Here is a 56,563-nt window from a genome sequence, read left to right as displayed (position 1 = left end):
ATATTGGATCATAAGATGTAGCAGCTATGGAGTCTCATATTGGGTCATAAGATGTAGCAGCTATGGAGTCACATATTGGATCATAAGATGTAGCAGCTATGGAGTCTCATATTGGGTCATAAGATGTAGCAGCTATTGAGTCTCATATTGGGTCATAAGATGTAGCAGCTATTGAGTCTCATATTGGGTCATAAGATGTAGCAGCTATGGAGTCTCATATTGGGTCATAAGATGTAGCAGCTATGGAGTCTCATATTGGGTCATAAGATGTAGCAGCTATTGCAGTCGTGACTCTCTGAGAACAAAGTAGCACTACCATTTGACTGTTGTGTCTGGGGGGTTGTTGATATTAGGTAACCTCTCCTGCTGTTACGTCAAGAGTGACCCATATGCACGCAAAGCCTTGTGTCCAGACCCCAAACAGAACAAGAGAAAGGAAGAGGGAGTGAGTTAAAGTATAGAGCTATACTAGAGGGAGTTAGAGGGAAAGAGGGGGGCTAGAGAGAGAAAGGAGAAAGGGAGAGAGATGGTAAACTGAGCATTAAAGACGTTTATTTATACTACTATCTCCAAAGGGGCTCCTTTTCAGCTCCTTGTTGTTGGGTCACAAACAGGCACAGACTTGTATGGAGGCTGTTTCGATGAGTACAGTGCAGTGTCTATTCACCCAGGGTCGCTGGGGACTATGGATGTTTCCATTAGGACAGCTGGGCTCTAAATGTAAACTGTCTTTTTCCTCCAGGAGTGGAGAACACCCAGGGACAGACGGGGTCAGGAATTACAGAGAGTGATACCTTGCACTGCTGCTATCAGCCAGCTCTCTCTGTATACCCCACCATGGGAAACACGTGGGATATGGGATGGCAGAGTTGGCCTGGTCCCAGACCTGTTTGTGCTGTATAGCCAACTCGTCTTATGGTCACAGATCTGGGAGCAGGTGACATAGGCAGACCTGGATTCAAATAGTATTTGGTTTACTTTCAAAAGCGTTGCTGTTTCCATTGTACTATAAAAAGGGCCGAGATTCAATCTGATCGCCACTTTTCAGCTTCACACCATTTAAAGGCAATTTAAACAACATTACCACAGTCTCTGAGATGGCATTCAAAGTAAACTCGGTCTGGATTCATTCCTTTCCAAGGTCAATCAAGTGCAGCTCAATGATTGAAAAGAATACGGTCATGTAGTGACCTCACTGTAACGTCAGCAGCAGCATTCAGCAGGAGGTGGACGATGCCGGATTAGAATACAGTCATGTAGTGACCTCACTGTAACGTCAGCAGCAGCATTCAGCAGGAGGTGGACGATGACAGATTAGAATACAGTCATGTAGTGACCTCACTGTAACGTCAGCAGCAGGAGGTGGACGATGACGGATTAGAATACAGTCATGTAGTGACCTCACTGTAACGTCAGCAGCAGGAGGTGGACGATGACGGATTAGAATACAGTCATGTAGTGAACTCACTGTAACGTCAGCAGCAGCATTCAGCAGGAGGTGGACGATGACGGATTGGAAAACTGTGGAGGATACATGCTGTATTTAGTTGAAAATCTTTTTTTAAATGTAGAGAAATAAATAAATCCATGTGGGGGGAGGGGGAGAAACGGCAGAAACCCAAGCTAAGCCAGTCACTATTGTACCCTTTTTGAACCGAGCCAAACTGAAATCTTTCACCGTTGATGCCTTATGTATCAGTGATGTGGTTATTTAAGAGAATCAGGTCGGGGTGTTCTCACCGCGGCACCACCACTGTGACCACCACAACTCGCTGCGCCCCATCGACCCACAACACGCCATGTGTGACAACCAACGCCAGTGACACCACCACATGGTGTGTTTCTCCCTGGCATGTCATAGAGATGCCTTGTTTAATCCTAGTATGTCTGGTTCGTGCTGCCAGCCAGGCCTTAAACATCCTGGTTGTTTCAGTGAGTAGGCTGGTACTCTACTTGCACAACCCAGGGCCTGCAGCCTTGCACCACAACATGACTGTTAGATCAATAGGATCGGGACAGTGTGGCTGCAGGACACGAATGGAAACTAATTTATGCAATCAGGCCAAAATCCTTTTCTACTACTACGTCAGTGAAACAAAGCTTGACGCAACAAAAATCGCAAATGAATAAGTCAAACCCAGAATGTCCACGTTTACATCCACAACTGAAGGAGAGCGTGTTTTGTTGGATGACATTATGCCATACAGCATCATTCAAAACCTCCATTGATAGCAACTGTGAAGCAAATGATGTGCTCTAATTATGTAGATTGTATTGGAAGGTATTTGTTATTTGTATAGATTTTATTTGTGACATCAAGCTAACAAAACGTTTTGGAATGTATTTATTTGTTACATCACAGAAGTGTTCAGGTTGACAAAAAGATGTCACAGAGACAAACGTTGAAGCTTATTTGATTTTAATGTACGAACACTGTGGTGGACATTAGAGCAGATGTGTACAGTACGTCAGAAATATAGTTAGCACATCCTGATGTCCACTACAGAGGTCATAAACTAGGATGACCACACCCTGTTAACCATTTGCACTAAAAGAGAGTCGCAAAACCACATTCATGCTGGTTTTCATTGCCAAGATTGCAGTGTTCACACCTGGATTCCCAGGCTAAAAGGAGTCACTGAGGTGAAAAAAGTCTGGAATGACATGCTCTTATTTAGCTCTTATTTCATGTGAAGAAATTATCCCACTGCTCTGAACTCACCAAACTATTCCTGAGATTTACTATAAACTATTAGAATTTTAAACTCAGAAAAGGGATATTTACAAAATGACACCAACTTAGCATAAAATGTGCTAATTGTGATGGTAGCCATTTTGAAGAACGAGGAAGAAAAGATGATCAAGGTGACACGCCCACACGTGTGATGTCATTGAAAAGTCCATAATGTCCTCTCAAAGGGACAACAGGACCTAACGGAGTGACATATATTGTCTTAGAGATACGGACCAATAACTAATGTCCATTACAGAGGACAACAAATTAATTGCTTGGTCTCAGGAGGATAGACAGCACAGAAGGTGAACAGGGGGACTGAGGATCCAAACGCTGTCTCCAGGGTAATGTGCACTAGACCAGCCCCTGGTAAAACCTAGAGGCATCATGAGGGCACTGTTTTGGGAAGGGCTTTACAGATTTTTCTGATGTGCAAACCGATTTGCCAAAATCTGAAACTGACCCCAATTTAACCCTTAACCCTAATCGTAACCCAACTTTAACCAATTCTGAAATAAAATCTTGGCTTGCATGTCAGAAAATTTGGTATTGCCCTTTCCCATAATTCACTCAGCAGTGGTGAGGAGGTGCAGCTGTTCTGCTCGTTAACCATCCTCCTCCATTACTCCTTCTCAACATAATGCTCAATGAGACGATATTACATTTCACCTTCTTGGACCGTCTCGATTCTAAAATAATCCGGAAAATGTTCCAAACTGCCTCGTAAACAACACACGTTTGGAACATCCTGTATTTACCCTGATGCTTGTGTCACGTTTCTACCAGCTACTCCTCTCTTCCATCCCTCCCTTATTAATCTCTGGTGACCAGTACACATCTCTAATTGGACCAATTATATTATTCTTGGCTCTGACACTCCAGCTCTCTCTCCCCCACCTTCCCTCCTCTTAGGCTGGTTGCCACTGGTTGTTGTCACATGTCAAAGAAATCACTCCTAATTCCCCGGGAGGGTTTTGTGTATCTACCATTGCCGTGCACAGTTCACCATGCTAAACAGTGCACAGCGCTGCCGTTCACACACTCAACTGTGGTTGGTGTGCTGGTGTTTATGTCATGTAAAGACTAATGAAGGCAGCAATGTAATTGATATAACACAACTGGACTAGTTTTAAGAAGACAGCAAGAGCCCAAAGACCAGTTGTGTTCTTTAGGGCTTGCAACAGAATATGTTTTTAAAAGTTTTACAACTGAAACGATAAAAACGTGTTTATTTTCCAAGTCCAAGTTTCGTTTCCTGTTTCAGTCAGTTTTCTTCATTATGGTGCATAATGAACATGACCTAAAATGGTAGAGACACTATATATAGCATTTTATTTTTTCCCCTCTCTACGTTTCTTCCTAGGTTCCTGCCTTCTTAGGAGTTTTTCCTAGACACTGTGTTCTGTCTCTGCATCGCTTGCTCTTTGGGGATTCAGGCTGGTTATCTGTACAGCAATATGTGACAACTGCTGATGGAAAAGGGCTTTATAAAATACATTTGATTGATTGATTGATTGACATTACACCCTCTACAGCAAGTCAGATATTTCTGAGGCAGAATTTGGCAAGCCTCTTAAGATGTCTCCATACCCTTTTAACAACATTGTGGTTAGCTTTTACTGTGCCAAGCTATCTAGATATTTAATTCTGTCAGTGTGCTGAAATATACTGTCATCACATCTCTGGGAGGAGGCTTCTATTCCAATAGTCCAATGGCAATGATCTGCTGGAGAGGTGATCCTGCCTACTCAGATGGCTCTCATCGATCTGTTTGTTTACAAACACAGTACCTGAAACACACACACACACACACACACACACACACACACACACACACACACACACACACACACACACACACACACACACACACACACACACACACACACACACACACACACACACTTACGCAAGCAAGCATGCTCGCACCTACACACACATGGGCACACACATACACACCCACAAGCACACACACCCACCTCCCTCTCGTTATGGCCTGCAGTATACAGACAGGGACAGATGTCCGACCTTGGCATGGTGATTTGTGGTGGGTGGCTGCCACCAAGGCATAATTACTGACTACGTCTTCTCTCCAGGCTCAGCTGTCAAATCCACTAATCTATCCAGGCTATCACTTTCTTTCACATCCACATTAAAGCAGGGATTGTTTCTTTGAACCTTTGCAAATGAAGCCCAGAGCCTCTGTAATGAATGAAACAGCCTGTAAGACTAGAGTATTTCCAGAAGTTTAATCAGGCAGACCACTTGAGACCCAGTTACACACAGGTATTTATTTACAACTTAGATGTCAAGCTATCAATGTTAAACAGCGAAGTAGTCCAGTCAGACTACACCTCTCTGGATCTGTCTTTCACTATATCTACGTGCTCATCGTTGGGCCCCAAACCCAGAGGCTCCAGTGCAGTAGGACAGTGTACCAGTATAATCCCATCTGCCCTTTTCGGCTATGCAATGTTACCGCGGTCCCGGAGATCGCATTTAAAGTAAAAGCTGCAGATGTCAGCTCAATTGGAAATTACCTTTAAATGTCAACCGCGCTGCAACAAGGATGTTCCACGGCCTGGACTGTATCCTGGACTTAGACTTACATGTACACATATCAGAGGAGGCTGGTGGGGGGAGTTATAGGAGGACTGGCTCATTGTAATGGCTGGAATGGAATTAATAGAATGATGTCAAACAAATTAACCACATGTTTGACTCTGTTCCATGAATTCCATTCCAGCCATTACAATGAGCCAGTCCTCCTATAACTCCCCCCACCAGCCTCCTCTGAAACATATGGGTTACACCATGGCCAGGCTTGATGCATCTACTGAGACATTCAACCCTTTGACAGCCAGGTAATATCTCAGAGAATCTCTCCCACATGTTGTTTATGTAATGGCCTGATACAGTCTCCCTGAGACATCCTTTTGGTAGAGGAGGATCATTTATACACAGGGTTGGCTTTGTGTCCTAACCCTTTGATTTCAGAGGGGACGGTACCCCCCTGGAGGCTTTGGAAATAAGGGATAACAGTTGGTAAGTACATTATACAAAGCCTATGGTGACCCCTGACCTTATTCCAACATATTTCAATGACATTACCATGGGCTTCTGTGGGAAAGCAAAGCAAAGACCAGTCCCCTCAAGGACAGTGGAAAAACCCTCAATCTAAGCTTATGACTGTGAAACATTGTTTGCACATAGGAACCTTTCCCACTGGAAAAGCTTTGTACCAAAATCAACCTGTCTGTATCACCTGTCTGTATCAACGTGTCTGTATCAACGTGTCTGTATCAACGTGTAAGTATCACCTGTCTGTATCAACGTGTCTGTATCAACCTGTCTGTATCACCTGTCTGTATCAACCTGTCTGTATTACCTGTCTGTATCAACATGTCTGTATCAACGTGTCTGTATTACCTGTCTGTATTACCTGTCTGTATCACCTGTCTGTATTACCTGTCTGTATCAACCTGTCTGTATCACCTGTCTGTATCAACGTGTCTGTATTACCTGTCTGTATCAACGTGTCTGTATTACCTGTCTGTATTACCTGTCTGTATCAACCTGTCTGTATTACCTGTCTGTATTACCGTGTCTGTATCAACGTGTCTGTATTACCTGTCTGTATTACCTGTCTGTATCACCTGTCTGTATCAACGTGTCTGTATCACCTGTCTGTATTACCTGTCTGTATCAACCTGTCTGTATTACCTGTCTGTATCAACGTGTCTGTATCACCTGTCTGTATTACCTGTCTGTATTACCTGTCTGTATCAACGTGTCTGTATCACCTGTCTGTATTACCTGTCTGTATCAACCTGTCTGTATTACCTGTCTGTATCAACGTGTCTGTATCACCTGTCTGTATTACCTGTCTGTATCAACCTGTCTGTATTACCAGTCTGTATCAACCTGTCTGTATCACCTGTCTGTATCAACTGTCTGTATCACCTGTCTGTATTACCTGTCTGTATCAACGTGTCTGTATCACCTGTCTGTATCACCTGTCTGTATTACCTGTCTGTATCAACCTGTCTGTATCACCTGTCTGTATCAACTGTCTGTATCACCTGTCTGTATTACCTGTCTGTATCACCTGTCTGTATCACCTGCATGTGAGTCTATATCACCTGTATGTGAGTCTATATCACCTGTCTGTATCACCTGCATGTGTGTCTGTATCACCTGCATGTGAGTCTGTATCACCTGTCTGTATTACCTGTCTGTATCACCTGTCTGTATCACCTGTCTGTATCACCTGTCTGTATCACCTGTCTGTATCAAAGTGTCTGTATCACCTGTCTGTATTACCTGTCTGTATCAACCTGTCTGTATCAACATGTCTGTATCACCTGTCTGTATCACCTGTCTGTATTACCTGTCTGTATCAACCTGTCTGTATTACCTGTCTGTATCAACGTGTCTGTATCACCTGTCTGTATCACCTGTCTGTATCACCTGTCTGTATTAACCTGTCTGTATTACCTGTCTGTATCAACGTGTCTGTATCACCTGTCTGTATTACCTGTCTGTATCAACCTGTCTGTATTACCTGTCTGTATCAACGTGTCTGTATCACCTGTCTGTATTACCTGTCTGTATCAACCTGTCTGTATTACCTGTCTGTATCAACGTGTCTGTATCACCTGTCTGTATTACCTGTCTGTATCAACCTGTCTGTATTACCTGTCTGTATCAACGTGTCTGTATCACCTGTCTGTATTACCTGTCTGTATCAACCTGTCTGTATTACCTGTCTGTATCAACGTGTCTGTATCACCTGTCTGTATTACCTGTCTGTATCAACCTGTCTGTATTACCTGTCTGTATCACCTGTCTGTATCACCTGTCTGTATTACCTGTCTGTATCACCTGTCTGTATCACCTGCATGTGAGTCTGTATCACCTGCATGTGAGTCTGTATCACCTGTCTGTATCAGCTGCATGTGTGTCTGTATCACCTGCATGTGAGTCTGTATCACCTGTCTGTATTACCTGTCTGTATCACCTGTCTGTATCACCTGTCTGTCTCAACGTGTCTGTATCACCTGTCTGTATTACCTGTCTGTATCAACCTGTCGGTATTACCTGTCTGTATCAACATGTCTGTATCACCTGTCTGTATTACCTGTCTGTATTACCTGTCTGTATCACCTGTCTGTATCAACGTGTCTGTATCACCTGTCTGTATTACCTGTCTGTATCAACCTGTCTGTATTACCTGTCTGTATCAACGTGTCTGTATCACCTGTCTGTATCACCTGTCTGTATCACCTGTCTGTATTACCTGTCTGTATCAACCAGTCTGTATCACCTGTCTGTATCACCTGTCTGTATCAACCTGTCTGTATTACTTGTCTGTATCACCTGTCTGTATCACCTGTCTGTATCACCTGCCTGTATCAACGTGTCTGTATCAATGTGTCTGTATCAACGTGTCTGTATCAACGTGTCTGTATCAACATGTCTGTATTACCTGTCTGTATCAACATGTCTGTATCAACGTGTCTGTATCACCTGTCTGTTTCAACGTGTCTGTATCAACGTGTCTGTATTACCTGTCTGTATTACCTGTCTGTATCACCTGTCTGTATCAACGTGTCTGTATTACCTGTCTGTATCAACCTGTCTGTATTACCTGTCTGTATCACCTGTCTGTATTACCTGTCTGTATCACCTGTCTGTATCACCTGCATGTGAGTCTGTATCACCTGCATTTGAGTCTGTATCACCTGCATGTGAGTCTGTATCACCTGCATGTGTGTCTGTATCACCAGCATGTGAGTCTGTATCACCTGTCTGTATCACCTGCATGTGAGTCTGTATCACCTGTCTGTATCACCAGCATGTGTGTCTGTATCACCTGCATGTGTGTCTGCATCACCTGTCTGTATCACCTGCATGTGAGTCTGTATCACCTGTCTGTATCACCTGCATGTGTGTCTCTATCACCTGCATGTGAGTCTGTATCACCTGTCTGTATCACCTGCATGTGTGTCTGTATCACCTGCATGTGTGTCTGTATCACCTGTCTGTATCACCTGCATGTGTCTGTATCTCCTGTCTGTATCTCCTGTCTGTATCACCTGCATGTGTGTCTGTATCACCTGTCTGTATCACCTGTCTGTATCACCTGTCTGTATCACCTGCATGTGAGTCTGTATCACCTGTCTGTATCAACTGCATGTGTGTCTGTATCACCTGTCTGTATCACCTGCTTGTATCACCTGTCTGTATCACCTGTCTGTATCACCTGTCTGTCTCACCTGTCTGTATCACTTGTCTGTATCACCTGTATGTATCACCTGTCTGTATCACCTGTATGTCTCAACTGTATGTATCACCTGTATGTATCACCTGTCTGTATCACCTGTCTGTATCACCTGCATGTGTGTCTGTATCACCTGCATGTGAGTCTGTATCACCTGCATGTGTGTCTGTATCACCTGTCTGTATCACCTGCATGTGAGTCTGTATCACCTGCATGTGTGTCTGTATCACCTGTCTGTATCACCTGCATGTGAGTCTGTATTACCTGCATGTGAGTCTGTATCACCTGCATGTGCTGTATCACCTTGTCTGTATCACCTGCATGTGAGTCTGTATCACCTGCATGTGTGTCTGTATCACCTGCATGTGTGTCTGTATCACCTGCATGTGAGTCTGTATCACCTGCATGTGTGTCTGTATCACCTGCATGTGAGTCTGTATCACCTGCATGTGAGTCTGTATCACCTGTATGTGTGTCTGTATCACCTGCATGTGTGTCTGTATCACCTGCATGTGTGTTTGTATCACCTGCATGTGTGTCTGTATCACCTGTCTGTATCACCTGTCTGTATCACCTGCATGTGTGTCTGTATCACCTGTCTGTATTACCTGTCTGTATCACCTGCATGTGTGTCTGTATCACCTGTATGTGTGTCTGTATCACCTGTCTGTATCACCTGCATGTGTGTCTGTATCACCTGTATGTGTGTCTGTATTACCTGTCTGTATCACCTGCATGTGTGTCTGTATCACCTGTATGTGTGTCTGTATCACCTGCATGTGTGTCTGTATCACCTGTCTGTATTACCTGTCTGTATCACCTGCATGTGAGTCTGTATCACCTGTCTGTATCACCTGCATGTGAGTCTGTATCACCTGCATGTGAGTCTGTATCACCTGCATGTGTGTCTGTATCACCTGCATGTGAGTCTGTATCACCTGCATGTGAGTCTGTATCACCTGCATGTGAGTCTGTATCACCTGCATGTGTGTCTGTATCACCTGCATGTGAGTCTGTATCACCTGCATGTGTGTCTATATCACCTGCATGTGTGTCTATATCACCTGCATGTGTGAATCTGCATGCTTCAGTCAATTCATAATGAACACTGAAATTGACTGGATTGACTGGAATGTAAATGGATTTGACCCCAACCCTGGCATGCAGCCACAGACATCATCAATCTAATGTATCTCTGCTCCCTGATGACTACAATCCACCTGTCAGGTCTGGGAAGACGGTTGCTGACACCCAGCACTACTTCCTCTTCCACTCTCCTACTCCACTACTCCCTCTTCAACCCTCCGACTCCCTATTCCACCCTCCTACTACCTCTTCCACCCACACCCTCCGACTCCGTCTTCCACCTTCCTACTACCTCTTCCACCCCCAGCCTCCTACTACCTCTTCCACCTTCCTACTACCTCTTCCACCCCCAGCCTCCTACTACCTCTTCCACCTTCCTACTTCCTCTTCCACCCCCAGCCTCCTACTACCTCTTCCACCCTCCTACTACCTCTTCCACCCCCACCCTCCTACTACCTCTTCCACCCCCAGCCTCCTACTACCTCTTCCACCCTCCTACTACCTCTTCCACCCCCAGCTTCCTACTACCTCTTCCACCCTCCACTACCTCTTCCACCTTCCTACTACCTCTTCCACCCCCACCCTCCTACTACCTCTTCCACCTTCCTATTTCCTCTTCCACCCTCCACTACCTCTTCCACCTTCCTACTTCCTCTTCTACCCCCACCCTCCTACTACCTCTTCTACCCCCACCCTCCTACTTCCTCTTCTACCCCCACCCTCCTACTACCTCTTCCACCCCCACCCTCCTACTACCTCTTCCACCTTCCTATTTCCTCTTCCACACCCCCACCCTCCTACTACCTCTTCCACCTTCCTATTTCCTCTTCCACCCTCCACTACCTCTTCCACCTTCCTACTTCCTCTTCTACCCCCACTCTCCTACTACCTCTTCCACCTTCCTACTACCTCTTCCACCCCCACTCTCCTACTACCTCTTCCACCCTCCTACTACCTCTTCCACCTTCCTACTACCTCTTCCACCCTCCTACTACCTCTTCCACCTTCCTACTACCTCTTCCACCCTCCTACTACCTCTTCCACCTTCCTACTACCTCTTCCACCCCCACCCTCCTACTACCTCTTCCACCCCCACCCTCCTACTACCTCTTCCACCTTCCTATTTCCTCTTCCACCCTCCACTACCTCTTCCACCTTCCTACTTCCTCTTCTACCCCCACTCTCCTACTACCTCTTCCACCTTCCTACTACCTCTTCCACCCCCACTCTCCTACTACCTCTTCCACCTTCCTACTACCTCTTCCACCCCCACTCTCCTACTACCTCTTCCACCTTCCTACTACCTCTTCCACCCCCACTCTCCTACTACCTCTTCCACCTTCCTACTACCTCTTCCACCCCCACTCTCCTACTACCTCTTCCACCTTCCTACTACCTCTTCCACCCCCACTCTCCTACTACCCCTTCCACCCTCCTACTACCTCTTCCACCTTCCTACTACCTCTTCCACCTTCCTACTACCTCTTCCACCTTCCTACTACCTCTTCCACCCTCCTACTACCTCTTCCACCCTCCTACTACCTCTTCCACCCCCACCCTCCTACTACCTCTTCCACCCTCCTACTACCTCTTCCACCCTCCTACTACCTCTTCCACCCTCCTACTACCTCTTCCACCTTCCTACTACCTCTTCCACCCTCCTACTACCTCTTCCACCCCCACCCTCCTACTACCTCTTCCACCCTCCTACTACCTCTTCCACCCTCCTACTACCTCTTCCACCCTCCTACTACCTCTTCCACCTTCCTACTACCTCTTCCACCCTCCTACTACCTCTTCCACCCCCACCCTCCTACTACCTCTTCCACCCTCCTACTACCTCTTCCACCCCCACCCTCCTACTACCTCTTCCACCCCCACCCTCCTACTACCTCTTCCACCCCCACCCTCCTACTACCTCTTCCACCTTCCTATTTCCTCTTCCACCCTCCACTACCTCTTCCACCTTCCTACTTCCTCTTCCACCCTCCTACTACCTCTTCCACCCTCCTACTACCTCTTCCACCCTCCTACTACCTCTTCCACCTTCCTACTACCTCTTCCACCCTCCTACTACCTCTTCCACCCTCCTACTACCTCTTCTACCCCCACCCTCCTACAACCTTTTCCACCTTCCTACTACCTCTTCCACCCCCACCCTCCTACTACCTCTTCCACCCCCAGCCTCCTATTCCAATACTCCCATTTATGGGCCCTGGTCAGAAGTAGTGCACTATATAGGGGATAGGGTGTCATTTGGGATGTAGATATAGATCCCCTGTAATCACTGTTCCAAGTACATCCTGTGTCAGACTTGGCTGTCTATGCCATCCAATGATGAAATGCTGGTGAACAGAGATGCTTGCTCGGTAGATGAGGTGTTCTAGAAGGGGCTGTTTTAGCTCTGCCATCTAAGGGCACCATGACACAAGGACAGGGGCTGCATTCCTTGGCAGGGCAGACTGAGAGGGAGGAGGCATGGGGAGAAACAGAGATCTCCCAAACTGCTGACAGACAGACAGACATGCTGACCATCCCCCTTGGGTAGAAGAATCTCTCTCTCTCTAACTACATTATTCCAATTAGGGACCTCTCTCATGTCCCTCATTGTCTGTCCCCAAGAGATAATTACGGGAAGCACTGGAACCAACACGGGGACAAACACTGGGATGGGAAAACTGTCCTTTGTCTCTGGATCTAGTCTCTGTCTCTCTAATGAGTTGCTAGATCACAACCTAAAATAGAGCCTTCCAATGTCCCATGTTGTTGTTGTTGTTGTAGTAGGGGGCAAAAGATCGTGAGACCTGGCATCAGATTAAGGCTCTAAACATGGAGTGTAACATATTGAACTTTGTCATACACTGTCCGATCCAGCTGAGTCTCTTATAGGGAGGTTCCCTGTTACTTTCAAACCCAAGCTCTGAGCAGGACTAGACAGGATGAGACTGGCTCTGAGCAGCACTAGACAGGATGAGACTGGTTCTAAGCAGGACTAGGCAGGATGAGACTAGCTTGGAGCAGCACTAGACAGGATGAGACTGGCTCTGAGCAGGACTAGACAGGATGAGACTGGCTTTGAGCAGGACTAGGCAGGATGAGACTGGTTCTAAGCAGCACTCGACAGAATGAGACTGGTTCTGAGCAGCACTAGACAGGATGAGACTGGTTCTGAGCAGCACTAGACAGGATGAGACTAGCTTTGAGCAGCACTAGACAGGATGAGACTAGCTTTGAGCAGCACTAGACAGGATGAGACTAGTTCTGCCCAAAACCTTCTCCCGTAGCCGGACAGATATGTTTGAAGGGAGAGAGAAGAGGGTGTGGAGGAAGTGGATGCTTTTTTCGCCTCAATGTACTTGAATAAAAACACAGGAAACCCCTAGCAAATTGAGGAAATGATTTAGGGCCCGCTTCCTGCCTGTCTGCTGACTTTTCCCTCTACAGATCTTGTCAATACGGAGCAATCATATATGGGGATACCCAACACACACTCACAGGCACACCTACATTTAGGCCTACACACTCAATGCATCCTCTGGCAAGGCCTTAAACAACCTCTGTTATAAAACAGCGGTTCCCTTCGGCACCAAGGTTGCCTCTCCATTGGGATATTATTGGCCCTTTTCTCTAGCAAACCTCTTGAATTTCACTGCCCTTATGTAAGTGTTCACTTTGGCTGACTTTTTATTTTCCTGAAAAGAGTGCCTCCTCTTTGGCTGGTGGCCATGTCTTGGACCTCTCAACTCTTGAGCCGGCGGCTGCAGACTCCTGGCATTGAGCTTCCCCATGGTGCCGTGAATAGATTGGATCTTTGACAGACACACATTCAGAATGGAGTGGTATGCACTGGACTGGTCAAGGGAAGTGATCATTTGTTAGCTGTTGCATTGATAGTGAAAGAACTCAAAAAGAGCCATGGAAATGCGCTTTTGTGTTTCTTCTTATGAAGCCTCTGAAACGAATAGGCGTGCAACACAGTCCTCTTTTTGTTTCCATTAAGATGCAACATAAAGACAGACACCACTGCAATATCATCAGGTACATGCACATGTGTTATAATGAACAAAATGAATTAATATTACTAAATGGGGAAATTGGCTGCAAGGGGGCTCAGATTAAAAAGTCATACCGCAGAGAACAATGAGGTTGTTCCCAAATCCTGTGTGTGTGTGTGTGTGTGTGTGAGTGAGAGAGAGAGGGGGCACAGCTACCATCTTTCCTCTCCATCTTTGAAAAAGTGAATTTCATCGGGATGCATTCCTACAATACAGATATGAGCATGTGTAGACAACAACAAAACCCTATTTCCTGATCAAAGATCCTATACAGCCTCTAGCAAGTACTGGAACACTGTTCTTCTTTAACATATCTAATGACTAAAGGTTAACCATTAAAAATATTCATGGTCCCCAATGGAGAAGAAGAATGGAGCCGGCGGGACAAGTACTCTGGAAAAGCACCACAAAGACTGAGAGCAAGAGGAGGAGGGAGAGAGGAGGAGAGAAAGAGAGGAGGGAGAGAGGAGGAGAGAAAGAGACGAGAGGAGAGGAGAGAGGGAGGGGGAGAGAAAGAGAGGAGAGGAGGGAGAGAGGGGGAGAGAAAGAGAGGAGAGGAGGGTGAGAGGAGGAGAGAAAGAGAAAAGGGAGAGAGGAGGGAGAGAGGAGGAGAGAAAGAGAGGAGGATGGAGAGAGGAGGAGAGGAGGGAGAGAGAAAGAGAGGAGAGGAGAGGAGAGGAGAGGAGGAGAGAAAGAGTGGAGAGGTGGGAGAGGGGAGGAGAGGAGGGAGAGGGGGAGAGAGGAGAGGAGGAGAGAAAGAGAGGAGAGGAGGGAGAGGGGAGGAGAGGAGGGAGAGGGGGAGAGAGGGAGAGAGGAGGAAAGAGAGGAGAGGAGGGAGAGAGAAAGAGAGGAGGAGAGGAGGGAGAGGGGGAGAGAAAGAGAGGAGAGGGGGGAGAGGGGGAGAGAAAGAGAGGAGAGGGGGAGAGAGGAGGAGAGAAAGAGAGGAGAGGAGTGAGAGGAGGAGGGAGAGAGGAGAGAAAGAGAGGAGAGGAGGAGAGAAAGAGAGGAGAGGAGGGAGAGAGGAGAGAAAGAGAGGAGAGGAGAGAAAGAGAGGAGAGAGGAGGAGAGAAAAAGGAGGGAGAGAGGAGAGAAAGAGGAGAGGAGGGAGAGAGGGGGAGAGAAAGAGAGGAGGAGGGAGAGAGGAGGAGAGGCGGGAGAGAGAAAGAGAGGAGAGGAGGGAGAGGGGAGGAGAGGAGGGAGAGGGGGAGAGAGGGAGAGAGGAGGAGGGAGAGGAGGAAAGAGAGGAGAGGAGGGAGAGAGAAAGAGCGGAGAGGAGGAGATAAAGAGAGGAGAGGAGGGAGAGGGGAGGAGCGAAGGGAGAGGGGGAGAGAGGGAGAGAGGAGGAGAGAGAGAGGAGGAGGGAGAGAGGAGGAAAGAGAGGAGAGGAGGAAGAGAGAAATAGAGGAGGAGAAGATGGGGAGAGAAAGAGAGGAGAGGGGGGAGAGGGGGAGAGAAAGAGAGGAAAGGAGTGAGAGGATGAGGGAGAGAGGAGAGAAAGAGAGGAGAGGAAAGAGAGGAGAGGAGGAGAGAAAGAGAGGAGAGAGGAGGGAGAGAGGAGAGAAAGAGGAGAGGAGGGAGAGAGGGGGAGAGAAAGAGAGGAGAGGAGGGAGAGAGGAGGAGAGAAAGATCGGAGAAGTGGGAGAGAGGAGGAGAGAAAGAGAGGAGAGGAGGGAGAGGAGGAGGGAGAGAAAGAGAGGAGGAGGGAGGGAGAGAGAAAGAGAGGAGAGGAGGGAGAGAGGAGGAGAGAAAGAGGAGAGGAGGGAGAGAGGGGAGAGAAAGAGAGGAGAGGAGGGAGAGAGGAGGAGAGAAAGAGAGGAGGGAGAGAGGGGGAGAGAAAGAGAGGAGAGGAGGGAGAGGGGGAGAGAGGAGGAGAGAAAGAAAGGAGAGGGGGAGAGAGGAGGAGAGAAAGAGAGGAGAGGAGGGAGAGAGGAGAGGAGGGAGAGGGGGAGAGAAAGAGAGGAGAGGAGGGAGAGAGGAGGAGGGAGAGGAGAGGAGGGAGAGAGGAGAGGAGGGAGAGGGGAGGAGAGGAGGGAGAGGGGGAGAGAGGGAGAGAGGAGGAGAGAGAGAGGAGGAGGGAGAGAGGAGGAAGAGAGAAAGAGAGGAGGAGAGGAGGGAGAGGGGGAGAGAAAGAGAGGAGAGGGGGAGAGGGGGAGAGAGAGAGGAGAGGGGGGAGAGGGGGAGAGAAAGAGAGGAGAGGGGGGAGAGAGGAGGACAGAAAGAGAGGAGAGGAGTGAGAGGAGGAGGGAGAGAGGAGAGAAAGAGAGGAGAGGAGGAGAGAAAGAGAGGAGAGGAGGGAGAGAGGAGGAGAGAAAGAGAGGAGAGGAGGAGAGAAAGAGAGGAGAGAGAAGGAGAGAAAGAGAGGAGAGAGGAGGGAGAGAGGAGAGAAAGAGGAGAGGAGGGAGAGAGGGGGAGAGAAAGAGAGGAGAGGTGGGAGAGAGGAGGAGAGAAAGAGAGGAGAGGGGGAGAGAGGAGGAGAGAAAGAGAGGAGAGGAGGGAGAGGAGGAGGGAGAGAAAGAGAGGAGGAGGGAGAGAAAAAGAGAGGAGAGGAGGGAGAGAGGAGGAAAGAAAGAGGAGAGGAGGGAGAGAGGAGGAGAGAAAGAGGAGAGGAGGGAGAGAGGGGAGAGAAAGAGAGGAGAGGAGGGAGAGAGGAGGAGAGAAAGAGGAGAGGAGGGAGAGAGGCAGAGAGAAAGAGAGGAGAGGAGGGAGAGGGGGAGAGAAAGAGAGGAGAGGGGGAGAGAGGAGGAGAGAAAGAGAGGAGAGGGGGGAGAGAGGAGGAGAGAAAGCGAGGAGAGGAGGGAGAGAGGAGAGGAGGGAGAGAGGAGGAGGGAGAGGAGAGAAAGAGAGGAGAGAAAGAGAGGAGAGGAGGGAGAGGGGGAGAGAAAGAGAGGAGAGGAGGGAGAGTGGAGGAGGGAGAGGAGGAGGGAGAGAGGAGGAGAGAAAGAGAGGAGAGGATGGACTGAGGAGCAGAGAAAGAGAGGAGGAGGGAGAGAAAGAGAGGAGAGGGGGGAGAGAGGAGGAGAGAAAGAGAGGAGAGGGGGGAGAGAGAAGGAGAGGAGGGAGAGAGGTGGAGAGAAAGAGAGAGGAGGAGAGAAAGAGAGGAGAGGGGGGAGAGAGGAGGGAGAGAGGGAGAGAGGAGGAGAGAAAGAGAGGAGAGGAGGGAGAGAGAAGGAGGAGAGAAAGAGAGGAGAGGATGGAGAGAGGAGCAGAGAAAGAGAGGAGAGGAGGGAGAGAGGAGGAGAGAAAGAGAGGAGGGAGAGAGGAGGAGAGAAAGAGAGGAGAGGAGGGAGAGAGGAGGAGAGAGAGAAGAGGAGGGAGAGAGAAAGGAGAGGTGGAGAGAAAAAGAGGAGAGGAGGGAGAGAGGAGGAGGGGGAGAGGAGGAGAGAAAGAGAGGAGAGGAGGGAGAGAGGGGGAGAGAAATAGAGGAGAGGAGGGAGAGAAAGAGAGGAGAGGAGGGTGAGAGGGAGAGAGAAAGAGAGGAGAGAGAGGGTGAGAAAGAGAGGAGAGGTGGGAGAAGGGGAGAGAAGAGAGGAGAGAGAGGGTGAGAAAGAGGAGAGGAGGGGGAGAGGGGGAGAGAAAGAGGAGAGAGAGGGGGAGAAAGAAGGTTGAGAAAGAGGAGAGAGAGAAAGGGAGGAGAGGAGGGAGAGGGAGGAAAGGAGTGAGAGAGGGGGCGAGAGAAGGGGAGAAAGAGGAGAGAGAGAGGAGAGGAGGGAGAGAGGGAGGAGAGGAGTGAGAGAGGAGTGAGAGAGGGCAAGAGAAAGAGAGGAGAGGGAGAGAAGAGAAAGGGGGAGAGGAGGGAGAGAGGGAGGAGATGAGTGAGAGAGGGGGCGAGAGCGAGAGGAGAGGAGGGAGAAAGGGAGGAGAGAAGTGAGAGAGGGGGCGAGAGCGAGAGAGACTGTTTCTCTACTTTATCTGAAGGATCAGACATCTTAAATCTCTCCCATCTCAATCAAGGTGTGTGGTTTCAGGAAGGATGAACTTAAGTGGAACCCGTTAGTGACGCACAACCCAGGGTCAGGAGGCTTGAGCTTGATTGATGGAGGACCAGTCTCAATGGCAGATCTAACTGTGACGGCCAAGATGCAGGTTTTATTTAACCTTTATTTGGGCAGGGAGTCCCATTGAGACCAAGGTCTCTTTTTCAAGAGTGCGCTGCATGACAAGACCACCGGCAATTATCCAATACAAGTAATTACAGCAATTACACAATAAATGTTAGAGACAGATACTTCAATCATGTATTGGAACAGTCACAACACGACTCTAGTATTTATTGGACGACATGTCGACACTTCCTGGCAGTTTCCTGCCAGTCCTAGCATGAACTTCTGGTAACACTATGCCTGCCAGTCCTAGCATGAACTTCTGGTAACACTATGCCTGCCAGTCCTAGCATGAACTTCTGGTAACTCTATGCCTGCCAGTCCTAGCATGAACTTCTGGTAACACTATGCCTGCCAGTCCTAGCATGAACTTCTGGTAACACTATGCCTGCCAGTTCTAGCATGAACTTCTGGTAACACTATGCCTGCCAGTCCTAGCATGAACTTCTGGTAACACTATGCCTGCCAGTCCTAGCATGAACTTCTGGTAACACTATGCCTGCCGGTCCTAGCATGAACTTCTGGTAACACTATGCCTGCCAGTCCTAGCATGAACTTCTGGTAACACTATGCCTGCCAGTCCTAGCATGAACTTCTGGTAACACTATGCCTGCCAGTCCTAGCATGAACTTCTGGTAACACTATGCCTGCCAGTCCTAGCATGAACTTCTGGTAACACTATGCCTGCCAGTCCTAGCATGAACTTCTGGTAACACTATGCCTGCCAGTCCTAGCATGAACTTCTGGTAACACTATGCCTGCACTTTAAAAAACAAATCCAATGCAGACATTTTTATCTCAATATCAAATAATTTCTGGTTAGCAATTAAGTACCTACCTTCAATTAAATTGGTAAAAAAATTAGCAAAGAGTAATTTCTCAGGCAAGAATTTTGCTAGGACTGTCTGGGAGTGGTTGTAGGGAGGGGAAAAGTGAACATGTGCTGTTATTGGCAGAGAGGTTTGGAACACTTTTTTATTGGTCGATTGACTAATTTACCACATGGTGATGTCACCAGGAAGGCCACAACTCCCTCCCACCAAAACAGGCTGAAATGTCAGTTTATTGGATTATATATATTTTAAACAGTTCTTACACTAAGGGCATTATACATTTCACAACATTATTACAATCTCAGTGTATAAATATATACAAAAAACATCTAATTGACTACCCTGTGTATTCATGTAGTGTATTCTTCCCTTAGCTCATAGTAACATATCTACTACTGTACATGGCAATGTTTTTACACATTATTTATACACTGGATTCTCAACATAGCTCACTGTAATATCTACTGCTGTACATACTCTTAGTATATATTTGTACACCAAAACCTGAACAACAGTCCAGGACTGATTGTACTTTCAGTTCTGTCAGATGTGTCTCACGTTTGGAAATCAACTAAATCTATTGAACTTATTAGAAAATGTGCTCAAGTTTATCATTATCTGAAGAGGCAATGACACAGGAATGCCCGTCTGTGTGTCTACCACCTTGTGTGGCCGTTACCAATGCTAATGACAGGCTAACCTTTGTCAGGTAGATGGAAAGGGGTTTCCCAAACGTCTCAATTAACTAGTAACAAGCATTTCTGCTGCCCTGTTCAGAGCTAGTAGCAAGCATTTCTGCTGCCCTGTTCAGAGCTAGTAACAAGCATTTCTGCTGCACTGTTCAGAGCTAGTAGCAAGCATTTCTGCTGCCCTGTTCAGAGCTAGTAACAAGCATTTCTGCTGCCCTGTTCAGAGCTAGTAACAAGCATTTCTGCTGCCCTGTTCAGAGCTAGTAACAAGCATTTCTGCTGCCCTGTTCAGAGCTAGTAACAAGCATTTCTGCTGCCCTGTTCAGAGCTAGTAACAAGCATTTCTGCTGCACTGTACAGAGCTAGTAGCAAGCATTTCTGCTGCCCTGTTCAGAGCTAGTAGCAAGCATTTCTGCTGCCCTGTTCAGAGCTAGTAGCAAGCATTTCTGCTGCCCTGTACAGAGCTAGTAACAAGCATTTCTGCTGCCCTGTACAGAGCTAGTAGCAAGCATTTCTGCTGCCCTGTTCAGAGCTAGTAACAAGCATTTCTGCTGCCCTGTACAGAGCTAGTAACAAGCATTTCTGCTGCCCTGTTCAGAGCTAGTAACAAGCATTTCTGCTGCCCTGGCTATAGCATCTGCTAAACTGTGATTTAATCACGATTCTACAATCATGGTCAACGAATGATAAAACGGGATACTCGAAGTTTGGTGCGATAACAGTAATTGACAAGGACACATTTTATTTAAGAATAAAGCCTTTATTTTGTCTTCCCACAGTTCAAGTTTGTCAGAACCACCCAATGACTTGGTGGCATGTAGAGTGAATGAAAGAGGTAGACCATCAGTTCCATCCACCCAGTCATCAGCCTGTACAGTTCCATCCACTGTCATCACCCTGTACAGTTCCATCCACTGTCATCACCCTGTACAGTTCCATCCACCCAGTCAGCCTGTACAGTTCCATCCACCCAGTCATCAGCCTGTACAGATCCATCCACCCAGTCAGCCTGTACAGTTCCATCCACCCAGTCAGCCTGTACAGATCCATCCACCCAGTCATCACCCTGTACAGTTCCATCCATCCAGTCATCACCCTGTACAGTTCCATCCACCCAGTCAGCCTGTACAGTTCCATCCACCCAGTCAGCCTGTACAGTTCCATCCACCCAGTCAGCCTGTACAGTTCCATCCACCCAGTCAGCCTGTACAGATCCATCCACCCAGTCATCACCCTGTACAGTTCCATCCACCCAGTCAGCCTGTACAGATCCATCCACCCAGTCAGCCTGTACAGATCCATCCACCCAGTCATCAGCCTGTACAGATCCATCCACCCAGTCAGCCTGTACAGTTCCATCCACCCAGTCAGCCTGTACAGATCCATCCAACCAGTCAGCCTGTACAGTTCCATCCACCCAGTCATCAGCCTGTACAGATCCATCCACCCAGTCACCCTGTACAGTTCCATCCACCCAGTCAGCCTGTACAGTTCCATCCACCCAGTCAGCCTGTATAGTTCCATCCACTGTCATCAGCCTGTACAGATCCATCCACCCAGTCAGCCTGTACAGATCCATCCACCCAGTCAGCCTGTACAGTTCCATCCACCCAGTCAGCCTGTACAGTTCCATCCACCCAGTCAGCCTGTACAGTTCCATCCACCCAGTCAGCCTGTACAGATCCATCCACCCAGTCAGCCTGTACAGTTCCATCCACCCAGTCAGCCTGTACAGTTCCATCCACCCAGTCACCCTGTACAGTTCCATCCACCCAGTCAGCCTGTACAGTTCCATCCACCCAGTCACCCTGTACAGATCCATCCACCCAGTCAGCCTGTACAGTTCCATCCACACTGTATTACTCCATCTTCTCAACACATAAGGAATCAGTGTGTTGTGAGGAGCCTCTGTACTATGTGGAATAGTCCCACTCCACTTCTAGATCCTTAAGCTTCACAAACTACAAAGTGACCCATAAATAACTAACCCAGTCAGTCAGATAGCCATGAACACATTGTGAATGGGCCCATCAAAAGGCCCATCAAGCTAGGTTCTAATGTGTTGTTCACTGCTCTAGTCTGCTTTACGGAACTAAAAAGTGGAACGGAACTATTCCGAGGACGACAGTGGTCCACTTCTAAGATGGCCGACAAGAAGAAAAAAAAAGGTCAAATCACAGCAGCTCTTTATTTGCTTTCCCTTCTTTACTCACATATTATAAATACTCCTCATCCACCAACTTTGATAAGAAGCCCACTACAATGTACGTCAGAGGCTGAGAGAAGACCGGGTAGGCTTACCAGTTACAGACCAGGGCTGCGTCTGAAATGGCACCCGGTTCCCTAGAAAGAAGAGACAGGAAATAGGGCATCCTTTTGGGCGCACCCTAAAAACACTAAGGGCAAGTGCCACCACCACCACTGGCGGTCACATGGCAGGATTCTCATAGTCCTGATGGAAGACCTGAGGGCCACTGCATAGCAGAGTCCAGAGGATTGAGTTCCAGATCAACCCAGAGCCTCCCTACTCCCCAGGGCACTTCTAGAAAGTATGGAGTGGTAACTGTAACCAATATGGTGATTACTTCACCTTGTTATAGTGCTCATACCTCCAAATCGGTCTCAGACCTAGATGATTGTCTAGGGATTGGGTGGGGTCGATTTGGGATTCAAGCCTAGATGGCAGGTACCCATTCACAGCCTAGCAATGATCTCACACATAAGTAGTCTTCCACCATAATGGGTTGCGTTCATTGGGGCATGCAACGGGAAGCTTTTAACATTTTGCAACGTGGAACCGAACATTAGCGTTTCTTATTCGGACCAAGTCCAGGTAGTTCCTCACGGTTTGTTTTCTTCCGTTTGGTGCCTAATGAACACAACCCAGCGCTGGAGAGAGGTACAACATGGTGGGGAAATAAACATGGCCGCCTCCACTGACTTAAAGCAGGGCATTGAAACCTGAGAGGTGGCTGCAGCAGATCGATCAAACAGATGATTACAGGAGGAGTCAGCAGGCTGCGTTTGCCTCTCTCACACGACTGCATTAAAACCAACGAGAACACATCAATCAGCCGCGTAGCACACGACTACACGTCCTCTCTGCCGCCACGTTGCCAACGTTACATTTAAAAAGAGAAAAAAAGTTGTCCAAAATAGTATTTACATCTTCAACACACATAAATGATGTTCCCTGACATACTGTCCGTGTAAGGCATGAGGCTCCGTAGACCTCTCTGTGCTTCAGGGATGAAACACCATACTGACATGCTCCTGTCCGCCACTCGGGAAAAGGAAATTGAGAAAAATTTTAAATTTAAAAAGTTAAAATGGGTCAAACAGCAGCCCCCAACCACATCTAGGAAACCAAGTGATAATAGTCACAATTAATAATGAAAAGACAGTTTTAAAACGGCTCGGAGGGACTGGAAGATAAATACAGCAGTCTGGAGTTACATTATCATTCCCCCAATTACAAGTCCATGTACTATATGAGAATACACTGTTCACATACTCTTTACAGCACTCTTGGTGACAGAGCCGATGGTTAGGAAAGGGGCGGGGCAGAGGGGCGTATACAAATGGTTAGGAAGGGGCGGGGCAGAGGGGCGTATACAGATGGGTGAGGGGGTTGTATATAGGGTCAGCATTGCATTCCCATGCCACCAAAGAGACCTAGGTAGGACTTGCAATTCCTTTTGTACAGGGCCCCCAGTCACGCTTTCACCTTTGAACTTCCCTCTACAAAGAAACTTACTGAGTCTGACCCCTCCAGAGCCTCCCCAAACCCTGCCCGACGACAGCAGCTGCCGTCCCATTACTGACCAATCACCAGAAGGCGAGACGAGAAATGTAGGTCACCTCTTCCCCTCATGATACCATTCAGAAAGAGTAAAGACACACCCTTAAATTCATATTTGATGAAAATATACAGTATTACAAACTGTATCAGGAAAAATAAAAATGCATAAATGAAAAATATATATCTTTTCAATTCATTATACAGAGACGTACACATTTCACCCAATTCTTTTTGGCTTTCTGTGTAATTCAGAGTGATGGACATACAGTATGTGTAAAGAGAGATTTTCTTCCTGCTGACAGACACTGTCCAATCAGAAAACTGGTACAGTGAGGAGTTTGAATCAGTTCAGTTTGTAGGAGTAGAGGGAGGGAAAAGGTTTGTTGGACCCGTGGGCGAGTTGACCATCTCCAGTTTGGGTGGACACCATCAACATCTTGAGTTCATATTACAAGCGCTTTCCCACGTGGCCTCTGTGAGCTGTCGTCAGTCTTTGGGGAAAGAAAGTTGGAGTTGTGTGGCAGATCAATTCCAGTCAGCTTTCTGAAAGGCCTTGGATTGGTGGGTGGGTGGAGAAGTCCCGCCTACCTCCTACCCTGGTGGGTGGAGGGGCCTGTCAGTCTGCCAGGATGATCTTGACAAAGCTGGCTACGTCCGTCTCTTTGGAGTCATGCAGGGTGAAAAAGGGGTGTTGCTGTAAAAAAATATATATGAGAAAACACCATGAGTCAACAATTCCTAAAAATAAACAGGAGTCCAACAGAAAGTACACATTTACACACAAGACTTAAACATATGTGGTTTAAATACAAGAACACATCCTCATGGTTTGACTAAACACTTGGGTAAGCCTGTCCTCTTGTGGACACATAACAAAGAGGAAACAGAGACAGGAAGTGAGCTTCTACAAAGATACTGTGAATGAAGAGAGAAAAACAACGCCTACAATCCAACCACATTACACCTATTCACCGGTCACCGATTTAAACAAATGCTGATGAGGATCTAAAACCAACCATTAGTTCTGTGTAGGCGGGTCTCTCGTTGGGTTTCTTTCTTAAGCTGCAGAGAGAAAACAAAACAAACAACTGAGAAACATACCTCAATACTGGACACTTCTTAAAATATACCTTTAGTAAGAGTCCCCAACACATCGAAGCCTGTTTGAGGACAACATTCTGATATCTGGGAAAACATTTCTAAAAATCCCAGGTTATCTCAGTTAGGAGATTCCCAGAATCAGAAAGGAATCAGCAGGAAATCCAGAATCCTCCAACCTGGGAAAGTTGCCGTAATTGTGCAACTCTAAGTACACCAAAACACATTTCCACCAGATAAGCTACAGCATGACATTTATAGAGTGGGCCAAGGCGGGACTAGGTCAGGACAACTGGGTCGTCCACAAAAATGGAGGTGGATTCATTTCCAGGTTGTCTTTTTCCCCCAGGGTGCATTCACACTGGGCAGATAAACAGATCTGATCATGTCTGGAGAAGGTTTAAATGCTTTCATTTAACCAGGAAGTCCCACAATCAGTCTCACCAACCACATATGTTGTAGCAGTCAGAGATGCACAGGCTGAAGGGGACCCAGGCCTGGACCCACAGGGAGGGGACAGCAGGACAGTGCCCAGGCCTGGACCCACAGGGAGGGGACAGCAGGACAGTGCCCAGGCCTGGACCCACAGGGAGGGGACAGCAGGACAGTGCCCAGGCCTGGACCCACAGGGAGGGGACAGCAGGACAGTGCCCAGGCCTGGACCCACAGGGAGGGGACAGCAGGACAGTGCCCAGGCCTGGACCCACAGGGAGGGGACAGCAGGACAGTGCCCAGGCCTGGACCCACAGGGAGGGGACAGCAGGACAGTGCCCAGGCCTGGACCCACAGGGAGGGGACAGCAGGGCAGTGCCCAGGCCTGGACCCACAGGGAGGGGACAGCAGGGCAGTGCCCAGGCCTGGACCCACAGGGAGGGGACAGCAGGGCAGTGCCCAGGCCTGGACCCACAGGGAGGGGTCAGCAGGGCAGTGCCACCTGGTGGTGTTTGGTTCAACTGCCTCATCAGTAAGGCCAGATAGGTAGCATCCCAAATAACACCCTATTCCCTATACAGTGCCCTACTTTTGACCAGGACTTTAAACCCTACTCCTATAGGTCCTGGTCAAAGGTAGTGCACTAAATAGTAGGGATGGGCGGTTTACATTTTACATTTTTTTTTAAAAACTGTTCGAGTTACTCGCAGGATTTTTTTCAGAGAACTCAGAATGGAGAATATATCTATTTTTTGTTACTTTTAGAACACACAGACCAATATGTGTGCGTATATCTATCTATTCAGTCAATAAAACAATTGCCATTTAAGATTCATTTTTTGAAAGCATAAAATCAACTGGTCATATTATATGGTGAAACAGAATCTTCTAAAAGGCAGTAACCTCAGCAGGGGCGCTTGCATGTAGAACTCTATGGCTTTGCAATGGCATTGCCTGGTTTTGTTCATTTCCTGAGCACTCATCACAGTCAAGACACCTATTTTAGAGCAAAAAACATGATCTAATATAACAAGAAAACACAACAGATTCTTTTTCCAAATGAAAAAAAAAGGGTTGCCAGTGTGAAGTGATGTGCATCAGGAACTGTTATTCTCAAACAGGGCTCGGTTTGGAACGGGGCTCGGTTTGGAACGGGGCTCGGTTTGGAACGGGGCTCGGTTTGGAACTTTGAAATTTCTTCAGGGTTACAAACCAAAATCTGTCTTTTCAATATAGGCCTACAGATGTTCCATTTAGTTTATTCTGCCTGTTCTTTGGAATTTTCTAAATGGATTAACAACATTGAACACTGATCACACTGATGAATTACAGCCACAACATCAGTTTGGTTTAATATGATTAGGCTTAATCATTCTTATGAAAATACACTAGTCTTTTTCAAACTAATGTTTCTGTATATTTTCAGCGTGGAAACATTCCACCAAATAGTTTTACAGTATTTGGGGAGAAAAAAGGTGACCCCTGGTTAAAAAAATGAGTTCTGATTTCCTTCCTTACTAAACAGAAGATGGTGCCATTTGGAATGCAGACAGGGAGAGAGAGATGGGCTCACCACTGGGAGCTGAAGTCCACAAACTCAGGGGAGAAGCGGCCCGAGGGCAGCTGTGGAGAGGGCTCATCCACTACCTGCTTCAGTTGCTGGAAGGGTGTACCCCACGAGTCATAGGGGAACTTCAGAATGGCCAGCTCAATCTGGGGCAGAGGACCAGACAGAGGTTTGTTATCCCACAAGAGGGAGGCAGTCAGGAGCTCATCTTTCAACTATGGAGACTGGTATTTACCGTCATAAAGAAACATGGGACAATACAGTAGAATCATCACTCAGACCAGGGTTGTATTCATTAGGACACACCGTTACAAACTAATGGTGCAACAGAAAACAATCACATAAATGCAGGTAGCCCCTCTCCGTTTCAGTCCCATTTTCTTGTTTGGTGCCTAATGAACATGACCCTGCTGTTGAAAGAATTGCTGATCATGTCTGTGACTCACCATTGTGCTGTGACTCACCATTGTGCTGTGACTCACCATTGTGATTCCTAGACTCCAGATGTCTGACTTAACGCTGTAGCCTTTCTGGTTGAGGTCGGGGTTTATCCGTTCCGGCTGAAACCGAGGGAATGAAAACACTATCAACACCATTACACAATGACACCAACGCCATCACATAAGAATACCATTGTAACATATAACAAGGATAAGAATACCACTGTAACATATAACAACGACATCATATAGGATAAGAATACCACTGTAACATATAACAAGGATAAGAATACCACTGTAACATATAACAAGGATAAGAATACCACTGTAACATATAACAACCACATCAACACAACAAGCACCAGTCCTATTTCATTCAGGCAGTGCGCTCCCAACCACTAGACCAGGGTCGTGTTAAGTATGTGTTGTGTTAGACGTTTTCCATGCGATGCCTACTGAACGTGGCCCAGACGGTGTCAGAGCCACCTCTCCTCTTCTCCCCAGTCCTCCTCACTATCGCTGTTCAACTGCCTCTTCAACACTCTCCCTGTCTTTCTGTTTAGTTTCTCTCTGGCATCAGTGGTTTCTTTCATCAGGATTATTCAGAAATTACAACAAAATACATCATCTGCTCAGAGGAGATCGTCACGTTTAGTATCTCAGGAACCACATCAATATGATGTAGCATCGTCACGTTTAGTATCTCAGGAACCACATCAATATGATGTAGCATCGTCACGTTTAGTATCTCAGGAACCACATCAATATGATGTAGCATCGTCACGTTTAGTATCTCAGGAACCACATCAATATGATGTAGCATCGTCACGTTTAGTATCTCAGGAACCACATCAATATGATGTAGCATCGTCACGTTTAGTATCTCAGGAACCACATCAATATGATGTAGCATCGTCACGTTTAGTATCTCAGGAACCACATCAATATGATGTAGCATCGTCACGTTTAGTATCTCAGGAACCACATCAATATGATGTAGCATCGTCACGTTTAGTATCTCAGGAACCACATCAATATGATGTAGCATCGTCACGTTTAGTATCTCAGGAACCACATCAATATGATGTAGCATCGTCACGTTTGATGTAGCATCGTCACGTTTAGAACCACATCAATATGATGTAGCATCGTCACGTTTAGTATCTCAGGAACCACATCAATATGATGTAGCATCGTCACGTTTAGTATCTCAGGAACCACATCAATATGATGTAGCATCGTCACGTTTAGTATCTCAGGAACCACATCAATATGATGTAGCATCGTCACGTTTAGTATCTCAGGAACCACATCAATATGATGTAGCATCGTCACGTTTAGTATCTCAGGAACCACATCAATATGATGTAGCATCGTCACGTTTAGTATCTCAGGAACCACATCAATATGATGTAGCATCGTCACGTTTAGTATCTCAGGAACCACATCAATATGATGTAGCATCGTCACGTTTAGTATCTCAGGAACCACATCAATATGATGTAGCATCGTCACGTTTAGTATCTCAGGAACCACATCAATATGATGTAGCATCGTCACGTTTAGTATCTCAGGAACCACATCAATATGATGTAGCATCGTCACGTTTAGTATCTCAGGAACCACATCAATATGATGTAGCATCGTCACGTTTAGTATCTCAGGAACCACATCAATATGATGTAGCATCGTCACGTTTAGTATCTCAGGAACCACATCAATATGATGTAGCAATCTCCTGAGAGGCACAGCTTGACCACGAAAAAGAACCTGCAATCTGGCCAACCAATGCCTGAAGAAGCCTGGCTGCAACCAGGGTCGTGTTCAGTCGGCACAAAATGGAAACGTAGGAGGTACCACGTTAACTTGTCCGATATGGAAGTTTCATTTGATTTCTTTACGTGTCAAACTTCTCTAAAACAGGGTTTCCTTTAGGAAAATGTGGAGCGGTACATTTGACCGGCAGCATTTTCATTTAAACAGACATTTGAGAAATGTGCTCATTCACGAAATGTAGACATTGGGTGTGTAATCTGATTAGGGAGTCCACCCACTGAAATCACTTTCAGATGATGGTTATTCGTTTAAACAGAACATTTGAGAAATGTAGACATTGGGTGTGTAATCTGATTAGGGAGTCCACCCACTGAAATCACGTTCAGATGATGGTTATTCATTTTAACAGAACATGCCACTCCAGGATGCAACGGTGTGCGTCCTTATAACCAAATTCTGATAAACAATTTGAAGATGTTAGAATGACTGTCACGTGTCCTTCTCCTCAGCCAACATCAGCAACATCACTCGCCTATGTCAATCTAGTACCCCCCCATAGCAGAAAAGTTGACCTATTCTATTGGTAGGCTTCTGGGACAGTTGTGGGGCGAAGGATTCCATCCAACCAGCAGGCCTGGGCTACATTAAAATAAAATAACGAGGCTGATGCGACAGAGCAGAACGTTAACTTCAAATGTCAATAAACCATTATTTATTCACATTATTAGCACAACAATGAGCACAAGGCAGTAGGTTATACGCGGATGTTTATTCCATAATGCAATTAGCATGAAAACACGGTTGTCAAAAATCACACACAATTTAGACAGAGGGGAGAACTAACGATGCAACAACTAGCACGGGTTGCTAACATGACTAGGATTGTGCCTTTGGCTACTGGACAATGAAAGAAAAGTTGAATATGCTACTGGTTTCAATGGCATATGGAAGTCTAAAATAATTGCCACCACGTTTCTATGGTGGGATTTTACTTTGAAGGAAGGTAAGACATGTCTCCTAACATGAAGTAAAACATTCAGGTTTCAAACAATTACATGTAAGTATGTTGTTTTCAAAATGTTACTGCCTCCAGCTCATTACAAAGTGGTGTGTGACGCACTGTTGCCTACACATACCGTTGCATATATAAATGGGAAACACAATTTACCACAAGTGGACTCCAATCAAGTTGTAGAAACCTCTCAAGGATGATCAATGGGAAACAGGATGCACCTGAGCTCAATTTCGAGTCTCACAGCAAAGGGTCTGGAAGCTTATGCAAGTAAGGTATTTCTATTTGTAATACATTTGCAAATATTTCTGCAAAAACTTGTTTTCGATTTGTCATTATAAAAATAAATGAATTTAATCCATTTTTAAATCAGGTCTGAATACTGTACTGAATGCACTGTAAGCGTGACCGGTCAAATGCTTTTCCGTCGACTGGTATTTCCATCAATCAACGGGCTAAAACACATTATTCTGCAATAGGAGTTTTTATTTTGTCCCTCGGCAACTACATTTTTTTTGGCTTTTCATAAATAAATTTTAAAAAGCCGTCTATTACCGGCTGACAGAAACCCTGTTGCCTACTGAACATGGCCGAGAAGGTGTCAGAGCGCACCCATTCCTACTCACCGCCATGTAGGGCTTGCAGCCGGCGTCCATGGTCTTGGCCACAGAGTCCACCAGGTGGCCGCTGATGCCGAAGTCACACATCTTCACCTGGCCCTGTGTGTTGATCAGCACGTTGGACGGCTTCACATCTGCACAAAGTTATAAAAAACAAACACATTTTAATCATCAGGAATAGTTTAGTCCCTCCAAGCGTGGCGGAGAGCAAATAATAAGTAATAATAATAATACAAATCAAATAAAGGGCCATTTCAGATCAACATGAGTAAAGGAGGTGATCGAGTGATGAGTAACCGTGCCCAAGACATGAAGACTTGTGTTAGCTTGGGGAGCTGTGTTTGCCTTGGCTTTAGCTCGGCAGGCTAACGAAACCGTATCATTAATTTACCTCGGTGTATCACTGACAGTTTGTTATGCAGATGCTCCAAAGCCTTGACGATCTGGAGAGAGAGAAGCAGTTACACACACACTGCATTTTAATGACATCACTCCGGATAACCCGAGGGAACTGTGTGCCTGTTCCTTATACAGCATCACAACAAGCTGCTGTGGACACTTCTTAAAGATGACCATATAAATCATATCAATAGGAAAGTGGACTACAGCATTATGCATGTCTTTCTGTTCTGTTCTCTCTCTCTGGCATCAGTGGTTTCTTTCATCAGGATTATTCAGAAATTAAAACAAAATACATCATCTGCTCAGAGGTCAGTGTGACGTTATACTGCAGCTATAAGCATTATTCAGCTACCCTGCAGGGTGGTGCTCATTAGGCACCAAACAGAATAAAAAAACTAAAACAGGGAGGGACTATCTGGACCAATAAGAAACTCATTTCAAACAGAATAAAAAAAACTAAAACAGGGAGGGACTATCTGGACCAATAAGAAACTCATTTCAAACAGAATAAAAAAAACTAAAACAGGGAGGGACTATCTGGACCAATAAGAAACTCATTTCAAACAGAATAAAAAAAACTAAAACAGGGAGGGACTATCTGGACCAATAAGAAACTCATTTCAAACAGAATAAAAAAAACTAAAACAGGGAGGGACTATCTGGACCAATAAGAAACTAATTTGTTTTCCATTGCAAATCATTTTTAAAATGATCTCCATTGATGAACACGACCCAGGTGTCCGCTCACCGCTACAGTGATCTTCCCCAGGATGTCTTCAGGGATGGTCATGCCTTTATCGATCACCTGCTTGTAGAACTTATCCAGAGACGTGTCCATCAGCTCCATGCAGATCCACACGTCACCCTGGCAACGCAGAGACAACACCTATTACTGTACAACTACCTCTTTAAAATACTCAGCCTGTTTGTTTTCTCTCTCTGGCATCAGTGGTTTATTTCATCAGGATTATTCAGAAATTACAACAAAATACATCATCTGCACAGACGTCAGTGTGACACACACAAAAACACACAAATAAAAACAAAATCAGTCCTTCCATGACTAATACAGAGGAGACTACTTTTAATCGTAGTTTGAAAACCCAACTGAATTGAAAATGTATTTGAGGGAAGAAAGAAGTGGCCAAGTGAAAGCCAGCCTAGCCACAGGCTTCCACCATAATGTCGTTTTCACAGGTTAGTTTTTTCCATTTATGTTTTGAGGTTGGACTTTTACCACGTATAGTACTTTAGCACGTAGGGCGCACTGACTGGTGTCATCTCGTTAGTCCGCACGTGTTACACCTGTGCTGGTTCTCCCCCATCTCGTTAGTCAGCACGTGTTACACGTGTGCTGGTTCCCCCCATCTCGTTAGTCAGCACGTGTTACACCTGTGCTGGTCCCCCCCCATCTCGTTAGTCAGCACGTGTTATACCTGTGCTGGCCCCCCCCCCATCTCGTTAGTCAGCACGTGTTACACCTGTGCTGGTCCCCCCCCCCATCTCGTTAGTCAGCACGTGTTACACCTGTGCTGGTTCCCCCCCATCTCGTTAGTCAGCACGTGTTACCCCTGTGCTGGTTCCCCCCATCTCGTTAGTCAGCACGTGTTACACCTGTGCTGGTTCCCCCCCCATCTCGTTAGTCAGCACGTGTTACACCTGTGCTGGTTCCCCCCCCATCTCGTTAGTCAGCACGTGTTACACCTGTGCTGGTCCCCCCCCATCTCGTTAGTCAGCACGTGTTACACCTGTGCTGGTTCCCATCTCGACACCCCCATGAGTGACCTTCAGAACCCCTCCTAAAACCCACCCGTTTCCTTTTGGTTGTTCTCAGTGACTCTTAGTTCCCCTTTCGGTTTGAGTGACAATTGTTGGTTTTCTTGCTGGGGAAAGTAACAACCTGTTAAGTCTTTTCCAACCAGTTGATGAAGGGAATGAAACAAGGACAGGTTTTCCTTATTACCAATTCAAATTAAGTCCAGATAACTCCATCTTAATTTGACGGTGTGCTAGCTGTTTACACAAGTAACCCAATTCAGAAATTTGGCCAATAATTGGTATTTTGAACAATCAGAATTTTTGCCAATAAATGGGCAAAATACAATAATTGGGCTGCCTGTGTAAACCCAGGCTGTGCTACAGATGTGGTGCTGAGTGACAGTGTCCAGGCAAACCCAGGCTGTGCTACAGATGTGGTGCTGAGTGACAGTGTCCAGGCAAACCCAGGCTGTGCTACAGATGTGGTGCTGAGTGACAGTGTCCAGGTAAACCCAGGCTGTGCTACAGATGTGGTGCTGAGTGACAGTGTCCAGGCAAACCCAGGCTGTGCTACAGATGTGGTGCTGAGTGACAGTGTCCAGGCAAACCCAGGCTGTGCTACAGATGTAGTGCTGAGTGACAGTGTCCAGGCAAACCCAGGCTGTGCTACAGATGTGGTGCTGAGTGACAGTGTCCAGGCAAACCCAGGCTGTGCTACAGATGTGGTGCTGAGTGACAGTGCCCAGGCAAACCCAGGCTGTGCTACAGATGTGGTGCTGAGTGACAGTGTCCAGGTAAACCCAGGCTGTGCTACAGATGTGGTGCTGAGTGACAGTGTCCAGGTAAACCCAGGCTGTGCTACAGATGTGGTGCTGAGTGACAGTGTCCAGGTAAACCCAGGCTGTGCTACAGATGTGGTGCTGAGTGACAGTGTCCAGGTAAACCCAGGCTGTGCTACAGATGTGGTGCTGAGTGACAGTGTCCAGGTAAACCCAGGCTGTGCTCCAGATGTGGTGCTGAGTGACAGTGTCCAGGTAAACCCAGGCTGTGCTACAGATGTGGTGCTGAGTGACAGTGTCCAGGCAAACCCAGGCTGTGCTACAGATGTGGTGCTGAGAGCTGACCTCTCTGAAGAGAGCGCCGTAGAAGGTGACCGTGAAGAAGCAGTCCACGGTCCTCATGGAGATGTCCAGGTCCATCAGCAGTCTCTTCTGCTCCAGGGTGTTCACTGTGGCCCGGATCCTCTGGGGGGGGCAGTCACAGAAATACAATCACTAGAAGGAACAAAGCCCTTTGGCTCAGACCACGGCAATTTGAATGGAAGACTCACAGGAACACTAACTATCTCTTCCATAATGTATCTATTTTATTTTTGTGTGTAAATTACATATAGTTCAGGGGCATTCTTGTTAAAGATGATGACTTCCCGGTGAAAATAAACTTTAAATTTGGTATGACATCTGCATACGACACCATAACCTCATCTATTACCGTTAAACGACCTGTTTTTTTCTCTCTGGCATCAGTGGTTTCTTTCATCAGGATTATTCAGAAATTAAAACAAAATACATCATCTGCTCAGAGGTCATTCATTGTCCCGTTTGGCTTGACAATAAAAACATATTTAACCTTTATTTACCTATTTAACCTTTATTTACCTAGTTAAGAACAAATTCTTATTTACAATGATGGCCTACCCCAGCCAAACCCTAACCTGGACAAAGCTGGGCCAATTGTGCGCCGCCCTATGGGAGTCCCAATCACGGGCGGTTGCGATAAAGCCTGGAATCGAACCAGGGTCTGTAGTGACGCCTCTAGCACTGAAATGCAGTGCCTTAGACCGCTGTGCCACTCGGGAGCCCAAAATGACCATAGGAGTTGTCTGTGTTGGTCAGGAGTGTTGATGTTGAGATAGAGCTGTGTGGCTCGTCTTTAAAAGTGACACGCACACTTATATAATCAACATCTCAGATATGTAAATAGAAAATGTCTGTTTTGACTTTTGAAAACATCTAATAAACATCTCTGATAAAGTGCCGTCGGAAAGATCTCAGATCCGTAGACTCTTTACACATTTTGTTACGTTACAGCCTTATTCTAAAATGGATTCAGTAATTCAGAAATAATGAATGAATGAAATACCTTATTCACATCAAGGGGTCTGAATACTTTCCGAATGCAATGTACAGAAATCTAAAATGTCTGTTTCAGTAGAAGGCAACATTTTGAAACATTCAGATACACATATGCTATGTAGAACAAACACACCTCTGACATAAGGAATCGTGTTGTCTCTATTCCTGGCATTTCTATCTGCAACGTTCCATAACATTGGCTCATTAAACATGCACCCTGGAGCACTCCACCCACCTTGACGGCCATGATAAGCCCACTGGGCACATGTCTCATCTTGTCCACCACGCCATACGCTCCTCTACCCAGCTCCCCAATCTGCTCCAAGTCATCTGCCTTCATAACAAAGTTCTGACCAGAGGGAGAAACACAGTGGAGAGAGACAGAGGTCTATCAGCCAATCACATCACGTTCAACCAATACATGCAAAAGAGAAAACCCCAGAGTCGTGTTCATTAGGCCCCATCGGAAAACAAAAATACATATTTCGTATTGGACCCAGGTGGTTTAGTTTAGGATTTCTGAGTCAGGTAATGACATCACCATTTTGACACCAAAACCATATACTTATCGTTGACTACAGTACAACTCTCTTCAACACTCTCCCTGTCTTTCTGTTTAGTTTCTCTCTGGCATCAGTGGTTTCTTTCATCAGGATTATTCAGAAATTAAAACAAAAGTAAGTGCTTCTTATAGGACCAGTCCAGGGGTGTAAGCATTAGTCCAAAGTTACAAAACATGACTTTCTATTGGACAAATTCAGGTCCGGCCCCATTCCGGTTAAGAAACGTTTTCCAACAGAATTGGCGTAATGAATACACCCCAAGCAACCCCTCGCTGTTTCAGTCCGTTTTCGTCCGTTTGGTGTCTAATGAACATGACCCAAGTAAAACCACAAAAGGTGATAGAAAGTGAAGTACTACAGTCTGAGCACAACGTTCCTCCCTTCCCTACCTTTTCTCCAATGGTAACACAGGCTTTGGAATCCAGATCTCGAGGGGGGCTGAGGAGAGAGGATAGGTAGTGGGATTAATACCATGCATTCGTTTAAAGATGTGACATCGATATCAAACTTAACACAAACAACTAATGCTCTTTCTTATTGAACATCCCACTGTACGACTGTAGTTTGACAAGATGCTATGTGAAACCTGGGTGGTAGAATTTAGGGTGTGAAAGAGGAGGTTCAGGTAATGACATCTGCATATAAAACCATAACCACATCCTCTATTACTGTACAGCTACCTCTCCCTGTTTCTTTTGTTAGCTTCTCTCTGGCATCAGGGGTTTTCCTCTTCACCATTATTAAGAAATTAAAACACACACATCACCTGCACTGAGGTCCTCTTCACCATTATTAAGAAATTAAAACACACACATCACCTGCACTGAGGTCCTCTTCACCATTATTAAGAAATTAAAACACACACATCATCTGCACTGAGGTCCTCGTCACCATTATTAAGAAATTAAAACACACACATCACCTGCACTGAGGTCCTCGTCACGTTTGTGACAAACACACAGCAGTGGCTAATTTCCAGGGCATCTTTTTTGGAGTCGTGCTGCACAGATGATGAGCTCTCACAATATCCGGAGAAGTGTTTAGCCCACCATCTCAGAAACCACGTTAATATGATGTAGCGATCTTCTGAGATGCACAGCGCGACCACGAAAAAGACACCCTGGAATCCGGCCAACCAATGACAGAGAAGAAGCCTTACGCTGCGGCTGCAGGTGGGGGCTGATCAAAGACCTCTTTGGAGAGCTTGAGGCCTGGGTTCTTCTTCTTTCCTATGAGAGGAGAGGAAAGATCAGCCTAGTTCTTTAAGAAAACTTATCTATACCATGACCTGTCAATTCTTACTTTCAATAAAGCAGAACAGAGAAACCCCCAGTTGAACCATGTGTTGTGAGAATGCTTGGTACTGTTTTTGGTGTGGACTTCCGAATAGTACCGTAACGTGTTAGTGACTGTACAGCTCCATTTGTTATCTACCCAGAGATTACTCAACAATAGAAAACAGGTGAACGACTCGCTCATAAATCAGAACGATGACACAGAGAGCGAGAAAGCACAAACAGATTACCTCACTCATTTACCCTCAGTTGTCTAACCCTATTGTCATACAAGCAGCAATTTAACCGCCTTGGTTTGTCCCAACCAAAGTCTCAACCATAATCAGAGGAATACTCACTGAACAGTGACTCATGTTAGCTCCTGCAGTAGGTCTGCTTCTGCCTACACAATGGAGACCAGAGACCTCTCCTGTGTGAAATGCACACTACAGTGCATTCATTAACACTGTTCACAAGCAACAAGTGGGGACTTCTCATCCAGGCTAGGGTAATGGGACCATGGGGTTGTTGTTTTACAACAGCAACTGAAGGAACATGGGATTCAGCCGAGGACTGTGCCTCTATAGTCTAAACATGGACCCCTTTCTCCTCTCCTGATCGGCACAACATTGGATGAGTGGGAGTGATGCAGCAGAAAGATATTTAGGATCTGCTCTCATCCGGGCCTGAGGCAGGTTGATTTCTGCCAGCTATTGGCAGGTACATTTGCAGAGGTCCTGTTAAATGCAGAATTCTGGGTTTTCACACAGACAAAAAAGAAAAACGCAAAATAAAAATCTTGCTGCGTTTTGTAAAATGCTGGTTTAAATGCTTTTTTTGTGCCTAGACTAATTTTGTGCTTCAGTTGCACTTCACTCAGATGAGAATACATGAAACAGGCATTCTATCAGCAGACAGCACTCTGAACTGACTCTCTGTTTTACTTTTCTCTGGTAAAATGCATGATTAGCTTCCAGTAAAACATCCGGAAATGTAGCTAGCGACATTCTTTCTATGATAAACAATAGAAATTTGATGGCCATGTATCGTTTTTTGCTAAAAAAATAAATAATAATAACACACAAATATATATATATAGCTAGCTTTTTCATTGTAAGCTCATTTACTTGTGTGGCTGAATGCCAAATAGAGTTGCACTTTATTGTCATCTGATGAATGAAGCTATTTTCTGCCGAATGTCTTGCACTAATGTATTTTCTGTGAAGGTAAACTATATTTTTATGCCCCTGATCACTACTGAAGCAAAATAATAACAAAATAAAATGCAGGTGAAATGGTTTTAAAAAGGCAGATTTGATGGACTGCGTTTTGAAGATGCAGCTTTATGAACTCTAAAGCGACCCCATGCATGTCTTCTACACCAGCCACCTTGGCAGGTAGCCAATTACAGGCTCTGCTCCATGTTGGTAGATCTGTGTTGGAAAGAACACGAGGAAATGACGACACTTGAGACCATTGAGATGCATCCTGGTACGTGTCCTGAACAACAACTGTCATTGACCTGGACATGATGATGTTCCCTCTAACCCAGACGGGCCATTAGGCAAGGAAGCACCACATAACCAAAAGTATGTGGACACCTGCTCACTCCAAACCATGGGCGTTAATATGGAGTTGGTCCACCCTTTGCTGCTATAACATTCTCCACAATTCTGGGAAGGCTTTGTTACCAAAGCCCCTTATACCACCCACCACTGCGACCTGTATGCTCTAGTCGGCTGGCCCTCGCTACATATTCGTCGCCAGACCCACTGGCTCCAGGTCATCTATAAGTCGATGCTAGGTAAAGCTCTGCCTTATCTCAGCTCACTGGTCACGATAACAACATCCACCCGTAGCACGCACTCCAGCAAGTACATCTCACTGGTCATCCCCAAAGCCAGCACCTACTTTGGCCGCCTTTCCTTCCAGTTCTCTGCTGCCAATGACTGGAACTAATTGCAAAAAAATATAAAAATAAAACAAAAATCGCTGAAGCGGCAGACATATTTCCCTCATTAACGTTAAACATCAGCTATCTGAGCAGCTAACGGATCGCTGCAGCTGTACATAGCCCATCTGTAAATAGCCCATCTAATCTACCTACCTCATCCCCATATTGTTTTTATTTACTTTTCAGCTCTTTTGCACATCAGTATTTCTACTTGCACATCACCATCTGCTCATCTATCACTCCAGTGTTAATCTGCTCAATTGTAATTACTTCACTACTATGGCCTATTTATTGCCTTACCTCCTCACGCCATTTGCACACACTGTATATAGACTCTCTTGGGTTATTTGACTGTATGCTTGTTTATTCCATGTGTAACTGTTGTTTGTGTCGCACTGCTTTGCTTTATCTTGGCCAGGTCACACAGTTGTAAATGAGAACTTGTTCTCAACTAGCCTACCTGGTTAAATGTGGGGCGGCAGGGTAGCCTAGTGGTTAGAGCGTTGGACTAGATTCGGATGGCCGTTTTATGTGTGGATTAATTGTCGGAGTAGAGGACCTTGTGCATTTCAGTTAAAATAACTCAATGTTTATATCCCAGGACAAATTAGCTAGCAACAGCAAGCTAGCTAAATAGGACAAATTAGCTAGCTTTTCGACCTGTCCCCAAATTAATGTCATCGGTTCAGAGTTTGTTTTGATATTTTAACCTGTGTGTTGTGATCGTGTTTGGTGTAAGGGGGACAAAATAAATGTATGCACGATAGCACGCGCAGCCGGTTTGGGTTCCGTGTAAGGCCATTTTACTGCCAACGTTTGTCTATGGAGATTGCATGGCTGTGTGCTCGATCTTATACACCTGTCAGCATGGGGTGTGGCTGAAAGAGACCGATCCACTCATTTGAAGGGTTTCCACATACCTTCGTATATAGTGTACATTGGCTCAGAAGTAACCAGACACTTAAACACCACTTGCTGTTTAAAGCTTCCAATGGCTCCCTGTACCACTAACAACTGGGAAAAAGGGCTGCAGAGAGCATCAGAGACACCCTTCATAAACGCAAGGCAGTGCAGCGTTATGCAATGTTTCAAGTGAAGCATTTAGGTTGGGTGTGCTGTGTTGGCTGGGTAATACAGTGCAGCCTAACCGTGGGTGGATTCTCTGCAGTACATACACAGTACATGCAGTACATACACAGTACATACACAGTACATACACAGTACATGCACAGTACATGCACAGTACATGCACAGTAGGCTAAATGTTAGCAAATAACCTACATATCTGGAGGAAAGCAAGTTCGTATAGACTGGACTGGTAGCATCTCGTGCTCTCCTCAGATGAGCCACTGCAGACATCCAGCTTCCCAATAAGACGAGATTCTTTGACTTCCCAGTGAAATACAGTGAGGGGAGATTCATTGACTTCCCAGTGAAACACAGCGAGGGGAGATTCATTGACTTCCCAGTGAAACACAGCGAGGGGAGATTCATTGACTTGTGCTATGCTCACATGCACCCAGCAGAGTAAAAATAGATGTTCATTTCCTCCGTCGAGCTAAAAAAAGAGCATTCAAAACCTTCTTAAAATGACCTAGAACAACAGTATAAAAACAGCCTTTGTCCCAACTGAAGTAGCATGGCCTTACTCGCCTTCATTCACTTTCTCCAAAATATCGCTATTTTTAAAACCAGCCATAGAAAGCTGGTTGCAAATTTGGTTTAATATTTGTTCAGTGTTTTCTGGTGGATTAAACAAATATTGTTAAACTCAACAACAACAAAAAATAACGTTTTTGAAAAATATGTTTAAAAATGGTTTAATATTTGTAAATGATATAAATAGGACGGGTGGAATTGTTAACAAAAATATGGAAATGTCTGCTGTATTCAAAATTACAACCAACTGACTGCAGCATCACTGCAAAAATGGAGGCGGCAAGTGGAAAGGGGAGGAGTTAAGGATTCACAAAACCACGCCGGATTCAAAACTGAGTTTTTACAATTCAAATTATACAACATTTTTGCAACCAATACAACTGTTATGTTATATATATATATATATATAAAATACACACACACACAACCAGTCAAAAGTTGACACCTACACATTCCACACTTTATTTGTACTATTTTCTACATTGTAGAATAATAATGAAAACATCAAAACTATGAAATAACACATATGGAATCATATAGTAACAACAAAAAAGTGTTAAATATCAAATATATTTTGATTTGTTTGAGATTCTTCAAAGTAGTCACCCTTTGCGCACACTTGGCATTCTGTCAACCAGCTTCATGAGGTAGTCACCTGGAATTAATTTCAACACACAGGTGTGCCTTGATAAAAGTGAATGTGGAATTTCTTTATGCGTTTGAGCCAATCAGTTGTGCTGCGACAAGGTAGGGGTGGTACACAGAAGATGGTATTTTACCAACTAGGGCTAAGTCCATACTATGACAAGAACAGGTCAAATAAGCAAAGAGAAACAACAGTCCATCATTACTTTAAGACATGAAGGTCAGTCAATCCATAACATTTCAAGAACTTCTAAAGTTTCTTCAAGTGCAGTCGCAAAAACCAAGTGCTATGATGAAGCTGGCTCTCATGAGGACAGGAAAGACAGACCCAGCGTTACCTCTGCTGCAGAGGATAAGTTCCTTAGAGTTAAACTGTACCTCAGATTGTAGCCCAAATAAATGCTTCACAGAGATCAAGTAACAGACACATCTCAACATCAACTGTTCAGAGACTGCATGAATCAGGCCTTCATGGTCAAATTGCTGCAAAGACACCACTACTAAAGGACACCAACAAGAAGAGACTTGCTTGGGCCAAGAAACACGAGCAATGGACATTAGACCAGTGGAAACCAAATTTGAGATTTTTGGTTCCAACCGCCATGTCCTTGTGAGATGATCTCCGCATGTGTGGTTCCCACCGTGAAGCATGGAGGAGGTATGATAGTGTCACCAGCAAAGCACCGTCTGTGATTTATTTAGAATTCCATGCACACTTAACCAGCATGGCTACCACAACATTCTGCAGCGATACACCATCCCATCTGGTTTGCACTTAGTGGGACAATCATTTGTTTTTCAACAGGACAATGACCCAACACACCTCCAGGCTGTTTTTGTATTTATTTTTATTTCACCTTTATTTAACCATGTAGGCTAGTTGAGAACACCTTTATTTAACCAGGTAGGCTAGTTGAGAACAAGTTCTCATTTACAACTGTGACCTGGCCAAGATAAAGCAAAGCAGTGTGACACAAACAACAACACAGAGTTACACATGGAAAAAACAAACATACAGTCAATAATACAATAGAGAAAGTCTAAATGCAGTGTGTGAAAATGAGGTAGGATAAGGGGGGTGACGCAATAAATAGGCCATAGTGGCAAAATTATTCCAGTATGGCAAATTAAACACTGGGGTGATAGATGTGCAGAAGATGAGTGGGCAAGTAGCGGTACTGGGGTGCAAAGGAGCAAAATGAATAACAATATGGTGATGAGGTATTTGTATGGGTTATTTACAGACTGGCTATGTACAGGTGCCGTGATCTGTGAGCTGCTCTGACAGCTGGTGCTTAAAGTTAGTGAGGGAGATATGAGTCTCCAGCTTCAGAGATTTTTGCAGTTCGTTCCAGTCATTGGCAGCAGAGAACTGGAAAGAAAGGCGGCCAAAGGAGGAATTGGCTTTGGGGGTGACCAGTGAAATATACCTGCTGGAGCGCGTGCTGCAGGTGGGTGGTGACCAGTGAGCCGAGATAAGGCGGAGCTTTACCTAGCAACAACTTATAAATTACCTGGAGCCAGTGGGTTTGGCGACGTATATGAAGTGAGGGCCAGCCAACGAGAGTATACAGGTCACAGTGGTGGGTAGTATATGGGGCGTTGGTGACAAAACGGATGGCACTGTGATAGTGGTTTGCTGATGTCAAGGGTGTGAACAGAGTGCCCCATGAAGCCGGTGGGGTTATGGTATAGGCATAAGCTACAGACAACGACACAGACAACGACACATTTTATCGATGGCAATTTGAATGTACAATACCGTGGTGAGATCCTGAGTCCCATTGTGAGGCGCATTTTAAAAATGTTTTTAAAGGTATCTGTGACCAACAGATGCTTATCTGTATTCCCAGTCATGTGAAATCCAAATGCATTTCAATTGACTGATTTCCTCACTGTAATTTAGTAAACTCAATGAAATTGTTGTTAATATATATTGTTTTTTATAAAAAATATATATATGGGGGATTGGAAATGATGCAGACAATTACATTGTTAGAAGCCACAATCTGCAATATTAAAGCTGATCCACAGCGCAACATTGTTTTAAGCATGGCAAGAAACTATTTCGTTTGGCTAAATACTGCCCTTAGCTCGTAATGCATAGCTAAAATGCATGGCAGAAACGGATCTTACGTGGCACTCTATTTCAGCTGAACTCCCTGACATACAGTATACCTTGAGTGTCTGAGGTCACATATTTGACTAGTAGACAGCTAGGCCCACATCAGGCCTCATTTCAATGAAGGAGCTATTAAAAATCCTACAACTCTAAGCATTTCAGGCATGGGACTATGCAGTATCCAACACTTTCTTTGTGGGAATGTCTGACGTCGACGAAACCAAGTTGGAAGTTCTCATGTTACAAATGGTAGCCCATATGGACGATGCTTACTGTGTTAACTTCCTCGGGGTGGGGGGTGGGGGGGGGGGGCAGGCAGGTGTGCACTCCCCTCTAGTGCCTGTATCCAGGCAAGAGAGGATGACTCCCAACCAAACAAGACATCCTTTCTGAATAGCTGTCACGTGATCCTTCGGGAAGCATGATGTCATTGGGCATAGCTCTCCTCCAGCTTTCTGAACCCCTGGTACATCCACCTGAACCCTAAACCCAGCCAAATAAGCTTACTGCACGACAACCCTTTGGTTATAGACAGTGGGCTTACACTCCACTATACGAGTTGCTTTGCCATCAGCATCGTGTCAATGTGACATTCTACCTGCTACACAGATGGTTTTGTAAAGCGTTGTAAAATAACGAGTGGTGTGTGTATAGTCAAGGCCATATGTAACCAAAATCAACTTTATTTTTCCATTCAATTCACAAGATGGAATGAATGTGCGCGTCAGCCATCGATTCTTGAGTTTGGACGCCGCCATCAGACATGACACAAGTCTCCCCTCAACGGCCTGAACCATGCACAACAAGAGCCTATAGGCGGTAAACTGAAATAATTGATGCTGACTAATCTAGCTACAGCCGTAGCTGTGGTGTGTGTCTCATGTTACAGGTGATTCACTACCTTCTAGAGGAAAATAACCCCACCCGGCTTTAGTCACAGACAGGTGCACTGGTTTGAAGACTCCTGCACAAGGTATGCTATGTCTTCTGTGTAAAGATGAATACTCAGAATTCTTGGGCAGCCCATTGGATGACGGCGTGAATAGCTGGGTCACGAGCCACCATCAACCCGCTTAAACCGGCAACGATGAAGCTACCAAGTAACAGGTTATTTTTTCACCCTGGACAAGCAGCAGTGCTCTCTCACTGTCAAGAGTTTCTGTGCATGTGCACAGGTTCACGTCACACTCCTACAACGTGGTAGGTACGGGACCAAAATAGCAGAGACGTTTAGCCTTGTGCTTCACTGTTCTTAGTTGTTGTCGAAATCGGCCCGATATTGCTGCGTGAAACTCATTTCCATCTCAAATGACTCAAGCAAACAGCAAAGTTATCTTAAAGAGAAAAAACATGAATAAAACAACACATCAAAATGCCTCTCCCCTGTCTGACCCAAATAACTCTGGGGCATAAGTACATGTACTGATGTGTGGGTAACTCAGTAATGTGTGTAACTGTCAGTAGGACCTTTTTAGGGTTCTATTGTTATGTAAGATGTGTAGTTCAGTCGTTCTTGTCTATTGACGTTCTGGGATTATGTTATGGGTTTTTTGTGGATCCCCAGGAAGAGTAGCTGCTGCTTTAGCAACAGCTAATGGGGGATACGAATAAAATACAAATTAGTTTACCTCTAAACCTAGTCCTGGACTACAACGCACTTTCCATGGAGATAAACCATCCCAGGATGGGACTGGCTGCCTGTCAGAAGGCACACCGGTCAGACCGTGTTAACCCACTGTGCTAAAGCCTAGCCCTGTCTGTAAATCAGTCTGGATAAGAGCGTCTGCTAAATTACTAAAAGATCAATGTAAAACAAAAACGGGGTGCTTGAAAATGTGTCACATTGCAGCTGACATTTCTTGTATGGGCAGGGCAAACACCATTGTAGAAGAGTGCTTTATTTGTTGTAAAAACCATCCTTAAGCAACAGCAACTTGAAATGAACAAACAAGCATTGCAAAGCACTTAAGCCAACTCCACCCAATACCTTAAACAAAGTGAAACTGACTACAGCGGTCAAGAAAAGTCCAGACACAACGGAAAACCCAGGGCTCATCCTACACTTTTACTATAAGCAAACAGGCTGTTGCTGCTCCCGAAAGAAAGGTGAGCACCAATAACGTCAGCATAGCACAACAGTGTAGCAGCTGTACAACCACAGGTTGCAGAAGTCGCTGGAAGTACAAGTCAACACATGCATTCAGGTAGCTAGGCTATAGAGGGGCTGCCTGTGATAGCATAATAGTCAGTGAGCAGGCCTCTCACAATCCTGGTGGTAATGCCAGTTAGGATTGTGTAGATCAGCACTTCCCAAATTGGTGCTGGGGACTTCAAGGGGTGCATGTTTTGTTGTTTGCCCTAGCACTACACAGCTGATTCAAATAATGAATGCTTGATAATCAGTTGATATTTTGAATCAGCTGTGTAACGGTTAGTGTTAAGGCAAAAACCAAAATGTGTACCCCTTGGGATCCCCAGGACAAGAGTTTTGGAAACGATGGTGTAGCATAATATCACATCATCAACAACATAATGTCCCCATGTGTGACGTAGGAGGGCCTTGATTTATTTTCCACCAGGTGTTTTTAATTCAGCATTGCTTGTTGCTAGCTAACTACACATCACTTAGTGTCAGAGGGAGACCTAACTAACTGTATGATAGATCAGGCATTTGTAGAAAATGTGCGAGACAAATATAAGTGAACAACTATTGCAAGAATGCGTGAGAGACGACGCACACGGTAATATTAGACCAAGTAACGCTGTCGGAAAAATACATGACTCATGGTTTCCCATCAAAACGACAAGTCGCGAGGCATGGCATGCGTGCTCCCAATAAAATAACGCACGCGATATAGTTAACGTTACATCGATACCGGTGTGGCTAGCTACGCACTTTTCGTTTGGTCGAATAGACAATGCTATAGGTAACGTTAACTCGGTAGGAAGGTAGCTAACGAACAAGCAACAGTTGCAATTTACAGACCCAAGTAGCCTAACTAACGTTAGCAACGTTATCGCGTGTTCACAAATTGTTTAAATTTCCAGGAATTGACAGGAAACAGCCAACCACGGGGAATCCGCATACATTTTATGGTTTCTAACCAGGTTACAGAGAAATGCAATTAGGCACCACATTACAACTTGTACCGTAGCTAGCTGGAGTTAGCTAGCAACTTTGTACAAGGACAGACCCTAACGTTAAGCCGGAAACGAACTGATATTTTAAAAAACGTCTAATGCAATGACGCAATACATAACCCTGACTTCCAGCAATGCATCTTTATCGGAAATTCAGTCTTGTTGCACGATTAACATTATTGTTAAAATTCTTACCTCCTTTCGAAAGAGACATTTCCCCCTTTGCTTTGACGAGGGGGAGGGGAAGCACAAAGACTTTTTTACTCCCTCCCTCCCTGCATCTACCCCGCTCAGAAGCTGCGGCTTGTCCTGCAACTACGATGCAAGTCTGTTTCAATCTTCATGCATGTTGTGTTAGTTTGTCTCCGTGTCGCAGGGCTTCTAGTTAAAAAAAAAAAGTTATAAACCGAAAGCACATATGAATTCCGGGGAATTTAACTCGATAACGTTACATTACCAAACTGTACACTTTTTAGACAGCGAAGAAGTGGTCGGATTCGTTTTTCATAGCCCGGTGCTCCGGATGTGTGGAGATTTTTATTCAGGACCAATGGAATGGTCTAAAATGAGTCAACCCTGTTTATCCGGGGCACCGGGCTATGCAAAACGAACTCGATCAATCTGACATCTGAAAGCTCGAGCGTCAAATGCGTTATGACGTTTTTCCTCCCTGTGTTGTACATAGTTGTGGGATATGTAGTCTCTGCTGTCATTGCCAACAAGTGTGGACATGTCCAAGACCCGTCCATGGTCACAACAATCATAATTTAAAAATATATATATCAATTCTAAGAATGCCATTGTACAATTTGTGGTTTTCAATGGCTTCAAAGCATTTTGATTTCAGGGAGATATCCCCATACACACATCTCTGAAACTGGAAACACTTATCTCCCTCACTAGCTTGAAGCACCAGCTGTCAGAGCAGCTCACATATTACTGCACCTGTACATAGCCCACCTGTAATTTAGCCCAAACAACTACCTCTTTCCCTACTGTATTTATTTTATTTATTTATTTATTTTGCTCCTTTGCACCCCATTATTTCTACTTTGCACATTATTCCACTGCAAATCTACCATTCCAGTGTTTGACTTGCTATATTGTATTTACTTTGCCACCATGGCCTTTTTTTGCCTTTACCTCCCTTATCTCACCTCATTTGCTCACATCGTATATAAACTTGTTTCTACTGTATTATTGACTGTATGTTTGTTTTACTCCATGTGTAACTCTGTGTCGTTGTATGTGTCGAACTGCTTTGCTTTATCTTGGCCAGGTCGCAATTGTAAATGAGAACTTGTTCTCAACTTGCCTACCTGGTTAAATAAAGGTGAAATAAATAAATAAAATAAATACAAGTTATGTGAAATTAATTTTGATAGGCCTACCTTGTTTGTTTTTGATTAAAGCTTAATTTATACCATATCTACAGTACTATAAAATACAAGAGCTACAAATAGCTATGAAAATTGAAATGCTGTTTTGTTGAGTAGCAAAAACACACACACGTCTGCAGCCCCACGATTATAAATGTGATGCCAGTTTGCAGGGTTGCCATTTTGTGTTTGCATTACTTTGTTGCATATGTACGATATAAATTAGGCTTAAGTCACAATTGTCCTCTGTATCACATTGTGTTCTGCATATTAGGGTGAATCAAGTAAACAGACCAATTACAGACTGGGTAAAATAACATTTTATTCAGGATATAGGAAGAGGACATAGAGAGATATGGTAGCTACATGAACCAGTGACATTCTAAAGACCCGGAAGTATAATTTAGACCAACAATGCCGTCCATAGGTCTGTGCATAATTCATTATATAAGCACTACTCACAACAACACAATCCTTCTAATAGCACTAATACTGCAGGTTGGCTTAAAGATTCAATAGAAATGCTCCTCAATTGCAAAAGAGTAGGGCAACAGCAAAATGGCTTCTAGAGAAACTCTGGTATAGGAATTGTCCAGTCACTGAGTATCAGCATGGCTATAACATTTAGGCCTGTTAACGTATGTGTGTGATTGTGACTAATGGTATGAATGCATGCTTTTAAAATGGCCTGTACTTATGGTGTTGGCAGTGTGCAAAGCGACGAAAGAAGCTTCACTTGATCCTGTGAGGTTTGGTTAGCACCAACAAAGTGAGAGTTCAGCTAATGGAAACAATACCAATAACTGACACTTTGATTTACTAGTAGTATCCTATAGCGATGCAGTTAACATCATACAGTTAAATATGTCATAAAGAATGTGCCTTTCCTCTAATCAGGGGCAATCAAGGAAATATCCAACTATTGACATAATCATATCTTGAACAAATACAGTGCAGTTGTGTTTGCCCCTACCATGTGTGTACGATTTGTGGGGAGGGACAATGTGGAGGAACTGTTATTATCTGAAACTCTTTCATTGACTTCTTTAATAGATGCAGTACAGTTACAGTTGGCTCCATACACCTCTTTTCAGAGCTAAAACAGTTTGGAGACAAACTTAACCACTACTGTAAAAAGTAACATTACCTTATGTAGAACAGAGGTGCCCAGTACCAGGCCAATAAACAGGAGTTGTGATATGAGTGTGTGCATGTGTGACTTTGTCTGCAAGCTAGGGGGGGGGACTCTGCAGGGAGGGCGGTTGGCTACGGTCATCACTGTCTGGGCAAGTTCCAAAGTCATACACCCAGACTGTTTCTACAATTTCTGTTCTTGAAATATAACCTCAACCACACTACAAACTTTATGCTGTGTACCTTAAATTAAGACCAAAAAGCAAATGTTTTGTTTTCATCATTTTTTTATGATATAGACAATTTTTACTCTGCAACTTGACCATCTAATGGGAACCGTTGGTTACTAAGGCAACAACAACCTCTTGGCTTATTTCCTGGCAACGATGAGGCTGTGGTAAAGGGGCTTTACCACGACGTGCAGGTAGAGGGAGCTGTCGATGAGGTATTCAGACGCCCGGCGGTGAAGGTCGGCTTCCACCAGGAAATCCCCGGCCTCCTCAGTGCTCTGGTGGAAGTTGTAGACGTGACGAACCACCATTTTACCCCCCTGCCTCGCCGTCACGATCACCGTCTTCTGGAAGCTCACACCCGCGAAGTCGGGGCTGGAAGTGGCTGGGGTGACGATGATGCGAGGACGACCGCCGTCAGTGCGTGTGGCCTGCATCTCGTTTGTATAGGCGGAGCGCACGCTGAGCGGGAGCCAGCGCGGGGAGAACAGGCCGTTCCAGGTCACCCGCTTGCTGGCGTCGCTGCCGCTGGGGCCCAGCTGGGTCTGGAAGCTGAAGCTGCGGTCGTCGCGCGTGGGGTTATTGATGACCCACGGAGAGCCCCAGGATGGTGACAGGTAGTTGCGTGGCGTGAATATGCTACAGTTGACGTCAAAGTATTTGGCCAGCTGGACAGGCGAGGCCGAGTGGAACTGGAAGGCCAGGAAGAGCAGGTCACGGATGGACTCGTAGTATTTCAGCATGACTGGTGACTGCTTCTGCAGACGGAACAGGTGCTGCGGGGGGATCATGCCGTAGCGCACCTGCCTCAGGGCATTCTCCACCGTTAGGCCTGCCGGCTGGTTCTGGCCGATCCAGGCTTCCAGGGCCTCGTAGAGCTCCAGCTCGCTCTGCAGGATGAGGTCGGAGCGCTGCATCAGGGACAGCAGCAGGTCGTCGCTGATGGAGCCCCACTCGCCGCTCTGCAACACCGACGACAGGTTCCAGGACAGGTACTGGAGGCAGCTGTCCCTCAGGTTGGCGTCGCCGATCTGCATGGCATACTGGTACCAGCCAACCACGTGGCCGGTCGGGGAGTCGCTGGACAGGTGCCCTGTCATGTACTGGCTCAGGCCCTGCTGGAGGCTCCACACACGGTACTTGCTAGCCAGCTTGTGCAGAGGGATTGCCTGGTCCAAGCGCACAGAGATGTCACCGCAGTAGAGGTACCTGCAGAGATAAAACAAGGCTAGATCGGTCTGCAGAAACATTGGCAGTCATTACTGAACTTGAAAGGAGGTCACTTTTTAAAATAAAAACATGAAACACCACTAGCCCATTTCTGTTCCTCCCCTATCCTCTTGAGGTGTACACTCATTCTACCCCCCCCCCCCAGTCCCCTCACCTGATGAACTTGTCAAAGACAGCAGCACAGTCGGCAGGCTCTCTCAGGACCAAGGTGCTGGTGTTGTGGCTGAGCAGCAGCTCCTCAAACACCTCGCTCTGCAGCGAGAGCACCAGCGTGTGCGCCTGGATCACCTTCACCTCATCCGTGTTGACCGTCTGCACGCGGAGGGCCACATCACTGCCGTTGCCTTGGGCCAGAAGACCTTCCATGCGCTGCACCATTGCCATGGAGTGATTCAGCGTTGTGGCGCCATTCTCCAGCGCCACCTCCTGCTTCAGCGCGGCTGCAGGAAGAGAAGATGAAGGGATCCCATTCAACTGCAAGTGAAAACACCTCTTTCTCAATTCATCTGTCCTCGATTCCTCACAACCTCATTCTATTCACCGTTCTCTCTATTCTATATGGTATCCTCCCCTTGGACCTTCTCCTCCATTACGGTTGTGAAGGATGTGAGGAATTGCGGAAAGACAAATTGAGATAGAGCCCTTCTTCTCCAGTCATCACTCACTTCGACACTGAATGTTGAGTTGATAGTTGAGCCTTCTGCCAATCAACACCGGTTGAATTACAACCGCTAACCAATCATTAATTATGACAAGCTGTCTACCAGCCTTAACACTCTACACTCTCTCCTTCAAAAGCTTAATTAACAGTGCAGTGATGAGATAAACAGCCATTAACTTGAAGAGTTGCTGAGTTCGTCTGCAGTTGAAAAGTGACTGACCTAGTCGCTAATGGGGAAATCCTACCCGTGGTTTGGGTTTAGGGTCAGCATCTTGGAGTGTAAAACACATTGTTAATAGACAGATAATAATGGATGGTAATAGTGTAGGCTATGAAACCAATAGGCTACTTGTCTTTAAGAACAATTATGCCTAGGCTATGCTGTATAAGCACCAGACATGTCTAAAACATTTTTTTATCCCCTGACTAAACTACTTTTTAAAGTTTTTAAATCCATATTTGCAGATTATTACATGAATAGACTGAATCAAATTGCTCAGTGTCTACATCACTGAGGACTTAACATGATCCTCCAACACCAGCACAGTCGTGCCTCTTCTCCCTCAGGAGGCTGATACGATTTGGCATGGCGCCTCAGATCCTTAGGAACTTTTACAGCTGCATCATCGAGAGCATCCTGACTGGTTGTATCACCGTCTGGTATGGCAACTGCAACCCGCTCAACCGGAAGGCCCTACAGAGGGTGGAACGGACGGCCCAGTGCATCACTGGGGGTGAGCACCCAGCCATTCAGGATGTAAATGCCAGGCGGTGTCTGAGAAAGGCCTGAAAAATTGCCAAATGGACTGTTCTCCATGTTCCCATCCGCCAGGTGGTACCGATGCATCAAGGCTCAGACCAACAGACTCCTAAACAGTTTAAATCTCCTGGCCATAAGACTGTTAAATGGTTAACTACTGCACACACCTACACTGCTGGTAAAAGTATTAATAATTAGATGTATTACTAACACTACAGGGTCCCTGTGAGGTTGAACACAAGATGTCTCCTTCTTCACTACAGGGTCCCTGTGAGGTTGAACACAAAATGTCTCCTTCTTCACTACAGGGTCCCTGTGAGGTTGAGCACAAGATGTCTCCTTCTTCACCACAGGGTCTTCTTGAGGATGAACACAAGTGGCACATGCACACTGTAGAGTCACATGAAAGAAGGTCTCAGCACGACAAGCTGCACGCTCACTCTCTTTAACGCTCTCCTTCCTCTGCCTCCATTGACACCAGCTGCTTCCTCCTGTTACTGTAGGTTTAATGAGACACAGGGGGAGAAAGACTCATGCCCCCCCTCCACTCCCTTAGCTGCCTCACCCCCCAGTCTTCGTGTCACCACTGTCGGCTAATCATGCACCTCCACTTCAAAGCAACCTTTGTTCAGTTCATTAGACACAACTAGCCTGTACCCTACATCTCCCTGACGGCAGCTGATGCTTGTGGGCCATTGACAAATAACTTTGACATTTGCATGTTGCATTTGTGTAATTTGTGTCATTCACCCAGCTCAAACAAAATTGGACTTCTGAAGTTCAATTTGTCTTTTGCGAGCGTATTAATTGTGATAGGTAAACATGCCATTTAATTGTGACGTGAATTGTGATTGATTTGTTCCCGGCTAATTACTTCCTAGTTTAAATGTGCTGCAATCAAGCATTCCATTTGTTTCCTTTAAAATGCCGTGGTGAATTCATTGCAATAGATTGAAGTGAGAACTTCAGGGGAATTGATACAGCTGAGGAGGATGTTATTAATAAAAGATTACGGATTTTCTCCTCTAGTCAAGCACAGTGGTTTTTAGAAGCTGGTGGGTTGAATCCCCTAAATTAAACATAGAAATGCATGTGTATGAGTACACAAGAAGAGCACACAAAACGCATGAGGAAAAAACTGCCATGCAAGAGGAAGGTGTTATAGCCTGAAATAAAGTGTAATTCAATTGATGCTTCCCGGGTCAAGTCCTTCAATATAGGAAAGAGCATTTTCTTCAGTCTCTAAAATAGCATCCTCATCGATTGTGACTCACAAAGGCCACACAAAAACAAACATCTCAGGCTCTCCCTGCAAAACATCACAGACAAACAGAGATAGGATGTGGGAAAGTGAACTGGGGGGACAGTGCTGCTATTCCAATACTCAACCTAGTGCCTCTAGGCTTAAAGAGAGCAACCCACATGCAACGTGTCCCAACAGCGTTTCCTCAACCCACTGAGTGTTGGGGACAACGCTTCAAGTCCAAATCATCCTAAAATATTTAACATTGATTGTGTAGCTCAATAGATGGTTTGGACATGATATTCCTCTAAAACAGAGTTGTATCTCTTTCCTACCCTTCTGTAGGATAAGAAATGTAAATAGAATAGGAAATCAAACGGATGTTGTTGATGTACTGTAGTGAGAGAGGAAAGAGTGACTCAAATAGACAAGCTAAACAGTTGATCACTATGCAGAGCAGTCTGTCACACAGTCACCTTACCTCCTCCAACGGAGATGGGGTGGAAGCAAAGAGCCACGAGCAGGGTTCCCAGATAGACCCGGGCAGGGATTCCTCCTTCATAGGTGTGTGCCATATCTAGTCATATATATCCCCTCTCTCTCTCTCTCTCTTCTCTGTTCCTTCTTTTTCTTCGTTTCACTCTTTCCGTCTTCCCCTTAGTGCTTAATGTCTTTGTGTGAGTGTGTGCAAGAGGTGGGTTGCCCAGTTGTGGCGCCCTGACTCCCCGTCCCGGACTCTTTATGTAGGACGCCTGGCCTTTTTTCCCCGCCTGGCGCCTCTCACATCGCCTTGCGGACTCCATTGATTGGTGGAATCTGGCAGGGGCCGTTGCCATGACGACGGCTTTGATTTTGAATTTCTCCCTTTTCCATGTTAACATGGCATCGATCTGTGGCCCAATAGGAACTCTCTCTTCATTTTCTGAGTGTAGGTGGATGAGAAAGGGTTATTAAACACTATATTATGGAGTCAATATGAATCAACTATTTTATGATAAAGTACACTGTTATAATATAATTAGGGTATTGTATGTGAGGGTTTTATTTATGTTAATTAGAAGTAATGAGACCAATATATGAAATGTGTAACAATGGCACGATTAAGTAATTAACCACAGAGTTAATTAGTGAGGTGATATCTTCCTGGAGAGCTACTGTCCTATAGGTTTTAACTCCAACCCTGTTCCTGGAGCGATATCATCCTGTGGGGTTTAACTCCAGCCCTGTTCCTGGAGAGCTACCCTGCTTTAGGTTTTAACTCCAAGCCTGTTCCTGGAGAGCTAGCATCATGTAGTCAAAACTTATAGGACGGTATCTCTCCAGGAACAGGGTTGGAGTTAAACCCTACAGGACAATATCTCTCCAGGAACAGGGTTGGAGTTAAACCCTACAGGATGATATCGCTCCAGGAACAGGGTTGGAGTTAAAACCTACAGGAAGGATTCTCTCCAGGAACAGGGTTGGAGTTAAATCCTACAACACGGTAACTCTCCAGGAACAGGGTTGGAGTTAAACCCTACAGGATGATATCGCTCCAGTAACAGGGTTGGAGTTAAAACCTATAGGACGGTAGCTCTTCAGGAACAGGGTTGGAGTTAAACCCTACAGCAGGGTAGCTCTCCAGGAACAGGGTTGGAGTTAAACCCTACAGCAGGGTAGCTCTCCAGGAACAGGGTTGGAGAGCCTTGCATTAGAGCGATGGTCACTCTCCAAATTTTAATGTGACAATTTCAGTGCACTGCTCTCTGATTGGGTTAGTGAACATATCCTGCTAGGGACATCTGGGACATCTGGGACTTCGTCTACTTCACTCATCTGTTTCTCTGAAAATAAAATACATTCACATGGATGTACACCACGGGAGGTTGGTAGCACCTTAATTGGGGAGGACGAGCTCGTGGTAATGGCAGGAGCGGAATCAGTGGAATGGTATCAAATACATTAAACACATGGTTTCCATGTGATTGATGCCACTCCATTCGCTCCATTCCAACCATTTTTATGAGCCGTCCTCCCCTCAGCAGCCTCCACTGATGTACACGCCTATCTTCTTGTTCATGTCTTGCTTTTATGTTCATTTTATGCTTTTTTTATGACAAATGGCTTGATATGAATTCAGTATGGACAATGCTTCATGTCCAAATCGTCCTAAAATATCTAACATTGATTGTGTAGCTCAATAGATGGTTTGGACATGAAGTGTGACACATTTGAGTACTATTGACTTGCATTGGATTTGTGCCACGAATGAAAAACAAAGTTAGCATTTGGAAACAGTGGCCAAGTAAATAAAACCAAAGCATGGCACCGCTGCAAAGATTCTAGTGGGCTGGTCGCCACTTCCACCATCACAGACCTTGGTTAGGTACCCCTCATGTAATATTATCACTCAATTGTTGTATCTTGAACTGCTGTATCAACCCCCCCCCCCCCCCCTGTCATCATACCTTGTTCATAGACTGCTTACAGGGTAAGGAAACCAATATGTCACTTAGTCATTTGGGTGAACTATCCCTTATCCCTGAGGGTAGGCAACAACATCTCCACCCCGCTGATCCTCAACACTGGGGCCCCACAAGGGTGCGCTCTGAGCCCTCTCCTGTACTCCCTGTTCACCCACGACTGCGTGGCCACGCACGCCTCCAACTCAATCATCAAGTTTGCGGACGACACAACAGTGGTAGGCTTGATTACCAACAACAACGAGACGGCCTACAGGGAGGAGGTGAGGCCCCTCGGAGTGTGGTGTCAGGAAAATAACCTCACACTCAACGTCAACAAAACTAAGGAGATGATTGTGGACTTCAGAAAACAGCAGAGGGAGCACCCCCCTATCCACATCGACGGGACAGTAGTGGAGAGGGTAGTAAGTTTTAAGTTCCTCGGCGTACACATCACAGACAAACTGAATTGGTCCACCCACACAGACAGCATCGTGAAGAAGGCGCAGCAGCGCCTCTTCAACCTCAGGAGGCTGAAGAAATTCGGCTTGTCACCAAAAGCACTCACAAACTTCTACAGATGCACAATCGAGAGCATCCTGTCGGGCTGTATCACCGCCTGGTACGGCAACTGCTCCGCCCACAACCGTAAGGCTCTCCAGAGGGTAGTGAGGTCTGCACAACGCATCACCGGGGGCAAACTACCTGCCCTCCAGGACACCTACACCACCCGATGTCATAGGAAGGCCATAAAGATCATCAAGGACAACAACCACCCGAGCCACTGCCTGTTCACCCCGCTATCATCCAGAAGGCGAGGTCAGTACAGGTGCATCAAAGCTGGGACCGAGAGACTGAAAAACAGCTTCTATCTCAAGGCCATCAGACTGTTAAACAGCCACCACTAACATTGAGTGGCTGCTGCCAACACTGCTGCCAACTCCAGCCACTTTAATAATGGGAATTGATGGGAAATGATGTAAAATATATCACTAGCCACTTTAAACAATACTACCTTATATAATGTTTACATACCCTACATTATTCATCTCATATGTATACGTATATATTGTACTCTAATACATCTACTGCATCTTTATGCAATACATGTATCACTAGCCACTTTAACTATGCCACTTTGTTTACATACTCATCTCATATGTATATACTGCACTCAATACCATCTACTGTATCTTGCCTATGCCGCTCTGTACCATCACTCATTCATATATCTTTATGTACATATTCTTTATCCCTTTACACTTGTGTGTATAAGGTAGTAGTTTTGGAATTGTTAGCTAGATT

The 56,563-nt window shown here is 45.6% G+C and overlaps 2 protein-coding genes and 1 long non-coding RNA gene across 3 annotated transcripts; all 3 read right to left on the bottom strand.

Annotated features, from left to right (window-relative positions):
* Nucleotides 1-20,519: 20,519 nt before the first annotated feature.
* On the bottom strand, nucleotides 20,520-21,039 carry LOC139401958 (uncharacterized). The gene is made up of 2 exons (XR_011633191.1): nucleotides 20,985-21,039; nucleotides 20,520-20,677 (listed from the first exon to the last, which is right to left on the bottom strand). It is a non-coding gene; the product is annotated as an uncharacterized lncRNA (long non-coding RNA).
* Nucleotides 21,040-21,949: 910 nt separating this feature from the next.
* Nucleotides 21,950-46,810, bottom strand: LOC139401957 (dual specificity mitogen-activated protein kinase kinase 6-like). The gene is made up of 12 exons (XM_071145983.1): nucleotides 46,376-46,810; nucleotides 36,545-36,614; nucleotides 35,775-35,823; nucleotides 35,058-35,171; nucleotides 33,812-33,931; nucleotides 31,678-31,794; nucleotides 30,919-30,970; nucleotides 30,534-30,661; nucleotides 27,162-27,239; nucleotides 26,686-26,825; nucleotides 24,599-24,644; nucleotides 21,950-24,276 (listed from the first exon to the last, which is right to left on the bottom strand). The coding sequence occupies exons 1-12, from the start codon at nucleotides 46,392-46,394 to the stop codon at nucleotides 24,199-24,201; spliced, it is 1,011 nt and encodes a 336-aa protein (XP_071002084.1). The 5' UTR covers nucleotides 46,395-46,810; the 3' UTR covers nucleotides 21,950-24,198.
* Nucleotides 46,811-49,063: 2,253 nt separating this feature from the next.
* LOC139401956 (BTB/POZ domain-containing protein 17-like) lies at nucleotides 49,064-53,421 on the bottom strand. The gene is made up of 3 exons (XM_071145982.1): nucleotides 53,299-53,421; nucleotides 50,308-50,593; nucleotides 49,064-50,132 (listed from the first exon to the last, which is right to left on the bottom strand). The coding sequence occupies exons 1-3, from the start codon at nucleotides 53,390-53,392 to the stop codon at nucleotides 49,064-49,066; spliced, it is 1,449 nt and encodes a 482-aa protein (XP_071002083.1). The 5' UTR covers nucleotides 53,393-53,421.
* Between the last annotated feature and the right edge of the window lie 3,142 nt (nucleotides 53,422-56,563).

This window comes from Oncorhynchus clarkii, unplaced genomic scaffold (assembly GCF_045791955.1).
Source record: "Oncorhynchus clarkii lewisi isolate Uvic-CL-2024 unplaced genomic scaffold, UVic_Ocla_1.0 unplaced_contig_1140_pilon_pilon, whole genome shotgun sequence".
Classification (NCBI taxonomy): domain Eukaryota; kingdom Metazoa; phylum Chordata; class Actinopteri; order Salmoniformes; family Salmonidae; genus Oncorhynchus; species Oncorhynchus clarkii.
This window is presented reverse-complemented; position numbering and strand designations above follow the sequence as displayed.

Excerpts from the sequence above, each read along its gene's own strand:
- LOC139401957 (XM_071145983.1), bottom strand. Across the intron at positions 35,172-35,774 it reads GTGTTACCATTGGAGAAAAG|AACTTTGTTATGAAGGCAGA; the intron begins GTAGGGAAGGGA and ends CCCTCTGGTCAG. Across the intron at positions 24,645-26,685 it reads GTGGACTTCAGCTCCCAGTG|CTTAAGAAAGAAACCCAACG; the intron begins GTGAGCCCATCT and ends TTCTCTCTGCAG.
- LOC139401956 (XM_071145982.1), bottom strand. The coding sequence starts at position 53,392 with ATGGCACACACCTATGAAGGAGGAATCCCTGCCCGGGTCTATCTGGGA. Across the intron at positions 50,594-53,298 it reads CCCCATCTCCGTTGGAGGAG|CCGCGCTGAAGCAGGAGGTG; the intron begins GTAAGGTGACTG and ends CTCTTCCTGCAG. Across the intron at positions 50,133-50,307 it reads GTCTTTGACAAGTTCATCAG|GTACCTCTACTGCGGTGACA; the intron begins GTGAGGGGACTG and ends TTATCTCTGCAG.